Below are 72089 nucleotides of genomic sequence, written 5' to 3'. Positions count from 1 at the left end.
ACTATTTTCATTTCTTTTTCAGTAATTCTTTAAAACAAATTTTAGAAACACTTCTTTTTAATTAGCACATGGTTCTTTTAATTAGCACATAGTTCAAGAAAAAATTGCAGATATTGTCTCGATTCCTGAAGCCATATAATTAAAGTGAAAACTAAACTACCACTGAGAATGAAATAGTGGAAATATCATATAACTTCGAGTCAGAATTCTGCTGACCTGAATTCCAGTCCTGACTGCTTCATTATTAACTTTCCTGAGTTTCAACCACCGCATCTGTTAATTAATGCCTTTGGACTAAAAGGATGTTTTTTAAGCTTCTCTTAGTGACACAACTCTCTCTTCAAATGAAAATTCATGTGGAAAAACAATATATTTTACACTTTACATAAACAGCGTGGAGAGAATGTCCATCCAGTAATCAAGCACCATGGGAGGCAAATTGAAAAGCACTGAGCCAGCTGGTGCCACCGAATTTTACCACTGGGGCATCTTCAAACTGATCATGTTTTATTAATCATAAAAACAACATTTATTGACATCTGGGTTGCACACTTTATATACTTGACTTTGTATACTTTTCATTTATTCATCTAACACTAGATGGAAAATGAGGCCCAGTTCATTAATTTGCCCTATCATAATACAGCTAGTAAACGATTGAGCCAAAATTCAAACCCAGGACAATTTGACATCAAAGCCCATACTGATTCTCAGAAATGTTACCATTTGTTAAATATTTACTAGGTACTAGGCACGGTGTTTTATTAATATTCATAATTATCATATAAGTTGAGTATTATTATCCTCACTTGCAGGTGTAAAAACTAAGTCTTGGTTAACTTCAGGAATCTATTCATGGTCACGCTTTCAAAAGTTATTTATGTCTCTCTTTTCTTTGGCATTAGTAAGCTATTCTCCATCAATTTAGAATTTTTCAATCCCACCTACATTCTATCATTGTTAGTAATAAATGTTTTCTTCTCCCAGAGGTTGGATATGTACTGTGAAAATTTGGTCCTCTTTGTGTACGTGCGTGTGTGTGTGTGTGTGTGTGTGTGTGTGTGTGTGTGTTTCAAAGCTAGGCACTGTGGTGCCCTGTAGTGCTATAATGTAGAGGAAACACAGTTCTCTTTCAGAAGCACACAGTCTCATTCCTTTGTAATAGTATTTATAGACTGCTCAAGAGTTTAAAGATAATCATTATTATTACTCTGCATCTACAAATAAATAATTTCACTAAAAATACAAAATGATCATATAATGAATGGAAGTATCAGAGAAATTAGTTTTAAAATACATAAATGAAAGAATATTTTGTTTTAGATTTTTCCTAACTTAGAGACTCTTCAGTTTCTCACAAATAGAACATAAAGAGAAAGTGATTTTAAACAGATAGTGAACTTCATATATTAAAAAATAAAGTGCTGGATTCCATCCAGAAGCAAACTAGTAATTGTGTTAAAATGTGATGCTGAAATCTCTCCCTGAGCTGCCTCTTGAAGTTGACCAGGTCATGCTAGCAACTGCCAAAAATCCAAAATTGGCACTTCTTCTCAAGTCAGTATATAGGGGTTGGCCAGCTGGAAAATTGCCTGAGGAGTTCCAATAATTTGAAAATCATCAACATAAATTTTCTCCCTAAAAAGAATGCTTCTTCTGGGGGAAATTGAACCACACTATTCCAGAGGGTTGTTGACACATAGGTACTTTACCGACAGCACATCCAGGAATTGGCCTCAATTTATGCTTACAGGTCCAAAATTGACACCCACTTGGAAAGAATGGAAATGAGCACAGCCCCATTTCCTAGGAAATAAGGAGCCTTGGTTAAAAAATATCTATATTAATGTTTGATATAGGGCTTAATTTTGAGTAAGAGTTCTCCATCCGTGCTAGAATCTTTCACCAATGGTTCTTTAAAAAGCTTTTGGTGGAAAATCACAGCTATTTCTGGAATAATTGAGAGTGGAATTGAGAAATTACCTAGTTTTTCCTAACAAAGTTGCCATTAACTCTGCCAAAAACACTTTACCAAAAGTAACTTCATGTTACCTGACTAAGTTGCCCTGTACAGTATATTAAACTCTAAACCTATAACATTTAAAAGGCATATTGAAGATAGACAAGATCCTTATCACTCAGCTTCTAGAATGCTCTATCTCTAAAATCAAGCTATTTGTAAGCTATTTATGGAACAGTATTTCAGGGCGCTCTTTGATCAGCTTATCCACTCCTATCAGAGAATTCATAACACAAAGATAGGCTCTGTTGTTGTTTTTTTTTTCTATTTGTTTTTATTTGCTTTGTGATCTTTTCAACCCCAAGAATTCATATTCATGAAGTGGATGATAATTAACAAAATTTCCAAAAACACTTCCATGAAAACACAAAGATGACAAGCAGCTGAGGGGACAAAAATCCGAGAATCATCATTCGTATTCACTCACACACTATGTTTTAAAGCAGTGCTATGAAATTTTTTTTAACATCTTTATTGGAGTATAATTGCTTTAAAATGGTGTGCTAGTTTCTGCTTTATAACAAAGTGAATCAGCTATACATATACATATATACCCATATCTCTTCCCTCTTGTGTCTCCCTCCCACCCTCCCTAACCCACACCCCTAGGTGGTCAAAAAGAACCAAGCTGATCTCCCTGTGCCATTCAGCTGCTTCCCACTAGCTATCAATTTTACATTTGATAGTGTATATATGTCCATGCCACTCTCTCACTTCATCCCAGCTTACCCTTCCCCCTCCCCATGTCCTCAAGTCCATTCTCTACATCTGCATCTTTATTCCTGTCCTGCCCCTAAGTTCTTCATAGCCATTTTTTTTTATTCCATATATATGGGTTAGCATATGATAATTGTTTTTCTCTTTCTGACTTACTTCACTCTGTATCACAGACTGTAGGTCCATCCACCTCATTACAAATAACTCAGTTTCTTTTCTTTTTTATGGCTGAGTAATATTCCATTGTATATATGTGCCACATCTTCTTTATCCATTCATGTGTCGATGGACACTTAGGTTGCTTCCACGTCCTGGCTATTGTAAATAGAGCTGCAATGAACATTATGGTACATGACTCTTTTTCAATGATGGATTTCTCAGGGTAAATGCCCAGTAGTGGGATTGCAGGGTCGTATGGTTGTTCTATTTTTAGTTTTTTAAGGAACCTCCATACTGTTCTCCATAGGGGCTGTATCAATTTATATTCCCAACAACAGTGCAAGAGGGATCCCTTTACTCCACACTCTCTCCAGCATTTATTGTTTATAGATTTTTTTGATGATGGCCATTCTGACTGGTGTGAGGTGATACATCATTGTAGTTTTGATTTGCATTTCTCTAATGATTAGTGATGTTGAGCATTCTTTGATGTGTTTGTTGGCAAGCTGTATATCTTCTTTAGAAAAATGTCTATTTAAGTCTTCTGCCCATTGTTGGATTTGGTTGTTTGTTTTTTGATATTGAGTTGCATGAGTTGCCTGTACATTTTGGAAGTTAGTCCTTTGTCAGTTGCTTCATTTGCAAATATTTTCTCCCGTTCTGAGGGTTGCCTTTTCGTCTGTTTATGGTTTCCTTCACTGTGCAAAACTTTTTTAACTTTCATTAGGTCCCATTTGTTTATTTTGTTTTCATTTCCATTTCTCTAGGAGGTAGGTCAAAAATGATCTTGCCGTGATTTATGTCATAGAGTGTTCCACCTATGTTTTCCTCTAAGAGTTTTATAGTGTCTGGCCTTACATACAGGTCTTTTATCCACTTTGAGCTTATTTTTGTGTAGGGTGTTAGGGAGTGTTCTAATTTCGTTCTTTTACATGTAGCTGTCTAGTTTTCCCAGCACCACTTATTGAAGAGGCTGTCTTTTCTCCATTGTATATTCTTGCCTCCTTTATCAAATATAAGGTGACCATATGTGTGTGGGTTTATCTCTGGGCTTTCCATCCTGTTCCGTTGATCTATATTTCAGTTCTTGTGACAGTATCATACTGTCTTGATTACTGTAGCTTTGTAGTATAGTCTGAAGTCAAGGAGCCTGATTCCTTCAGCTCGGTTTTTCTTTCTCAAGATTGCTTTGGCTTTTCAGGGTCCTTTGTGTTTCCATACAAATTGTGAAATTTTGTGTTCTAGTCCTGTGAAAGATGCCATTGGTAGTTTGATAGGGATTGCACTGACTCTGTAGACTGTTTTGAGTAGTATAGTCATTTTCACAATGCTGATTCTTCCAATCCAAGAACATGGTATATCTGTCCATCTGTTTGTATCATCCTTAATTTCTTTTATCAGTGTCTTACAGTTTTCTGCATACAGGTCTATTGTCTCTTTAGGTAGATTTATTCCTAGGTATTTTATTCTTTTAGTTGCAGTGGTAAATGGGAGTGTTTCCTTAATTTCTCTTTCAGAGTTTTCATCATTAGTGTATAGGAATGCAAGAGATTTCTGTGCATTAATTTTGTATCCTGCTACTTTACCAAATTCTTTGATTAGCTCTAGTAGTATTCTGAGCATCTTTAGGATTCTCTACGTATAGTATCTTGTCATCTGCAAACAGTGACGGCTTTACTTCTTCTTTTCTGATGTGGATTCTTTTTATTTCTTTTTCTTCTCTGATTGCTATGGTTAAGACTTCCAAAACTATGTTGAATAATAGTGGTGAGAGTGGATAACCTTGTCTTGTTCCTGATCTTAGTGGAAACGGTTTCGGTTTTTCACCATTGAGAATGATGCTGGATGTCGGTTTGTCATATATGGCCTTTATTATGTTGAGGTAAATTCTCTCTATGCCTACTTTCTGGAGCGTTTTTATCATAAATGGGTATTTATTTTGTCAAAAGGTTTTTCTGCATCTTTTGAGATGATCATATGGTTTTAATCTGCCAGTTTGTTAACATGGTGTATCACATTGATTGATTTGCATATGTTGAAGAATCTTTGAATTCCTAGGATAAACCACACTTGATCATGGTGTATGATCCTTTTAATGTGCTGTTGGATTCTGTTTGCAAGTATTTTTTTGAGGATTTTTGCATCTATGTTCATCAGTGATATTGGCCTGTAGTTTTCTTTCTTTGTGACATCCTTTTCTGGTTGTGGTATCAGGGTGATGGTGGTCTCATAGAATGAGTTTCTGAGTGTTCCTCCCTCTGCTAAATTTTGGAAGAGTTTGAGAAGGATAGGTGTTAGTTCTTCTCTAAATATTTGATAGAATTCGCCTGTGAAGCCATCTCATTCTGGACTATTGTTGTTGGAAGATTTTTAATCACAGTCTCAATTTCAGTGCTTATGATTGGTCTGTTTACATATCCTATTTGTTCCTGGTTCAGTCTTGGAAGGCTGTGCTTTTCAAGGAATTTGTCCATTTCTTCCAGGATGTCCATTTTATTGGCATATAGTTGCTTGTAGTAATCTCTCATTATCCTTTGTATTTCTGCAGTGTCAGTTGTTACTTATCCTTTATCATTTCAATTCTATTGATTTGAGTCTACTCCCTTTTTTTCTTGATGAGTCTGGTTAATGGTTTATCAATTTTGTTTATCTTCTCAAAGAACCAGCTTTTAGTTTTATTGATTTTGCTCTTGTTTCCTTCATTTCTTTTCCATTTACTTCTGGTCGGATCTTTATGATTTCTTTCCTTCTGATAACTTTGGGGTATTTTTGTTCTCCTTTCTCTAATTGTTTTAGGTGTAAGGGTAGGTTGTTTATTTGAGATGTTTCTTGTTAACTGAGGTAGGATTGTATTGCTATAAACTTCCCTCTTAGAACTGCTTTTCTTGCATCCCATAGGTTTTGGGTTGTCATGTTTTCATTGTCATTTGTTTCTAGGGAATTTTTTATTTCCTCTTTGATTTCTTCAGTGATCTCTTGGTTATTAATTATTGCATTGTTTAGCCTCCATGTGCTTGTATTTTTTACAGAATTTTTCCTGGAATTAATTAATCTAGTCTCATAGCATTGTGGTTGGAAAAGATACTTGATACAATTTCAATTTTCTTAAATTTATAAGGCTTATTTGTGACCCAAGATATGATCTATCCTGGAGAATGTTCCATGAGCACTTGAGAGGATAGTATATTCTGTTGTTTTTGGATTGAATGTCCTATAAATATCAATTCAGTACATCTTGTTTAATGTGTCATTTAAAGCTCATGTCTCCTATTAATTTTCATTTTGGATGATCTGTCCCTTGGTGAAAGTGGGGTGTTAAAGTCCCCTACTATTATTGTGTTATTGTTGATTTCCCCTTTTATGGCTGTTAGCATTTGCCTTATGTACTGAAGTGCTCCTATGTTAGGTGCATAAATATTTATTATTGTTATATCTTTTTCTTGGATGGATCCCTTGATTATTATGTAGGGTCTTTCTTTGTCTCTTGTAATAGTCTTTATTTTAACGTCTATTTTGTCTGATATAAGAATTGCTAAGCCAGCTTTCTTTTGATTTCCATTTGCATGGAATATCTTTTTTCATCCCCTCACTTTCAGTCTGTATGTGTCCCTAGGTCTGAAGTGGGTTTCTTGTAGACAGCATACATATGGGTCTTATTTTTGTATCCATTCAGCCAGTCTATGTCTTTTGGTTGGAGCATTTAAATCCATTTACATATAAGGTAATTATCAATATGTAAGTTCCTATTACCATTTTCTTAATTGTTTTGGGTTTGTTATTGTAGGTCTTTCCCTTCTCTTGTGTTTCCTCCCTAGAGAAGTTCCTTTAGCATTTGTTGTAAAGCTGGTTTGGTGGTGCTGAATTCTCCTAGCTTTTGCTTGTCTGTAAAGGTTTTAATTTCTCCATCGAATCTGAATGAGATCCTTGCCAGGTAAGGTAATCTTGGTTGTAGGTTTTCCCTTTCATCACTTTAGATATGTCCTGCCACTCTCTTCTGGCTTGCAGAGTTTCTGCTGAAAGATCAGCTGTTAACCTTACGGGAATTTCCTTGTATGTTATTTGTTGTTTTTCCCGTGCTGCTTTTACTATTTTTTCTTTGTATTTAATTTTTGATATTTGATTAATATGTGTTTTGGCATATTTCTCTTTGGATTTATCCTGTTTGGGACTCTCTGCACTTCCTGGAGTTGATTGACTATTTCCTTTCCCATATTAGGGAAGTTTTCAACTATAATCTCTTCAGATATTTTCTCAGTCTCTTTCTTTTTCTCTTCTTCTTCTAGGAGCCCTATAATTTGAATGTTAGTGCATTTAATGTTGTCCCAGAGGTCTCTAAGACTGCCCTCGATTCTTTTCATTCTTTTTTCTTTATTTTGCTCTGCTGTAGTTATTTCCACTATTTTATCTTCCAGGTCACTTATCCGTTCTTCTGCCTCAGTTATTCTACTACTGATTCCTTCTGGAGAATTTTAAAATTCATTTATTGTGTTGTTCATCATTGTTTGTTTGCTTTTTAGTTCTTCTAGGTCCTTGTTAAAGGTTTCTTGTATTTTCTCCATTCTATTTCCAAGATTTTGGATCATCTTTACTATCATTATTCTGAATTCTTTTTCAGGTAGACTGCCTATTTCCTCTTCATTTGTTTGGTCTGGTGGGTTTTTACCTTGCTCCTTCATGTGCTGTGTGTTTCTCTGTCTTCTGATTTTGCTTCACTTACTGTGTTTGGGGTCTCCTTTTCGCAGGCTGCAGGTTTGTAGTTCCCATTGTTTTTGGTGTCTACCCCCAATGGCTAAGGTTGGTTCAGCACGTTGTGTAGGCTTCCTGGTGGAGGGGACTAGTGTCTGTGTTCTGGTGCATGAAGCTCGATCTTATTTTTCTGGTGGACAGGACCACATCTGGTGGTTGTTTTGTGGTGTCTGTGACCTTATGATTTTAGGCAGCCACTCTGCTAATGGGTGGGTTTGTGTTGCTATCTTGCTATTTGTTTGGCATAGGGTTTCCAGCACTGTAGCTTGCTGGTCATTGAGTGGAGCTGAGTCTTAGCATTGAGATGGAGATCTCTGGGAGAGCTTTCGCTGTTTGATATTATGTGGAGCTGGGAGGTCTCTGGTGGACCAATGTCCTGAACTCGGCTCTCCCACCTCCAAGGCAGTGGCCTGACACCTGGATGGAGCACCATGACCCTGTCAGCCACACGGCTCAGAAGAAAAGGGAGAAAGAAAGAAAGAAAGAGAGAGAGAAAGAAAGAAAGAAAGAAAGAAAGGAAGGAAGGAAGGAAGGAAGGAAAGAAGAAGGAAAGAGAGAGAGAAAGAAAGAGAGAAAGAAAATAAAATAGTTATTAAAATAAAAAATATTAAAAAATAAAAAAAATTAAAAAGAAAAAAAAGGAAATAAGAGAGCAACCAAATCAAAAAAGAAATCCACCAATGCTAACAAGCATTAAAAACTATACTAAAAAAAAAACAAACAAACAAAAAAAGGGACAGACAGAACCCTAGGACAAAGAGTAAAAGCAAAGCTATACAGACAAAACCACACAAAGAAGCATACACATACTCACTCACAAAAAGAGAAAAAGGAAAAAAAAAAAGTATATATTTTTTGGGAAGTCTGAGGTCTTCTGCCAGCATTCAGTAGGTGTTCTGTAGGAGTTGTTCCACATGTAGATGTATTTCTGACGTATTTGTGGGGAGGAAGGTGATCTCCACGTCTTACTACTCCGCCATCTTGAAGCCCAGTGTAGGAAATGGTTTTTATTTAAAGTTTAGATATGCATTTAATTAACCAGAAGTACGTTTTTCTTTTCCTATGAAGGAAATTGTGGAGAAAGTCAGCAACATACTCATTTAATAAATTACAGCATTGGTGCATTAGAATGGTCTACAAGCCTAGAAAAATATAAAATAATGCTATATAACTTAGTATTTTCGCATAAATCATGACAATTGATTCTTACATCAGTCCTCTGAGTGACTAGGAAGGAATTATGAGTCCAAATTTATAGATGAGAAAACAGGTATAGTTGTTTAATTGCTAGGATGGAGGAGCTACCTGGATAAAGTCACCAAGAATGATGACACTAACAGTGTTGTAAAGGAAGAGAGCAGGGTGAGCACAAAAGCAGAGACCCAGGGAGAGTAGCCAGAAGTAGAAGCCACAACATTTACATTTGTGGCTAATTTTAAGTGCTGCATTCATTACAAAATTATATTTCTTTTTAAAAGTTCTAGTTCATTTAAAAAGCTGACAGATTGAGCTGTCATTCTGCCTGATGTCCAAACATATAACTTCATTTAGATCAGGAAAATCATTTGTATGCTTATTTACAGTTATTTCAGCTGTTGAAAACCTTTTACCTTTTACTTCATAATGTAAAATGAATTTAAAGGTGAATCAAAAATAAATAAGTAAACTCATTCATTCAGCAAATATTTATTGAGAGTTTTTGTTAAACTTGCACCTCTCATGATACAGGTGTCATCACAAGCTCTGCCTTCTGGAACATACCACGCCTACCTAGCTCTATAGTCAGCCCCTGCTCCCCTCCAGTCTCTAGAGCATTAGGCTGTTTAATGTCACTCATAATATTTATCAAATTATCTTTTCTACTTGTTTATATATTCACTTATGTCCCCTGTATGCCATGCACCCCCAACCGGAAGCTCTTTGAAAGCAGGAAGTGTGTCCCTTTTCATGCACGGCACCATGCCCAGTGCCTTGAACAGTGTCTGGTGCTCTAAGTGCTCAATTTATACTTGAGGAAAGAATAAAGATCTAAAAGATCTGCCAAATTGTACATTTCTTATGCAAAACAGTAATTTTGCACACATGATTGCAATTGATTCTCACAAAAATACTATGAAGTGGCTACACTTAGAATATATGTTTAGGAAACATCCTCGTATAATTTCCCAAGCTCATAGCTCATACAACATAAAATCTGTGTTCACAGACTGTAATAATTGTTGAAAGACACTCATGTTCTCAAGATGTCATCAGTACAACACATTTGCCAGATTGAGTTCCATGTGCTTTGTTCATTCTATGTTCCAGATGTAGGAGAAAGCACCAAGGCCACACAAATTTCAGCGAAGTTTGAAAGCACTGAGAACTACTAGAAAATCTACCCACTTAGCTCCTCCAATTAGCCCAGCTGTGCACAAATGCTAAGGCATGTTTCTACACACCATAAGGCTACAAACAATTGGTTTCTCTTTGTAAGATAGTATTATTCAACCTAAGAGGGGAAGTCTGTATTTTAAAAAGAACTGATACCCTTAGTTAATTGGATTGTTGATATTTAAGACAGATACAGTTGATGCATATTATGTATTTTAGAATCTGCTTTTTGGTTTCTGATTATAAAAGTGTTGTCAGATTGCTCTGTTTTGTCAAAATACGTTTTATTATCTTCCAGTATACACAGCTAGATCTAATTTCCTAGCTCCACAAAAGGTTAAGACTGTGTGTGTAAGATCTGGCCTGGGAGTGATATGTGTTTATGGGCAAAGACATTAAGAAGCAACTCTAACGGGTAGAACTCGGAGGACTTAAACAAAGGTGGAGCCACAAGATAACAAAAGCCTGGATCCTTGAACAATCACAAAGAGGCACCTCTAGCAAGGCAAACCCTCACCAACTGTGACTTAAACGACATATACATTTCTATTATATTAAGCCAGTGAGATCTTAGGAATATTCTGTTACTTGGCTAATGTTATTTTACATCATATTATTCATGGTAGAAACTTGAAAAATACTGAAATATATTGCCTATTCTTACATATTTATTATTCTAGGTGAATTTCAGAGTTACTCTGCTGGGATTTTAATTAGAATTACAATGGCTATATATGTGAATTAGATTTTTTTCATAGTTTTAATATTGCATATTGTTATCCAGAAAAAAAGGTGTATGTATCCATTTATTCAAATCTCATTCTTCATTTAGCAACTATATATTTCTTGTTACACTTATTCTGAGGTATTTGGCTTGTTACTACTTTTTTATTGTTGGAATTATAATTGGAATATTTTCCCTATATCATTTTCCCATTTATTTTTTTATCAAAGCCATTGTATATATTTTGTGACCACATTATTGGATTCCTCTATTCTTTCTAATAGTACTTTTTCTTATTGATTCTCTGAGTTTTTCAAATATATAATCATATTATCTTTAAATAGTGATAATCTTGCCCCTTCTTTTCCGATGTTTATCATCATTATTTCACCCCTTTGTCTAATTTCACTGTCTATAATATTTCCAGAAAAATAGTAAATAATAATAGGAAAACAACACACACCTGACTTATTTCTGACTTCAGGGGGTGTGCTTGCACGTGTTTCATCACTAAGAACAATGCTAGAAACTGGTTTGAGATATGCTTATCATTTTATTTAAACAAGTATTCTTCTCTTCCTATTTTATGAAGGGTTTTTCTTCTTTGACCTGTAGTCAATTGTGCTAGGAGATTTCATATTGCTAAACAGTCTTGCATTCCTGAAATAAACCCCACTTGATCATGACATATTATTCTTTTAATGTAGTGCTGCATTTTGTTCTCTGGATTTTATTTACTGTCTTTCATTAATATTCATAAGTGAGATGATTTATCATTTTCTTTTCTGTGGTGTCTTTGTCAGATTTTGGAGTCAGTGTCATAGTAGTTTGGGTTTTCTTTTACGAATTGGAATGCTTTATTTTCTATGCCTGAAACAATTTAAATTGCGTAGGAATTACCTGTTCTTAGAAGGTTTGAAAACATTCATCCATGAAATTCTTTGGTATTTTTATAGCCAAGACCCTAATTTAACAATGTAATGAGTTCCTTCCATGATCATTGTTTTGTTTAGTATATCTATATCTCTTGAGTCAATTTTTGTTATTTTCAATTTTTAGAAAACTTAGAAACTTGTTTCTGAATTTTAAGTTAGCTGTGTGTCATATAATATTGACAAGAAAAGGATAAGTTCAATATTTTTTCTATAAGATTTTGTAAAGAAGATATTCCTAAAAGTATGCTTTATGGATGTTAATAGGATAACATAAAAAGATGGTCCTGGGTCAATATTACTGGGAGAAGCTTTAAAGCAAATATTAACAATTTCTTTTTCTGCAGGACTTCTCAGAGTCTTTAATATTCTTATGTGCATCTTGACTCTTTAATAGGGGCCAGTGTATATAACCAGTTTCATACTTGGCTGTATAATCTCCCCTTTTCTTTCAAGGACCATCAAGGTACTTGTGTGCTCTGGTACACAATTCGGGAAACAGGTCTAAAGAAACCTGAAGAGTAAGGTTATTATTGCAGAAATATTTTCAGGATTGATGAAACTAGGGTGTTCTGGAAGACAATCCCCTCTAGAAAACTCATAAAAGTACAATAAAGGGACTTCCCTGGTGGTGCAGTGGTTGGGAATCCGCCTGCCAATGCAGGGGGCACAGGTTCAAGCCCTGGTCTGGGAAGATACCACATGCTGCGGAGCAACTAAGCCCATGAGCCACAACTACTGAGCCTGCACTCTAGAGCCAGCAAGCCACAACTACTGAGCCTGCGTGCCTAGAGCCCGTGCTCTGCAACAAGAGAAGCCACCGCAATGAGTAGCCCCTGCTCACAGCAACTGGAGAAAGCCCACGCGCAGCAACGAAGACCCAATGCAGCCAAAAATAAATTAATTAATTAATTTTAAAAAATACAATAAAAATGTATAAACTTCAATGCTCAGAAAGACATTTGGTTTTATTTGATTCAAACATTTTTCATGCTCATACCTTTGCTTGTACATCACTCTAAAAAATCCCAAAGACACTAAATATATGTAAAAGATAAAGCTGCAACCATCTGAATATTAAAAACAAACATTCAAACAAGCTTTAGTTTCAGTAACTAGTGACCTTGCACGAGTTTTTCTTATATTACCTAAAATATTGCTTACTTAAGCAGGGGTATTTTCTATACAATAGACAGTGACCATAAAAATCTAAGTTGTTTTCCTCCATAATATAGTGCTGTCTCCAACTTACAGATGAAGAAATGTCATATCCTTTCTAAGCAAAGCCTTTGTGCATCTATTCAGAGACCTAATCTTTAGGAACTAACCCATAATGGCATCTGGAAAAGTTTCAAAAGCTGAAGAAAAAAAAGCAAACGCTAATATGTGAATACATCTCATCAATTATAGATGTACATTCAAACAGAACCTGCTGGGAAGCTGATATTTTCTCATTTTCTGAGACCTATGGGCCCCAATTTAAGAGCAATGTTCAAGCAGCCCAGATAACAGAATGGATGGGTAAAGCTTTCCTGGATTTGAAAATTTCAATACAATTCTTAGAAAATTATCATCCCAGGCTTAATTAGAAATAAACAAAAGCACAACTTGAACTCCATTGCCTTTAATTGTTTGAGGGAATTCAGAGAAATAAAAGGAATCCTTGAGTACAGCTCTTCGAAGTAATCTGCCTCACATGTATGGCTTCTTTTATCATTTAATTAAAGATGTAGCTGCATCAAAACAGTGAGCTTCTACTGAAAATCTACAGAAGCATAAGAGTTTGGCAGTGGTGTGCTAGATAGAGCTGGCTTGTAGAGTTCACAAGAGCCAAATGTGTGCTTTTCTTCCTAACTGTGTTAGGTAACCTCACGTTGGTAGCTTTAAATTGCCTGTGGTAGGAGAATTTACACCATGGCAATAGGCAAACATTGCAAATCAGGACTTTTTTTCCCCCCAAAGAATAGTTACTAAACATATACCAGCAGATCTCTGATAATTATACAAAACATAACAATAAGTATGAATTATGTTCTGTTTGATAAATCAATTGTATAATAAACCATGAATTCACTCATTCCAAGAGTTCCCCCAAGTTAACATGTGCACATGTTATTAAAGATACTGATTGCAAATTCTACCACAACGATACATATCTTTATTACAATAGATTATACCATTTATCTGTTTCATTATTGTTTATAAAACTTTGAAACACATTCCAATATTTGACATAATTAGCTAAGTCTTTGGTGTGAAAATCAATTTACCAAACTTGAGGACTTACGTAAGTGGTTTGGCTTGTATTTTTCTAGTTATTCTTCTTCTATATGATAATGAATTTGTATATCTCAATGTTTTTCCCTAAGTTTCTCAAAAATCTAGACCACAGACCTTAGACTTCAGTGTTTAGCACAATACCATTTATGTATTTGTTCTAAATGTTTGACTAAGTATTTTCAGGAGCCATAGAAAATGTTTGTGTCAAGAAAATTATTTAAAATTTACAGATTTAAATGTTAGATTTATTCAAGATATTCACCTTTCTATGCACTGACTATAATTATAAATTTCAAAAAGGGAGAGATTTACCCTCAGTGCTGGAATACAATTTCCTTCATGTGAAAATTTTCTTCATGTGAAATGTTCAACTTACTTATTTTACAACATGTTGAAAAACTGATAATCTGGTACACCTATAAGTATCAAAACGTGTCAAGAAAGATATTGTTATTTTCTGAAATAGTACTTGTTGAAATTATCAATACTTACTTATCTTTCTACACACACACACATACACACACACCTTACTTTTTTAGATCACATAATCTAAAGTTATGAATGTGAAACTCTACATAAAGTAAAAGAAAGAATTCAAATCCTCCAAAAATGAAGGTTAACAAAGCTGATAATTTCTCACGCTTGACCCTGTACTTCCAAGTAGCTGCAGAGAAAGGTGGGTAGAGTTGTATGTGCCTTGGTATTGGAAAAATAAAAACTTTAATTTTTCCAGGGAGACAGTATTTCCCCTTGCTTAAGTCATTTAATAAATTCATCCAATAAATGCTTATTAATAGCCTACTACATGTGAGGCACTACACTGATGCTGAGCATACAGAAATTAAGCAGTCATGGAAGGTGGATATAAAAATCAAATAAGTGGAAATGAATAGAACATGTGCCTTGCTGTAATGGATACAGAACACTGTGGGGCACCAAATGGGTGAGTAATAGATTTAACCTAGACGGGTGATCATGAAAGTCTTCATAGAGATTTTTCCCAGAAAGACTTTAAAATTAAATGTATCTTTGTATGACAGGTATTTCAAGTAGAGAGTGGCACAAGCAAAGGAACAAAAACCCATAACAGCAGGGCACATTCAAGGAACTTCCAGTACTTTCAGTTCTGCTGGAGCATAGAGTTTGGGGAGACGGAGAGAGATTGAAGGTCACGGCGCACAGAGAGTAACAGATAATAGGAGAAGAGAATTGGGGATATTGACAGTGTCTACTCTCAGAGAAAATAAGCCTAAAGCATAGGTGGTAGAGAAGGAAACTAATAGGGAGAGTGAAGAGATTTCTAGGCCCGGAGTTTTCAATGAGTGAGTTAGTAAACTGAGAGACGGTGGTGAGAATGAGATATTATTAGGTAGTCTTTCAGAGGTAGAGGAATTCAAAATTCTTCCAGGCTCAGAGAATTTCTGTGGCGTGGGATGACCACGAAGAAGCAGGAGTGAAAGGAACTGGAAATAAGGAGCTCAAGGAATTGAATGAAAGTCTAAGATCTAGTTTAGAACACCCAACTTAATGGGAGGAACCGAGGTAAAAGGGAACTGGGAAGCCATAGTTTATCTATGTTTCTTTTGATTTTTAACACAGAAATTATTTACTAAATTCTTTAACGTTTCCTCAGAAAAACTTGAATCAGACAAACCCAATTGTTTGTTATTTGCCAAGCACGTTTAGATCCTATTATTATCATCTTTCTGATGAGGAAACTAAGACTTAGCAAAGGTAAGTAAACTAGTAAGAAGCAGAGCTGGAACTAAACCCCATACGAGCTGACAAATCTGCTACTCTTAATATAATAGTGGGCTAATTACTTAATCATTTAGATACGAATAACATCTACCTCACAGAGACAGAATTACAGATTAACAGTAAAGTCTAGAAGTGATTGAGTGTTGTTAACTCCCTTTGCCCCAAAGTCAGGTATTTGTTTATGAATGTGTGTATGGGTTTATGTTTATATATACTCATTTATTGGATAACTCATTCTAGAAAGAACTTCCTAAGTGTTCAATGAATAAATGAATATGTGTGTTGTATGAGTCTGAACACACTGAACTACAAGGACTGAATTTGATAATGCACAGGCACAGAAATAATTATATTCAGAAGGATAAACTTTCAAAAAGCTTTAATTTGTCTAAAAAAAAAAAACTTATAGCACTTTCTCTGTGTGTAGCAATGTTCTAAGCAAATTACTCATTCTTCATTAACTCATTAGTATAATGTAATAAACATAAGCAATATCAAAGAATTGAAAGAATATGAACAATAAGAACCCCTAAATGTTTTTTTAATAAGAATTTTCTCTGATGCTTACCTGGAGTTTTACAGTTGAAAATAAGAGGGATAAAGAGAGAATGTAAAGGTGAGGTTTGCTAATTATTAGTGGATAGGTTTGGATCATGGTGGGCATGAGGGAGGCTTATGGAAAAAGGAGAGTGAACTATGCTGATAACAATTATTCATTATTTGCAATAAGACCTAATAGAGCAAACAATAGCTTAATCAATATCTCCAACTTTTTTTCAATATTCCAAAAGTATAAAATTAGGTTTCAACAATATCTGTTTTCTTTTATTTACTTGTCATTTTAAATCTTCTAAGATTTTTTTCTAATGCAGTGAGCTATGAAGCCATCATTTTTGTCTGTCCAGTACATTCTCCCAACATTGCCCTTAGTAGCAGATGGGTTTCTCTGGACAAAGAGAGTGGACATGTGAGCCATGTCTGGCCAATCATGATCCCTCACGTTTTGGGCATTGGTGACTTTCATGGTGGTGCCCATGTGATCCAAGCAGAGGCAATCAGCATCCTGACTGATGTTCAAATGATAGGAATGAGTTTCATTTCATGTTTTCCATTAAGTCAGTAAGCAAGGAACTCGTGATTCTGTGGCTACTTAAGAACATCTTTACCAGCAGCATGGATAAAGCCTGTCACCACTAGGAGGAACTGAGGCCACCAAAGATGGAAGCTGATTCTGGAGATGGAGAAAGTGGAAAGAGAATTGAATGAAACTAAGACAGTTGGGACCCTTAGATCAAGCCATAAGTGCAATCCATTCACTTCTCAAAGGCATGACCAACAACTTTCCAAGTCAGAATTGTTTTTTGGTTCTCACCATTCAGACAGTCATCACTAATACTCCAGACTTGGATCCAAAGAGCTGGTTTCTAATTCCAACTAGTTGGGCAATCTTGGGCAAATCATGTCTTCTCCCTTGGTCTGAGACTCCTTACCTGTAAAATGATGGAAATGAACTTGACCTTAGGTCTTATCTGTCAATCATTCCTGATTCTACAATATAATTAAATTATATAAGATATAATTAAGTTAAAATGACTATTTCCCAAAACACCCTAATTTTGCTCAAAGATCTCTCCTTTTCTAACCATTTCCCGATTCTATCTCTGTATTACTCCTACATAATGGTATCAACAGAGAAGAAAGGGTGTACAAAAGGAAAGTGTAAGCTGTGGTATTTTGCAGGGTTTAATTTTTGACTTGGCACTGTTTTCATGAAAGTATGAACTGTAGGTAAGTTATCTAAATAAAATGTATTGATTCTCTATAGAAACAATCCAAGTACATTTCTTTATGTTTATAACTAAAGTTTATGTTAAAACTTTTATCTAAACATAAAACCACAATAAAGTCCATACCAATTAGATTTGATTCAGAAAAGTTTATTAAACACTTATCCTGATGAAAAAAATAATTTACATATCATCCAAACTGGGTCTCTTTGGGTCTTGTGCTTAGCGCTTCGCTCTGCGCATTAAACTCTCAATAAATGTTTGTTAAATTAAATTAAAGGAGTTGCTTTAACTGCAGCTCACATGCCCTTCCATGATTAATGAATCATCACTAAGTGAGAAATTAATGAGTGTGCTCTCCGCATCAGGAAAAAAAAAAATGTGTTCTGTTTTGGAAAGGGACAAAATTTCACAGCAGGGGAAGGAGAGAGGCAACTCCAGGAATTAACAAGAAAAGAAGCTTGCAATTACAGCTACTGACATGTGGATAGACTCAAAATAGCTGTCGAAATCACTATCTGTGAGCTGTCACACACACTAGCTTCAAATTAATCAAGACTTCACAAATCCCTTCTCCTTACAGTTAGAAAGCAACAAAGGATGGAAGAATCTATCCAGGACAGCTCCAAAGCAGAGACAACTCTGAAGTTCAGATTTCTCACTGCTGCCATGTTTCCAGGCCCTCTGCCCACATTTTTCTTCCTCTTTCTCATAATCAAAGAACCAGAGCACACAGGGAACATCAGACAGTAAAACCAGGCTGAAAAAACCTGAATGAAAAGAGGAGGCAACTAAAGATAGATCCCAAAGTATGAAAAGGGAATAATTCTGATTCCACACTTGGCATGTTAGGGAATTATGGCAAATAGAGAAATCTAAGCAATCAGGCAATTCAAGGCAGGAAGATCCCAGCAGCTAAAGGTGGGACATAATTATTAGTGGGAAGCACATGCAGGCAATAAGAAGTCTGAATAAGTAAGCAAATGGGAAAGGATGCAAAGGCATCCAGAAGTCTGGTATTAGGTAGAATTGGGTAAGATTCAGGGAGAAGAACAAGTCATAGAGAAATTAAGCAGGAAGGAGACAGGGAAAGGTCACATTTTTGTTCAAAGGCTTGACAACACCCCTTATTGCAACTGGGGCACAAGCAAGGGGCAAGGTCTTCCATATGGGATGGCTTGACACTGAGTCAGCAAGTTACTGTCTCAAGGCTCGTTAATATTTCTCAGCTATGAACAGAATTGGTCTTGGGCCTGGACCAGTGGAAAAATGATGAAGACAGTGTGTGTGCCAAGTGTCTATCAGGGAGAGAACATTTCACTAGTGCCATTTCCTTTTTTATTTTCTTCAATTATTTTACTTGGGAGCCAGATGGGGAAAAAATCACACAACTGAAACAGCCACTGTACTTCTGCACCGTATAGCTATTTCCCTCACATTTGACCACTTGGCTTTGTAGCATAGCTTTTCCATTATTTGTTTGGCTGTTACTGATAGCACCAGGCTCTTATGAAATATTAAGTGCTGTGAACAGACACTACATACAGAATTAGTGGCCTTGGAAAATAATGAGTAGACTTAATGAAAGGAATAAATAAGCAAGAGAACCTGGATTTCAGAATCCTGGCAAAGTAGCTCCAGGGCCCTCTCCGAGCACTTAAGTATCTCCACATGTATGAAGGAGTCCACTATTCCTTCTCATGAACTCCCTGGATGCTGCCGAGTGTGGTCACTGGAAATGAGAGACTTTGGTTTTCATTCAGAATAACTTGCTGATTACTGGTTAGAAAATTAAACCAGTGACTTCTTTTTCAGTTTTCTATTCCCCAATTTTTCACTAATATCATCTGGCCCTCCTTTCCTTTTAAGTATGATAAAATACAGTGCTTGATAATTTCCTGTGGAAGACTGGCTTTCCTTGGTATCGGTAACCAACAAACATGCATGGTTGCATTTTTTGGTCAAGGGATGGATGGGGATAGAATATAGCTTTCAGATTTGACATTGACTAACATTGACATTACAATACAATGGCAATTAAATATAATTGTGAAAAATAGAATAATGATCGACTGAGACAAATTCCTCCTACACTTGTCAATTAATTATAGTCTAACAAGTTTCTCCTTTGCTACAAAGTTATATACACCCACAGCAACCTTCACACAGTCAGAGACTTTTTAGTATTGAAAGTTTAAAAATCCATGTGAACTAGTTTTCTTCAATTATAATGGGATTGACTTACTTTTTTGTAGTAAGATACAGTCATCTTAACATTTTTAAAGGTTATAATCTTTATTCTTTCCTGATTAGGACATGATACTCTCATGAGGATTTGATTTGGTTAAAATGATTATGACATATGTTAATTTTATGACTCTCAATTCTAAAAGTGATGCAGAAATTTAAATCCACAATTTTTAAAAAAATACAGACTTAATATGGGATGAAAGAAAACTTGTTAAATTTTATATCAAAGTAACTGCTAAAAAGAAACTATGAACACATAATATAGGATGTTGTAACAATTAGGGTTCACTCTTGCCAACAGGTTATTTTCTCCATTTATGATTTTAGGTTTTATAACGTAATCATCAGGCCAGTAATAGCTAATCAGATAAGAACCTGCTGTATAAATAAATAAAATAAAATACAAAAATAAAAAAAAGCTAATCAGGGCATAAAATAAAGTTAAAATGTTTTACCAGCCTTACAAACATTTGTGCTGCTAGATTTTTCACTAGTTGAAAGCAACAGCCTATTAGGTAGCTGAATATAGAGTATGTTAGAATTGCACCATATGCTGTTTCAAAGAAACATCTGACTTAGCTAAGAACATGCTTTTGATTTATTAGTTGACTTCTGTGCAGACATATATGTGATTTCTTGATTCCTTTCTTCATGTCACACTTTTGATGCAATCAACCCTCATGTTCTCTTCTATTCTTCAAGTCCTGGGAGAAAATGCAATCAATCACTGAGTAAATGTAGTAGGGTAACAGCCCTTTCTCGAACATGATTTTCCTTTTTTATCCTGCTGTTTTAAAAAATATATTTTTGAAAGAGAAAATAAATGAAGTGATCTAGTGGTAATCTTCCTTTCTGCACATTTTCAAATTTGGGCTGCATCGATTTGTCAATTTTGATATTGGAAATGGATAGAAAGTGATAAAATTCCTCATACTTGTATACTAATTTGTTCCTTAAAAATAAAAACAAACAGTTATAGTTTGTCATATCTTCCAGTGAACTAGAATTCCAAAATAAAAACGAGGTCTGAAAGACCAGACAGGCAAATGATATATGTCTGAGATGTAAGTGACAAGTCCACCACTAACAGCAAAAGAAATGTATTTTATTATGAGTTAATACTTACTAAATACATGCTACATGCAGAGGAGTATTAATGCATTTTACCTGGATTATCACAGGTAAGGTTCCAAATAATCCATAATTCAAATGTTAGCCTTAACCACATTTTGCAGTTAAAGTAACTGAGTCTCAAGACTTAGGTCACTGCCCAAGGTCATAGAGTTAGTAAATTACAGAGCCATGATTCAAACATAGGCCACTTGGCTTCATAGTTTGCAATACTAAGTTATTCTCTCTCTTGTCAACTTTAAAACATGGTAAGTCATCTAGACTCTCTTAGCTTCTGTTTCCTAATCTCTAAAAAGTGAATAATATTATCTACCTCTTCAGACATTTGGGGAAAATAAGTCAATTTGAAAAAAAAAATGTGTGAAGAGCTGAGGGCAGTAAGGCATAGACTTTGATGGACTGAGGAAGCCATAAAGACTTCTCTTCTCAGAAATGACATTTTTGAAGTGATTTGCCTAGATATTCTTTCATATATTTCCTGAATCACCCAATTATTTTAGAATGAGGGCTAGAACCCAGGTGCCCAACCAACCATATTCATTCTCCTACTACCTTGAAATGGAGGCTGATTACGGTCATCGTCGCCAGTCTACATTGCTCTCCAGCACATTCCTGGTGGCTTTCATGTCGTCTCTTGGCTCTCTCATGGGACATAATCTCATGGTGGGTTTTGTGGTTTTTCATAATATATCCACTCCAACGTGCCCACTTCTCTCAAGCATACTTTTTCCCTTCATCCACCATCTTCCAGGCCAACTCAGGCATTTCTAACTTACTGAGAGTTGCCCATTGTTTTTCTAGGTCTCTAAAAGTCACCACAGTAGCACACATGCCCCATGTCTAGAGTCTTTGCTAGGGTGTTAATCCTTATTTCCCAAGAAAGTGCCCCCAAGTTAAATTCTTGCTTATTCAGGTTTTCATTCTGGTCCATTGACCAAGCACTCTTAAAAATACAATCTGTAGTTATTGGTCTGGCAGCCAAGAGAGGCAGTGAGGGCTGAATCTGACCAAGGCACCAATTGCCCCGTGGGGAGAGGCTTCTGCAGCATCTTCAGCACAGCTGAAGTGCCAGCTCTTTCTACAGAAGGGAAGGGAGGCCACCTCTGCACATCTAGAGGGTTCAGAAGGGTTGTAGAGTCAATATCCTCAGGAACACCCAGAGAGCCCTCTCCCACTTCTCTGAACTCCTAGTTTTTCCTACTAGGACTCTGACCTTCACATAACAGATCTGCCTTGGATGAGGGTTCAAACATCTCAGCAACTCTCCCAATTAATTCTACTCTCTGCCATTTGACTATACCTGCCCTTTAAATATGCTAAAACCACCCAGGCTCTCTAGTTTTTACACTCAGCAGTTATCCATTTGTTAATGGCAGGCCATCTTTCATCATTCTTCAGCAGGGCCTCATTTCAATATATTGGGTTGGCCAAAAAGTTCGTTTGGGCTTTTCCATAAGATGCTATGGAAAAACCCAAACGAACTTTTTGGCCAACCCAATAGCAGTAGCCAGCCAACTCCACTGTCTTTGTAGGCACAGTAGCCTGTTTTTTGTTTTGATTTTTTTCTTCCTTGAACAGCTCACTGAACTCAGAAACACTTACTTATGTTTACCAGTGTGTTAAAGGATATGATAAAGGATACAGATGAACAACCAGATGAAAAGATATCCAGAGCGAGGTCTGGGAAGGTCCTGAGCACAGGAGCTTCTGTCTCCATGGAGTTGGCATGACGCACTCTCCCAATATGTAGATGTGTTTACGCACCTGGAAGCTCCCTAAACCCCATACTATTGGGGTTTTATGGAGGTTTCCTCACATAGGCATGAACAATTATTAACTCCATTTCCAGCCCCTCTCTCCTCTCTAGAGAATGGGAGTGGGGCTGAAAATTCCAAATTTAATCATGGCTTGGCTTCTCTGGTGACCAGCCCCCATCCAGGAGGCTCATTAGAACAAAAGATACTCCTACCACCCAGGAAATTCCAAGAGTTTCAGGAGCCCTGTGTCAGGAACTGAGGTCAAAGACCAAATATTAGAACAAAAGATGTTCCTAGCACTCTTATCCTCTATGTGTAGGCATGGTGGCCTGTTTTGATCACCTGTGACCACACCTAACTGTCCCAGGCCAAACCCCTTATATCTTTAATATGATATTTGGCATGTTTGGGGTTGACTTGGAAAAGTGGTTTCAGTCCAATCCAGCTTCCATCTCATCTAATGGCCCAAAGCTGGCTTACTTCACAGCCATGTGACCTGTGCAGGGCCCTGCCTTCAAAAGGACTCTGCTATTGCCATCATGAAATTCTCCATAATCTCATATTTGAACTTGTGTTGTTTTTTTTTTTAAGTGAAGTTCGATGGGATTGGACAATGGAATACACACATGAGCAGAGGAGATATAAGCAAATACACGTCAGCCTGCACTGTTCCTTACCTCCCAATTCACATGTACTGCTTTGTGTGTCCATGTGCACTGGATTCCAGGAGACCCAGAATAAGTGAAAGTTAAGAGTGATGCAAATCAAATACACAGTAAGTGTGTTGCTTCTACAACTGAACCCCACGAGGCTATGCTTCCTGTTTGAACCAGAACTGCTTCCAAAAGACAGAAAAACAATGGTGTTACAAGAAACATGAACAACAAAGGAACTTTATCATATCCTTTCTTATACTAGTTCCGGTTATTAATGAACTACTTTACATTGAAAATTATGAGATAGAAAGAATGGAAAAAAACAGGACAACTCACATTCCCTTTTCTTTTCAGTCCTTGCTTAGTCATCAGTAAGCCAGAAGGAGAAAGTGTTGGTAAAAAGTGCATGTCAAGAAGTAAAATAAAAACAACTGAGTTAGTTTTATGCACAGTTTCCACTGTTCTGGTAAGAAAAAAAAAGATATTCAGGTACAAGTTACAAAAAAAGCATCGTGCAACTTTGGTGATTCCACATAAAAGTTAAAAGCTTTTCTATTTGCACTGAAAGTAGACATCGCACATCGCATGAGTGGCAAAATTCATGCTAATAATTTCAATTTTTAATTTTTCTTTACTTAGAACGACATTCAATGGCTAATGAAAAATTTCGTGACAAGAGGGTGACCATAAAGGAAGGGAAAAGGCTTTATATTTTACTATCATTAATCCTACTTTTTGAACAAAAGGCCCCACGTTTTCATTTTGGACTGAGTTCCGCAAATTATGTAGCCAGCGCTGGGCACAGCCTATTTCTTCCCATCTCACTCATTTATTGTTGAGTGATTAAGTGAAAAGCAGAATTTGGCTACAGTTGCTCAAGTCCCAGACTGTGGCTCCAAGCCTCAAAATTCAGGGGAGCTGAGGTGCAGGCTGATTTGTGGAGAGAAAGCATATCACAGTAATTAAGAGCACAGATGTCAGAGTCGGGAGTCAGGGTGCCTAAGTGCAAATTCTGAACTGTCACCTTTATGATCTGGGACTATTTACTTAATCACTCTATGCCTCATCTTCTTCATCTGTAAAATGCGATTGTGATCATCATAATGCCTACTACATGGTGTTGTTGTGGACATGAAGTGAACCAATACCTGTAAAACACTTAGAATAGTGTCTGGCAAATAGTTGGTACTATATAAATATTAGCCATTAATATTATTTCATCAAATAGAGGGAAATAGTCTACCCTTAATCTGAAATAAAAGCCACCTACACTTTATTAAAGATTAGCATTATTTTAAAAAATTATGTATGACAACACAGAAATATTTGCCTTCACCAAACACTACTTAAACATACTTGGATATAGTATAAGATTTTGATAAGTGAGCAAGGATCCATCATGATTACCCCCCAAATGAGCACTTTCTGGTCATCTTAAGCTTATGATTAACATGCTCAGACACTGCTTCAGGTAATCAGCTGATAGATAGCCAGACAGCAATAATAGGTACATTATTGCTATATTGTGTTTGAGCTACAATTACTTGGGAATGAGGAGGATGTTATAAAATTGTATTTCCTAAATTACATGTTTATTTGGTAATTCACAAGCCACACAGAAAAAAATTACTCAGGACAAAGCTAGCTGAAACAAATTTGCCTTAATGTATCCTAGAGACTCAGCAATGTTTGGAAGATCCAGGCACACAGATCATACATTATACTGGTGTAACACAACTTGGAAGTTTCAATACTACAGAGGATAGAGTCTGAACTTAGATAGAACTGGGAAGTAATGCTTGTAATTAAAAAGACCTAAGTTCTCATTTCTCTAAACAGCTATGAAATGCTTCTGTGTTCCAAATCCCTTTGGAAGCACATGACTGTAAGAAGGAAATAAGTACCCAACCTCAATAATTAAAAATACCACTGCAACGTTTATCTTTAAAGAAAGCTTTACATGTTGGGAAAAGAAAGATTTCAACCTGCTTCTAAGTATAATAATCTTTAACAAAGTATTCACAAAATTATTTTATTAGAAAACCAAAGCATACATTTTTCCTTTTTAGTTAATTCTATTCTGCAAAATTTCCTGGGGTTTTTGACTCTTTCACTCCTGTTCATATTTTTGCTTCTTTATGGTTTTTCTCCTCTCCTAGTACTCAAGATGCCTAAGGGCAAGTGCTTTCTCATAAGTGTTTGTATCCTTCCGAAGTGTAATATATGTAATATACCATCACATACGCAGTAAAAATCTCGTGTCATTGTCATTGGATTAGTGAAACTTAGTAGGATTTTACTAACGATAAGCATACTTTTAAAATGATGGAATTTGAAAGGAGTAAATATAGAAATCACAGATTTTATATTGTCTTTCTGTTATGATGGCTGAAAAGAACACCTTGAAATTATTAAATCTAAGTTGACTATTATAAAACAAAGCACTTAGAGATGGTATAGCAAGAGCAAGCCTTACATTCATTCTGGGCTACTTTTCTCTTCAGAAGTTCTTGGAATCAAAGTGGGTAAACTGAAGCCTCTACAATTCTGGATAATGTTGAAGCCCAGCTAAGCAGCACTAACCTTTGATATTCATTTGCCCTGGTGTTTGGGTCTAATCCAAAGTATCTACAGGCATGTGGCAATTTACTCATAGAACTGTAGAAATTTAGAACTAAAAGAGTTCTCAAAATTTATCTAAGCCATACTCTTCAAAGTCACATGACCTACTGAGGCCCTCAAGAATTCTGCCATTTGTCTAGGAGCACTCAACTCTATATATGGTGGACATAAGTGATCAAGTCTCCTTAATGCTAAGCTCAGGTCTTGTAAGTTTACAGCATCACCTTTATCCAACTTTCAGGGAATTTCCATGACCCAGAGATAATCAGCAGCAATGTTTCTTACTAGATCCTTCTAAAATGAGTCGCAGCAGGAGCAACGCACTAATCAGGAAACTCAGGAAGAATGGGGACTTCTGGATGCTTTCCAGGCTGTTGAGAAATTATGTGAAATTCCAGTGCACCTATATACACCTTTACTCTACTCCCTACACTTCTGAGGGATATGAGAATACTGGCTGCAGACCAGTCCCGAACTTCTGATGTAATGAGTAAATAGCTCTTGTTCGGAACAGCTTGTCATGGTTTCAGAGGCTTCTTTCTGAAGAAATTTCCTGCCTCTAAGACTGACAGCAGTGCTCTAAGTTGAGAGTTGTGGGCTCGGGATGGACGCTGAGGATGATAAGGTTAAAGGTGCCAGGGTAAATTACTGCCATATATTTTTTCTCTTTTCCTCACTGACTACCTCTGTTATGGCAGTAAGATATACAGCACAAATACTTAAATACATGCAGAAAGGAGAGAGATTTTACAAGGAAATGACTTCAAGCTTATTCCTCTAGCACTGGTATAGAATCTATCTGCCCTAGAGGTGGAGGGAGTATCAGCTCCTAAATTATGAGACCAGAATCAACCAGAAGAAGAGCCAAATTTAGCCTCCCTTATGGATGTAATTATGTTACTGCAGAAAACCTGCAGACATAGAAAAGGTGGCTTGAAAAATATATATGGAGACCCAAGTGTTTAAGTATAGCATTGAGTTGAAACTGCAGTCATGAAAACTTGGCCTTCAGAATCCAAATCCATTAAAACCAAAAGGAATCAAGGAATCTTTGAGGACATGTCAAACAGATGAGAGAATAAGAAACCGAGGCTCATGACAGTTAAGAGACCTTCCAAAGGTCACACAACTGTCAGGCAAACCAGAGTCAGGCCTCGGTAGGTATTTCATATTTGTAATTGCTTGCTTAATACTGTTGTGAAACAGAAGTTCAACCCCTACATTTGAGAATCAAAATGTACACTGCTTGAATCTATGGACTGGAGAGTTTTGAGACATGTCAAGGACACGAGAAAGACTACAGGAAAGGGGATTACATATTTTCCTTTTGTCATTATTCAATGAGCTCTCCATTCCTCCATGGCCATTGTTTTTGGCTAGGTATGAGCTGTGGAAACATTTTTCCTGGATTCATCTATTCCCTGGAAAGGAAATTCAGTCTGGCTTAAGAGAAAAAGTTCCTCTCCAAGTAATGATAAATTGTCTAAATCGAAAGCTCACACCATAAACAAATTTGAACAGTACAGACATCTTACAAAATTAAATTTCCATCTAGTGCACTTGAATGATGTTTTGAGAAAAATAGAGGATAATATTTTAAGCCCTGCTTCATATGACTCCCTTCCATAGTACTGTTTTTAAGGTCCACTCCCAGGTAACTGAAAACACAATCATAATTTTTTTTGTTCTTTATTTCTATAGGCTCTATTTTTAGTGAAATACTTAATGTGCTTTGAGTATAACCACTAATAGTATTGTTTTTACAAGGAAATAAAAAGGCCTACAAATTTTGATACTCTTGCAGTTTTACCGAACCTAAATATAAACTGAACACGTCTTTGAATGTGTTAAGAAATTTAACCACACAAAATGTTCTCCGTGTAGTTCTATTTTTCTTTTGCACTTCACTGGAACTAAATTTTGTATTTCCACACAATCCATACAATCAGATTCTGTTTCAGATTCACTGGAATATTACCTCTCTAACAGTTCCATTCTATAGTTTAAACTAAGAGGCAGGTGATTGAAACTACTATCAAAACACTCAAGAATCGATTTTTTTCTTAAAAAATATTCATAATCTTTTTACATAACTATAACCAGGCTCCAAATTACCTTTCTAATTTTATCTCCCACTATTCCTCATCCTGCTCAGCTCTAGACGGTGTGACGTAGTGTTTTCTCATCTGTGTCTCATGCTTTTCCACCTCTTTTGCTCAGTTTCCTTCCTCTAAGAGCCATGCACCTAAATCCTACCCAGCCTCCGAGAGTCAGATCGGATGCCTTCCTGGCACCCTGGCATTTCCTAGTACCCCAGATCAGGATTAATTTCATCTAGCTGTGAACTCTTGGAGCCCTACCCTTTCTTCCAGCTGCACCCATCACCTTTGCCTTATAACATGGATCCTTAGGGAACAATTTACTATAGTTGTTAAGAGGAAAAACTCTAGAGTCACACAAACTGGGTTCAAATCTTGCCAGTATGTTGTTAGTCAACTGGAGATCTTGGGCATGTCCTTTATTTAACCTCTCTTAGCTCCAATTCTATTACTTATAAAATGGAGATAATTATAATACCTATCTTATAGAGTTGTTGTAATAATCTAAGATAATGTATATGTAAAATAATTTGAAAGGTGCCTCATAGCCTAGTAAGTGCTCAGTAAATTAATCTACTACCAGTATTCTTATTATATTATCATTGTTTGCAGTGGAAAGAGCTTTCACTAATAAGTGAGAGAACTACAAACTTGCCTTAACATTCCAAGTGTTTTTTTTGTTCGTCATCTGTACTGAAAACAGTATTAGCTATCTATTGCTGCATAATAAATTACCCCCAAACTTAATGGCTTTAAAAAATATTTATTACCTCATAATTCTATGGATCAGGAATCTGGGTGAGGTTTAACAGTGTCCTCTGGCTCAGGATCTCTCAGAAGGCTGCAGTCAAGGTGTTCACTGGGGCTGAAGGCATCTCAAGGCTCAACTAGAGAAGGGTCCACTTCTAAGTTCATGTTCTGGTCCTTGGTAGGACTCAGTTCCTAACAAGCTACTGGACTGAGGGTCTTGGTTCCTTTCTGGCTGTTGGCTGGAAGCTGCCCTCAGTTCCTTGGCCTCTGTACAGGGCAATATAACATATCACAATTTTATTCATCAAAACAAGCTAGAAAAAGTGAAACAGAGATAGCGTGAGCAAGAGGGAAGTCACAGGTCTTCTATAACCTAATTCTGAGATGATATCCTATCACTAGTGTCCTACTGCATTCCTTGGGAGTGTCACCAGATCCAGCCCACACTCAAAGGGACAAGATTATACAAGGGCATGAATACTATGTGGTGGGGGTCACTGAGGGCCTCTCTAGGCTGCCTACCACTCCTTATAAAGTTATTGTGGGAATTAAATGGGGCTAATGTATCTGAAATCCATTGTAGAGTGCTTAGCCCATAGCAGCTATTCAACTTCATTCTCCCTTCCTCACTAGAGTAAAAGTTCTTGAAAACAAGGACATTGCTCAGTGACCCCTGCAGTACCTTAGCACCCTGTGAAGAAGACATGGCTCTTACCAACCACTAGAAGAATAGATGATAAATGATACTGACAAAACTGTTCACAATTTAGTTAATATTGTCTCCATTTTCAGAAAGTATAGCCCACGTACCTCTCATTCATCAGGGATTTTTTTTTTTTTTTTTTTGGCTGCATTGGGTCTTCGTTGCTGTATGCGGTTTTTCTCTAGTTGCGGTGAGCGAGGGCTACTCTTTGTTGCAGTGTGCAGGCTTCTCATTGCAGTGGCTTCTTTTGTTGAGGAGCACGGGCTCTAGGCGCGCGGGCTTCAGTAGCTGCAGCACATGGGCTCAGTAGTTGCGGCATGTGGGCCCTAGAGCATGTGGGCTTCAGTAGTTGCAGCATGTGGGCTCAGTAGTTGCAGCTCTAGGGCACACAGGCTTCAGTAGTTGTGGCTCGTGGACTCTAGAGTGCAGGCTCAGTAGTTGTGGCACATAGGCTTAGTTGCTCTTCCTGGACCAGGGATCGAACCCATGTCCCCTGCATTGGCAGGTGGATTCCCAATCACTGCACCACCAGGGTAGTCCCAGGGATTCATTCACAGTACAAGAGTGTGGTAGGCAGAATAATGGTCCCACAAAGATGCCCTTACCCGAACCCCCAGAACCTGTGAATAAGTTACATGGCAAAAGGGACTTCAAAGATGTAATTAAGGATCTTGAGATGGGAGATTGTCCTAGATTATGGAGGTGGATCTAATTTTATCACAAGAATACTTAAAATCAGAGAACCTTCCCTGTCTGTAGTCAGAGAAAGAGATATCACTGCAGATTAGTTAGAGAGCTACAACATTGCTGGCTTTGAAGATGGAGAAAGGTGTCCATGAGCCAGAGAGTGTGGACACCTCTTAGAATCTAGAAAAGACAAGAAAATGGATTCTGCCCTAGTGTCTCCTGAAAGGAATACAGCTCTGCTGACAACTTAACCTTACCTTGGTCAAATCAATGATGGACTACTGATCAATAGAACCGTGAGATGATACATTCATGTTGTTTCAAGCCATATGTTTGTAGTCATATGTTACATTTAGCAGGTAACAGAAAAATAATACATAGAGAAAATATGTCAGTTACTCAGGAGAGGGATCATACACAAATACTCTCTAAATGTTTAATGAATATATCATTCTATAACAAGATATTAAACATCATTGAAAGCTAAAAAATCGCTAGTTAGATATAACAATTACAAAACACTGGGCTATTTATTGTTTTTATCACTGTATTATAAGGATATTAGCTATTATCAAAAGTAATAAGAACATAAACTATTGTGTTTTAACTTAACCAACACTTATAGAATATTTGCTATGTGGTAGACACTACTATAGACACTTCATAAACACAAGCTCACTTGGCTCTATTAACCCTAAGTGATAGTTACTATTATCATCCCTGTTTTAAAGACAAAGAACAGACTCAAGGTTCAGAGTGCACAGGTAGTAAGTGGCAGAGCCAAAATTCAAAGCCAAACACTCTGTCTCCAGAGTCCATGCTCTTAACTACCAGTTATGCTTCTTCTAAAATCAGAACCTTATATATTCCCAATAAATTGCTTTGGATACATTTGGGGATTTAAGCAGCGTTTTTTCCATTGTATGTATTTGGGGTTATTTTTCCCTATTCATTCATTCAACAATTACTAAGCACCTCCTATTTCTTGGGCACAGAAGAAAAGAGAAATAAAACAACAAGCTTCCCCTTAAAGCGTCCACAGCTCAGTGACAAGAGACAGAGATGTAAATAGGCAATGATGAGATAGTATAATAAATTCATGCAAGCAAAAGCATCTCTTATTCCCTATCAATGAGTCATGATTTAGAAGGAAAGACGAGTGCTTAAATAAGCATACCTTGAATGCAACAGTGGAAGCACCTAACTGGTGTTAAGAGACATAAGGAAAGGAATAATATTTGCAGGAACTGGTGTCAGGGGGAGACAATGAAGGGTTTGAAGAAGAGTAACAATGTGTGAAGTTTTGTACTTTAGAAAGATTATTCTGGTGAACAGGGAGGAGAGTAAGCTTGAAGGGTGATAAGGAGGCCACAAATTTGTTAGGAAATAAAATGCAGAGAACATGAGGGTTTGAATTAAGGCAATGGCAGCAAAGATTATTAGAAGAGGGTAAGGTTTGGAGTAGTATTAGAAGGCGTTATGGCCAGAGACCCAGCATCTGCCGTGTTTCCCTCCAAGAATAATAATAGCAAAAGAGAACAGTGAGAAGTTAGAAATGGTGGATGTGTAAATACTAGGCAGAGGAATGGCAGCAGAGGGTATTTGGAGCTTGTGTCCTGGTGCCTTTCTAAGGAATTTGGATGTTACCCTGGGGCAACTAGAGTCTGGACAAAGTATTTAAAGTGTTCGATCAGGTAGCACTAGAAAGTAACACCACCAGAAAGACAGAGGAGAGGCTGCAGTGGAGAGAAATTAGAAGCTGGGAAAGGAGACAGCATTGTGGTGTTTTAAAAGGGAAAATTTAGGGCTTCCCTGGTGGCACAGTGGTTAAGAATCTCCCTGCCAGTGCAGGGGACACGGGTTTGAGCCTTTGTCCCGGAAGATTCCACATGCCACAGAGCAACTAAGCCCATGTGCCACAACTACTGAGCCTGCGCTCTAGAGCCCACGAGCCACAACTACTGAGCCCACGTGCCACAACTACTGAAGCCCACGCACCTAGAGCCCATGCTCCACAACAACAGAAGCCACTGCAATGAGAAGTCCACGCACCGCAACAAAGAGTAGCCCCCACTCGCCGCAACTAGAGAAAAGCTCACGTGCAGCAGCGAAGACCCAACACAGACAAAAATAAAATAAATAAAATAAATAAATAAAATTTTATAAAAAGGAAAAATTTAACTTTCAGTTTTTATTTCATAAAGAGACTGAATTTACAAAAGGAAACATTCCTTTTTCACGATAAACTGTTTTTAAAAGTTGAATTGTCACCAATAATTATAGCTAGCAACAGCTCACGTGGAGGCCCTTTTCTAGTACTTCACATATAGTGCCTCATTGAATCCTCAAGTGTTGTCATGAATTCAGTTAATAATTCAGTTACCTAACCAGGGAGGTTAGGTAACTTGTCCAGGTCGTCCAGTAACTGGTAAAAGGTAGAATATAAATCCACACATTGTGATGCCAGAGCCTAAACTCATAGTCACTATATCACTAAAGCATGTTTAGTAAATCCAGACGTTCACAAATTTCTACAATGTTGTGGTTCAGAGTGTGCTGAGGCCCTGGAATCAGACCATGTAGATTCAAATCCTCATTCTACCACTTAATAGCTGTGAGAAGTTACTTCCCCACTCTGTACCTGTTTCCCTCTCTGTAAGTGGGGATAAAAACAGTACTTGTCTCCTAGGGCATTTCTAAGGACTAAGAGTAAATGCAGAAAAAGGGGTTAGAATAGTGCCTGGAACATATTATACATATGATAAAATTTACCTGTTATTATAAACATTATTATTCCATCCTAAAGTACTGAGAGTACTGATAAGAAATGATGGATATACTGCATGGACCCAAGTATGATCTGTGGTAGGTAGAATAACCTCCCCTAAAAATGTCCATGCACTAATCCCTGGAACCCATGAATATGTTACTTCACTACGGCAAAAGGGACTTGAAGGATGTGATTAAGTTTACGGACCTTGACGTGGAGAGATTATCCTAGATTATCTAGGTAGGCTCAATTTAACCAGAGTCTTAAAAAACTGAAATTAGAGAGATGAAACAACAGATGAAAAGGTAAGAGAAATCAGAAGGATGAGAGGATCTCAACCTACCATTGTTGGCTTTGAAGAGGGCCACAACCTAAGGAATGTGAGTGGCTTCTAGAAGCTGAGAACATCTCTCAGCCGACAGCTGGCAAGGAACCAGGGACTTCAATACTACCATAGCAAGGAACTGAATCTGGTCAACAATCTGAATAAACAAAAAACCTAATCCTTCCCTAGACCCTCTAGAAAGGAACACAGACCCGGGGACACCTTGATTTTAGCCCAGGGAGACCCGAGCTGGACTTCCAACTACAGAAATGTAAGATAACGTACTGGTGTTGTTTTGAGCCACTAACTTTGTGGTAATTTGTTACAGCAGCAGTAGTAAACTAACATAAGATTTATGTTTACCTTTTTCCTAAAAGACTCAAATATATTGATTTAAGAACTCTGTAATATGCTAAAATAAATTTAAGTTTTTAAAGTCAGCAATTTTAAACTATGTTGGGGCATAAATCAATGTTGCCTTTCCATTTCTATTATTAAATTCCTTAGAACCTAAAAGTTGCTGAAAGGCTAAAAGAAGGTATCATAAACAAGATGCTATTGTAATTTTTTCATCTTTTCTTTCTTTTTAAAGGTGAATAGTTTAATTTAATTTTTTCTTGAGTTCTCATAATTAACAGATGAATTAAGTATACTTTGATTTTTTTACTAATATACTTTAAGCCCATAGTCAAGTCCTAATAAGACTCTTCATTAAAATGTCAGCAGGAATATATAAATTCTGGGTTTAAAACAATGTGTTGAATTTACAGAGGTAAAGCACTTACTCAATGGCAAAATACACTATGCCTTGGTTATTATGTACTTTTTCACTGTCTCTGAATTGATAACCACTATAGCTCCAAGAGAGTAAGGGCCGTGTCTGAGTGCTAACCTTTACATCAACACTGCTTAGCAATACCCCTGGCCCCCGGCAGGCTTTTATTAAATAAATGAATGAAAAAAAAATATTTTTAAAGCAAATATACAAAACTGGAAACAAAGTTTCCCTGAAACCTCAGCTTACTAGCTCATTGGAAAACTAAAAACGTTCACTATATCTAGAGATTAAATGGCAAAACCCAGAACCTATGTGAAACATTTTCAATAGAAATTTTAAATGTTCTACACGTTTTGCCCTCTTAATCAGATTCCTTAAACATAATTCAAATTTCTCAACAGTTTGGTATCGTTTTTATTATCAATGGATATCGTGACGTTCACGTGACATACATAAGGCTCCATGAATTAGAAACTGCTTTCTAAAAATGTCCCCTATGTTAGTCTTTTTTTTGGTCCCTTTTTCTCCCTTTCATAAAAATTAAGTGAAGCACAGTACAGATGTAGGTCCACCTGAGAAGTACAATATGGTTGCCTTCCTTCACAACTGCTACATGAAAGACTTGGTCTTCTTCAAAGAGCTAGAACAGCCCTATCCAATATAAGTGTAACAGGAGTCACATATGTAATTTTAAAATTTCCAAAACATTCTCATGTTGATATGTAACCAATATAACAAATGAACAGTTCCCATTCTTTGCTTTTCATACCTTATTTTAGTAATCCAGTGTGCATTTTACACTTAGAGCAGATCTCAATCTGGCCTACCCACACTTCAGGTGGCTAGTGGCTACTAGCTGGCCGACTCGAGCTCTGCAGAAACCTCTCCTTCTGTACCTAAGGGAACAACACACCCTTTCAGCTTGGAGCTCCTACTCTATATCACTTGTACTCTTGGTTCCCATAGTGGGAATTTCATTATTTGGAGAAACCATCACCATCATCCTCCTAGGCCTGACCTGAGAACTCCTTAATGTATGGAAGACAAGAAAATTCCAGCTATCTGTGGTGTTAACTGTGTATCTTTCAGGTAAAAATGAATTTGAACAGTATTAGACTTCACTGAGAAATGTTCTTTTATCTTATCTATAATGTTTTAAATTCTGAATAACAAGTGTTCCACGGGATAATTAAAAAAAAAAAACCCGACGCTTTCTTGCATCACTGCTTCTACAGGATGAGCTCTCCAATGTCTATCAATACAGCTATTGTAGGACTGATTGCTCCTGGCGAGAAGGCGGGGCCAGGGGAGACGAGCTCAAACGTTTTTAAGACCTACTGTGTGCAGGAAACTTTACGCACCTGACTTCACTCAAACCAGCCCGACAGTGCCATCCATGAGTAGGCAGTGGCGATTCTCAACGCCGACTACACATAATTGCCTGGTGAACGCTCAAAAAATACCTTCCGTCGGGCCCCAGTCCTAGAAATCCCCCCTCACTTCCCCAGAACTGGGCAACCTGGCTGTCGGTGTTTCTAAGAGCTCTGGGGTGATTCACACCGACCCTGCGGCCGGGAGCTCACGGCCCCCAGTGCTGCGAGCGCGTCCAGCTCGCCCGGTTGGGCCTCCCGAGCCGCGGTTTTGCAGGGTGGATGGCCGACTAGACGGGGCCACCTGCCTCCCTGAGCCTGCAGAGGCCAACAAGCCCCGCCCCCCACCCCCACCCCTACCCCTAAGGCAGCGCCGCGCCGCAAAACTGCCCCAGCTCGGACGCTGCCGCGCTAGCCAGAGTCTCCCTTCCCAATGGAGCTATCCCGCGGTAGGCCCTCCACCCGGGGCAAGCGAAGAGCCCCCGAGACGCGGAGGCGCCCCGCCGCCACTCGGCGGCGCTTGTGCGGAGGCCAGCTGCCGGCGCCCGAGGGCAGGGAAAGCCTTGCTTTCGAGAGCCCCTGCTTCCCAGCGACCCCTGACACCGAGGTCTCTCCACGCGCGGCCCCCCCGCGTTCGCCACTCTCCTGCCAATAAGATACGGATTTCCTCCACTGCCAGCCGACCAATCACCGCGCGCGGATGTCCTCTTCGGCCCTTCGGCTCTTCGGCTCTTCGGCTCTTCGGCCCTTCGGCCTTCGGCACATGGACATTCGCTGTTCCGCGGCGCGCTAAAGCGTGGTTCTCGTTGGTTTAGTTTCCCCTTTTTTTCAGGCACTTCCGGGTGCTGCGTCACTACGTAAACCCGCGAGTTCCGGAAGCTTGGAGAGCCCAGGTTCTGCTAGGAAAAGCCAAGCTTCCCAAAGAATGTTTCAGGAACAGTTACTTGGAGCGGGGCGTTTCGCAGACTCCTAAGGTCAGTGTCGCCCGAGAGAGCCGGAGTGCGGACCTGAGGTCTTGCTTACAGCTGGGAGGGCGTGGAGTTTCACGACCTTGTAATTGTCGCCTTTTACTTGTTTCCCTGTTGTATTGTCTTCCTGGAAGAGGCAGTCACAATCTGATTTGGGGAAAGGCAGTGAGACAAACGTAAACTCCTAAAAATAGTCTTAGGATCGCACCATTAAAAAGAAAAAAAGAAACACAGCTAGACTTGAGCTCCTTTGCATTCTGCGAAGTGACTTTCTAGACACGCACTTGGAAATCTTTTCCCCGCACTTGGCGGTGGTGAGATTTAACTGTTACGAACGGCTTAAGAATTATTCAGGGTCAAAACTTTAATATCTGATGGTTCATGTAAAATGTTATGTTTGGTACCAAAAAAGTTGAGTATGCTTAAGTTTCCAACATTTCTGAAAGACTATGAACTCAAAAGCAGTTTTAATTTTCTTGGGGAGAAAAAGTTATTGAGAATTTTCTTAGAAAATTGCTTGCGATGAGCGTGTTATGTTTAACATTGATTTCTGGTAAGAGATAGAATGTAAAAATCATTGTTCTTCTGAGGCCTTTAATTAAAACTCATTGTTTGTTTACTTATTTCTTTAGGTCCCATTTTCCAAAAATACTACATTTAGTGAAAGGGCTGTTCACAGAATCAGACCAAGTTGTTGACCGTTCACAACACGTCTGTATTCTATGATGTCCCTGGAACACTATATACCTGGACAGTTTCAAGCAATTACAGGGAGGCTGAGGTTCCATCCACACCACAGTTTGTCGTCTAAATACCTTCCCATGATGAGTTACCTTTAGTTAAGCCTGAACAGAATAATCTTGGGATGGCTGACGCTTCCTTTTTCTTTTTCACTTTATCTTCTTCCTGATCTTGCCCATATTATCCATTACTTGTATCCAGAAAGATTAGAGTTGAATGGTTTTGGGCCATAAAGAGATTTGGAAGAAAAGAGAGAGTGGAATTAGGAATTATTTACAAGTTAAAAGGAGAACCCCTTATTTTTTTCCTTAGGAAAAAAAAAAAAAGGAAAGAAAATAGAAGTAACAGGACATAGTAGAGAGCATGCTAGACTAAATCAAGAGAATTGAGTTCAACTCCTGACCAGGTCTACCTCTTAGCCTTATTCTCCTCATTTTTAGAAATTAGGAGTAGCACCTCAATCTGTGATTTTAAAACTGTTCCATAGGAGGACTTCTGTAGAAATTTACTGGAGCCATGCAGAGGAGAGATGAAACAAGCAGACCCTCAGCAGTATTTTACAAGAACAGCTATTTTTTCTGTTCTGCTTGAAAAACTGGGATCCCGTTAGGAAGATTAAATTCATATTTTAGACTAGATGATCTGTTTCCTTCTAGCATTAAAATTTTGTTTCTTTGGTTAATTTTTCATTTGTATTCAAGGTGCATTCCTTTGATTATTACAGTTTTTTAAACAATAAAGTGTATATGTTCACAGTTAATTCATTACCAAAAGCCACAAACGTGTCTATATTCAACCTTATTTAATAGATACAAATTTTAAGTTTCTTTCTTTTTGATCAGAGTCGTACTTCCTTTTCTCTTTTCCCCGTACTTTTTAAAATTTTAGCCATAAAATTTTTGCTTATATTTGAAGCTCATAGTAGTCTTTGCAATAGGGAAGGCAGATGTTTTCCATTTTCCATTTTTGGTAGCTGAACCATAAAGATGTTAGCAGTGTTACCTAACCTCACGTTACTAGTAAATTTCCAAGGCCTGGCCCCATGTTTTCCTCACAGCATCAAGTATATTTTAAGTTTCTTTGCCTCTTGCACTCCACCATGCTCCGGTTCCTCTAGCACAGGAAAAGGTATGCAGTATGCACAATCTTTATTTCTGGACGAAAGTTCTGCTCTGAATCACTGCCTCTTTTTTTTTTTTTTTTTCCCTCCCTTGATTATCTGGGTTGGACAACCTAGAAGCAAATTGGACTTTCCCTTTTTTCTCTTCACTGTGAAATGACAGCAGTTTCTAAACATTCCATGTTCCTCCTCAGTTCCTTTGGAAGGTGGAAGAAACCTCAGGAGGAAAGCCCCAAACTGCCCGCACTTGCCCCGCATCTGTAATCCTGGCACTGCAAGTGCCATCGCTGTGATTTCTGGATGTGGACGTGGAAGCAGGGAAGAGGATGTCTAGCACCCTCTGTACTTCCCATTGTGGGCTGTTAACTTCCCAACCTTTTCCCACCTTGGAATCAAAATGCCCTTTTCTACATTGCTTTTTATCTTGTTTCATTTTATTTTCCAGAACTCTTCCTTCTTACCTGCCTGTCAATAAGGTGAGATAAAATTTCATCCCAGTTTTCTTTTCTTTCTTCTTATTATAAAAACATGAAAACCAAGAGCTCTGGAGTAATTCTGTTTGATTATGTATACCCATTCCTTTACAGTGTCAGGCAGGTGAGTTGGCATTGCCTCTACCTTGTGTATGGTGTATGTTCATAATAGTTAAATGAATGTTTGCACCTCCTTTTTTCACCCCCGTATTCCTTTGGTTCAGATTTGATATTGAGTCTCTTTGAATGGTTCTCTGACCACACGGAAAGACAGGGAAAGTAGATGAGGTGCATCCCAGGCAACTCGGGCAGCTTTACCAGATTCCTTGAATTTCTTCCTGTCTACGGTCCTGAGAGCTTGACTGGCAGGCTGGTGTTCAGAAAGGTCATGAGGGAAAAATTCTGTTTTGAGCTCTGTGGGATTGAATTTGATCCAGGCTTACCAAATACTCATACTACTAACTTCCTTTTGTGTGTTCCACCATTTCTCTAGTGTTTACCAGAGATTTACTAAGCACCAGCTTGACCTTAAACAGGTTGTCAGTCTTCTCTTAATTTTTTACTTCTTAAAATGGGCTTAATATTTACTGTGTTATGAGGATTAAATGAGGTAAAGAACTGTAAAGAAAATGTCTAGTGCCTCATACATAGTATGTATCCCATGGTACTTCCTCCTTTTCCATTGCTAATACCTCTGTTCCTTCATGGCTCTTCTCACATTCTCTCAAGTGCCATAAAATGTGCAATTAAACCTGTGTTCCAATAATCTTAAAGTCAGTTAGAATTCTCTTCTTAGGCAATTATATCCTCAGGTTTTTTTCCAGATTTATAGAGTACTTAAAGATCTATTTGCTCTGTAAGTTTCATGTAGTTGCTGTTTGTTCATCCTTGGATTGCAATTTTTGCTGTAGTTCATGCCTGCAATCTTCATCTCTTAGTACTTAGCCACTTAAAATAGCCCCATCTGCATGTCCTGCAGTGCCATACTGAAGTGTTTATGTTCATCTTTTAGGTCCATCATCACCTTGTCCATAGAGGATGATGGTACAGAGCATGGCCCCACCACTTCTGCCTGTGTGATTTTCATACAAGCCAGCTCATCTCGCTGTGCCTCAGTTTCCTTGATTTAAAACACAAATACTGAAAGAACCTCTTTCATAATATTGTAAGGATTAAATGATTTAATATTTAATTTTGCAAAGGACACTTAGCTGTGGTCGTTGCTTATTAGCACTTCATAACCAGAAAGTAAGTGGTACAGGTTTACTGCAGTTGTAAACTCACAGATTGGTTGGGTTTCTCTTCCATCAGGCTTCGCTACTTTTTTCCACGAGTATTGAGTCTGTCTCATGGGTACCACCGTTCTGATTTCTCCGCTTTCTCTAGCCTTTTCCAAACTCATGTTCGACATGAACCATTTCTGCAGTTGGAAATGACTGTTCTTTTATTTTTTTCTCTTCCTCTTCCAAGGTTTCCTAAAATCCTATAAGGATTCTAGAGAGGTAGACTTTTTACAGTGCTTTTTTTTTTTTTTTTTTTTTTTTTTAACTGCTAAAGAGCACAATGTGGTAAAATGACTTGCCCAGAGTCACACAGCCTGTTGGTAAACCTGGGCTAGAATACAGAACTAATCAGAAGCAGTTTAACTCCCCTCACCCACGTTCACTCAGACATCTGCTCTTTATTTCCACAATGTGCTTTCTTTCTCAAAGACTCAGAAGTATCAACTTTCTGAAAGAAAAGATGATGAGTGCCGTGCTGTCTTCTTAAAAATGTATTTGTGAAGTGAGGCCGAAGTAATGGGCAATTCTGTTCTCAGGTTTAAAAAAAAGTATTTTGTGTTACTTGTAGATACTTGAGTAAATAACCATAAGTGAAATAGGTAAGGTGCTCAATTGTGTACGACTAATTATAGTCTTGAAGACTGTAGTCTTTGAGTTGAATTCCCAACTGTCTCCAAATAAAAAGAGTATTTCCCCTCTAATAGGGCAAGTTACTTATCATTGTTCGTCTTTTTGAGAAATGTATACTATTTGGAACTTTATCCTTCCAGATATATTTTAAAGACATTTTGTTGCGTACCCACTAGCACCCCCAAAAAGAAAAATTCTATTTGGAAATTGATGAGGATTGCATTTAAGTTAAGAGTAATTCAGAGATCTAGTGTCCATAAGGGAATTTTCAAATTCTGCATGTCTTGTCTGTATCCAAATGAGAACAATTGGGATTTGTATCATCAGATATCTGTAAACTATTGAGACTTAGTTCATATTTGATGAAAGAGAGGAACAAAAGAGCAGTGACAAGTCACTTAGCAAGCCTGTGGCAGAAGTGGGATTTGAACTTACAGTTGTTGATTTCTAGGCCTGTTCACAGTGCCAGAGGTCACTGTGTTCTAATGGGTCCCAGCCATAGCTTTTTCTCTTTTGCTCATGTTTGAAATGTGTTCTGGGAATCAGTGTCCTGTTAAATCTCTCTTTGATGCATGTCCCATTTATTAGTATTGATTTCAATACAATGGACAGTAAATCTATCTGACTACACAAAGGAAATAAAATAGTAGGGTATAGGTTCAAAGCTTAAGATCTTGGGTTATAGAACTTTTTTCATATAACCTCCTAATATGAAACGCTGATTAAATTTTTTTTTTTAAAACCTAAAAGGCAAAAATGGTCTCTTCCATTTTGATTACTAGAACCTTTAGGATAGTGTGGTAGCAACATTGTTATACTAAAAATTAGTTGATTATTGTGGATCTAGAAAAGGATAGTCTGGCAGGGAGCGGGGGTGCATATGGATGGGTTTGAAACCTTAGCGATTACGTGGGAATCACATGTTTCTGCTGACAAAGTTTACAGGACTGTAAATTTAAGTGTAAAATTTTTGTCGGCAGTATGCATTGACAAACATGCCTAATGGTAATACATCTAGTACTGAGCATCTTGGAACAGGTCAATAATAATGTGTATATTGATAGCAGTAATGTAGGAGATGTTACTTGGTATTACAGGTAAAAATCCATGTTATCCCCTTAATCATAATTACATTAATATTGACAGGCCCTTGACAATACCCACATTATTATTGATAGATTTCTGTCAATAGCATATTTTTAAATAAAATATATTCATTCATAATTTGTACTATACTCAATAAAAGCTCTGGAATACATCCTGAAAAATGCTGCTTCCCTCTTTAGTGAGATACAGTCATTTGTTTTGGTTTTGGAATGCAATATAGATGACAGAGTTTTATTTGGGGAATGAAAAGCTTAAAAAGAAAGCCTGAGTTATTTAAGGGATAAGGTTATATATCGCTGCTCTTAGTAAACGAATTTTCAGTTGTTTTTTTCTCTGTGAAAGAAAAGCAGTGTGACCTGTCTAGTGATAAAATACCAGCAGGAGACCTTTTTAATAGTTTTTAGTGCTAGATCATTTTGTCTTAAACATATTTATGTGACAAGTTAATGACACTAACCCTCATAGGTGCTATACTTTTTATCTGGTCTTGATTTTTGCCTTAAGCCTCTTTTTCACATATCCTTAACATAGCATCCTTCACTAAACACTAATTTATTTAGTGCCAATTATGCTTCTAATTAATTATTGTATAAGTCTCTTTGCATGGCCGTACATGTTTCCCCCTGGGTTAACTTTTTAGAATCTTAACTTAGTATAGTTTGGGAAATGGGGAGTGGGGAGGAAGAGGTTGATAGGATTGTGTATTAAAAGAATGAGATTTCACGGCAGAGTAGGAAAAAGCATCACCTGATTTTGGCCTTCTGGAAAAATCAATTTGAATTAAATCTGATGGTGTTTGTTTCAATTCAAAACAATCCCAACTTTTTTGAAAAAAGATTAGCTTGTATTTTTTTTAACTATTCAAGTTTGAGCCTACTTTTGTGAAATTAGATGCTAACCTACAAGAACCAATAATATGGGATTTTTAATACTTAAACTCTTGAAGGTAGAAGTAGACTGACCAATAGTTGGGTGTGGTTAGCGATCAATGTAACAGTCAGGAAAGCATTGGTTTACCAGAAGAGTTGGGGATTTTTGATTAAAAAATGTGAGGACACTGTAATCTTTTTTATTTTCATAGTTGTCAGTGAAGCGAGTTAAATTACTATGACTTGTTCAGAAAGTTATTAATAAGCACCTTAGTTAAGGCCCTTGAAAGGTTGCAGAAGTCCTGTAACTGGGGCTTCCTTGGTGGCGCAGTGGTTGAGAGTCCGCCTGCCGATGCAGGGAATACGGGTTCGTGCCCCGGTCCGGGAAGATCCCACATGCCGTGGAGTGGCTGGGCCCATGAGCCATGGCCGCTGGGCTGCTGAGCCTGCGCTCCGCAACGGGAGGGGCCACAACAGTGAGAGGCCTGTGTACCGCACAAAAAAAAAAAAAAAAAGAAGTCCTGTAACTGGTCTTCCAGAATTGCAGTTTTCCTTTTCTTCAACTTCTTGAACTCCACCATCAGATTAATCTTTTAAAATTTATATCCTGTTATGTCTCTTCTCTTCAGTGATTACTCATGGCTACAAAATCAATGCAATTTCCTTAAAACAGGGTCTTTTTGCAGGGTGTTGACTCTTCAGCCAGTCTCTCCTGCCAAGCCCTTAAGCTCTGGTCACAGCAGGCGACTTTTTTCTTTATTTCCTAACAAGTGCAAAGACATTGATGGGAATTAAATAACGAAGGACGCAGCTCCTGTTGGAACCCATCCCTGTGTTTCCCAGATAGACCATGGCCAGTGTCAGTGCTTGCATATTTCTGGATGTTGCACAACATTATATGCAATTTTTCTCTTTTCTGCCCCGGGGAGTTTTGTGACCCTTTATAGTGTTTTCCTATTTTGAGATCCATTCTTTGCTTCAGAGATCAATGGCTAGTCTTGATTACCATAGCATCCTATTTCTTTAGAAATGCTTGACTAAAAAGAAGTTAACTGAGACTTAACTATTTGGACCGAATCTCTGGTACCTAGGAAAATGCCCAGCATTTTGTCGGCACTCCATAAATATTGGTTAAATTGAGTAGCCATTTGTCAGAGAATTCGAATTCACTGAAACACCAACTTCTTACATTAGACTGAGAATAACTTTATGTGATTTTAAGGCACTTGTGGCATTTTTCTGTGCTCTATACCCATTATGGGCAAATATTATTGTATGACAGTGGAAGGAAGAAGTTCTATAATCAGATGAATGGAACTTCTAGTTATTTCGATTTCATCAGTTTCTTCTGCTCTTGAGCACTGCCCTTCTCTAAAGCCAGTATTCTAGAATAACTGACCTGCCAGAAGGCAGCGGGGGGCAGCGGGGGAGGAACTGAATGGGGTGTGTTGGTGAGGAACCAAGGTTGGACGCCCGTCTTGGACTGCCTGTATCAGGCCCTGTTCAGCGAAGCACCGTAGAGTCAGGTGCTATCGGTGTGCATTCTGGAGGTTTCTCTGCTTCCGGATCAACAGGCACAGCCACGTGGATGCAGGTGAAACAGCCCAGAGAGCAGGTCATGCTGGCACCCACCCCTGTTCTCTCGGGATTCCCACCCCAACATCTCCTCTCAGATAAGATGCAAGTGAAGGGTGTGATGAGTTCCACTGGACCATGTCTCTCCCCTTCCCGTCCGGCCCCCACACATGCCCACATCAAGGTGCCATCACGTTCACTGTGTAGCTGCCCCAATTATGTTTTAATGGTGTAGTCAGTATTTCCTGGGGAAAAAAACATTCTTTTACCACAGGTCGACTGAGGTATTAGATGAGTAATAATGAAGATTTCAGTCTTTTCAGATGAGATTTGGTAAAATCCACCGAGTCTTTTTCTTCTTATGCTCATCCCTAACCAAAGTAACAATAGTACAATAACAATACTGCTTTCCCGTTTCCAAACCACTTTCATAACATTATCTGCTTTAATCTCACCAGCATTGTCAGGTAGTGGTTCATTTCCAACTTCTAGAAGAATCTGATGCTAATGACTTTTTTAAGATTACATAGCAACTAAATGACCAAGCTGGAACTTGAGTCCAAGTCCATCAGATTTTAAATCTGCTCTTTCTACTCTGTCACAGTTGCCAGACAAGAATATAGAGCAATAGGAAGGCTATTCTACTTTAACAAACTATGGTGCATAATGGACAGTGTCTGTTCTATGTTTACAATTAAAAGAAGTCACAAAAATGACTAAAATGTTGGAAACTAAAATCTAAAACAAAAAAAACAGAGAAACAAATTATTTATCTGGAAGAGCAAAGGCCAAAGAGTAGTTAATAATAGTCTTCTGCTCTAGTAAAGAGTCTTCTGTAGGGAGGAGATCGAGCCCAGCTGTTCTTAATCTACCCCGAGGCCAGGCCTGGGGCGAAGAAAAGGAAGGAAAAAAAAAATGTTAAACTGTAACAGAAGGGATAAGAAAGAATTTTTTTGATAATAAGGATTGTTAAATACTGGATTGGTTAGAGAGTGTGTTAAGTCTTCTTTTCTGGCAGCCATTAAAAATTCCTGTCTTTACTAAATGTCCGTCAGTATGATTCCTCCAGAAATGAGGGAGTTGAAATAGATGATTCCTCTGAGAAGCCACTCTCTCTGAGCAGTTTCTCCCTACATACAAGTAAGGGACCTGAGAAGAGATAGGTCCCCTCAACCTCCAGTTCATCTGCTCTCAGCAATGTTCAGTCAGTACAGATTCACTACCAAACTACTCATTCCACTGCATATGGGATCAGCAAATCTTTACTAAGCAACTACTGTGTGCCTGTCTTTGTGGTAAATTCTATAAGATTACTAAGAACTGATTGTGACTCTAATATCTGAAGATACATAAATTGGCACAACTGGTGCTCTAACACAAGCCATCCTTCTCATCTGACCCTCAACTGAGAAGAATAGCAATCCATCCAGTTTAAGTTGGGGGCAGGGAAGGGGTGAGGGGAGGGGACTTGTAGTGTTGGACTTGATATCGATGTCCAGTATGATCCGAGCTTTTTCAGGAGTACTTTTACAGATAAGAGAATTTCCCCTATCTTGCTGACCACAGAATACGAAACCTGGGGAAGACGCCGAGTTGTTGATACTGTTACAGTAGAAGAGTTGCATATACCGTATTCCCACCTATCCTGAAGGATTTATAGAATTTTGCATGAGGAAAACTGAGTTAGGTATCAAAGTCACTTTGTGGGTGGCAAGCACTTTGAGAAGCAAGTATGAGGCACTTTCCCTTAACTAGTTTATGGTCAAGTTAGGGAGAGAAGATGTATTCACACTACTGAAATCACAGTACAAAGAGTTGAGGGCTCAAGCATGTGACACGGACAATTGTTGTCAGAGTTAAAAATGCTGACAGTGGGAGTTGGAGGTAATTATGAAGGTTTCGTGGAAAATGTTGTAACTGGGTTGGAATGTGAAGGGCAGATGGTTGAGGGCGGTAGGAGGAGTTGCTGGGGAAGGTAAGTGTTTTAGGTACATGAGAAAAGGTACAAAGGCAGGACCGAAGGATAGTCTGCAATTAAAGGTTCTTTGGTGAATAACGGGTTATATGGTTACAGAGATGAAGACAGAATTGAGGTAGGTTAGGTCTAAGAAGTTTGTACTTTATCCCAGGGGCTATAATGAGGTAAAAAAGACATGATTTGGTAAATAAGAATAAGTAACTTTATAGAGTTTGGTTTGCTTATGAGGTTTTTCAAATAGTGTTTTAGTTTTTTCTTTTCTTAATTACATAAATGTTATGTTAATTAGAGAAGATTTGTAAACTGCAGAAGAAAGTGAGAAAAATAATCACTGATGATTTTTTACATAAATTTTGGGATTCTTTTCTATTGAGATAGTTTTAAGATTTATGGAGTGTCTTTGAGAACCTTGCAATACCATCTACCTTCGCTAATGCCTGACTTGTCCATCACCTTGCCTGCTTCCCTTGTGCAGACCTTGGTGGGAGTCTTTAAAGTGAGAGCCAGGACAAGACTTTATCTTTGCATCCCAGGCATCTGGCAGGGCTAGGATGTATTGATGTTCATAGAAATTGTGGAATCTGTGAATGGTCTCAGTCTCACAAGGACTACTTAATAGCAGAAAGAGAAAGCCTGAATCAGTGAAGATTTGTAAGAACCTCTGTAGATCTAGGAATGAAAACCAAGCAGAAATGAGTGGGAAGACCAGCATGCAGCATTGAGCTGTATGGGTGATAGATATGACCACAAAATTATGAATTCAGCTTGGAAATGGACTAGCCCAGTAATTTGCAACATCACCTGGGAACTTGCTAGAAATGCAAATTCTTGGCTCCCACTCCAGGCCTACTGAATCAGAAAATCTGGAACCGAGGGACGCAATCTAACAAGGCCTCCGCATGTTGAGTGCCGAGGTTTGAAGAGCGCTAGACTAGAAGCACAGAGAGAGACTACAGGAGTGTGATGCGAAGACCCCAGCAGAGAAAGATTGAAAGGCCAAAGGTTTGCGTTAGCAGTGAACGTAACCCATGAAATGCCACAGTAGCTGGAGTAGGAAACCATGAGAATAAGATGATGTTGTTACAAAGAAAGTCGAATGTGCTGTAAATGGACAAGATCTACCTATCTTTAGACCACTGCCTTCCTGATCGTAGCATTTAAATAGATCAAGTAAATTTAAAATAGATCGGTCCCATGAGAGGGGGCTCACACTCAAAATCTCCACCCAGATTTTCTCTGTCATATCCCCATAACTGCCTACTGAGCTTTTCCACTTAGCTGTCTCACAGGAGCCTCAGATCTCTAAAACTACACAGATTTATTATCTTTCCCTTCAAATCTATATCTCTGCATGTGTTTCCTATTTCAGAGAATTGGACTACCATCCACTTCATTACTCAAGTCAGTTATTCTTGGCTTACTTCTCACTAAGTCATGTCCATTCTTCCACCTCCAAGCTTTCAAAGCTACCTGCTTTTCTCCATCCCCATTGATACCTTTCTAATTTAGACCATCATTAGTTTCTCAGTAAATCATGTTAACAGTCATCTTAATTGGTCTCTCTGCCTCCAGTCTTTCAGCCTCTGATCCATTCTCCATGTGGCCAGAACAAGCTGTCTAAAATGCAATGATTAGTTCTTTGCTTACAGCCATTCAGTGGCTCCCTCATTACCTTCTTGATAAAATGCAGCCTTCTCAACCCGGCTTTTAGAGCCTTTAGCTTCCGTCTTTTGCTTTCCTTTCCAGCCTGATCTTTTGTCCTGACCCCTCCTGTCCTTGGCATCTAGCGTTCCCTCTGTTGGAGTGGTTTTCTTACCTTCTTGTATCTGCCTGACACTGCTGATCCTTCAGGTAGCTGCAGAGATCTTGCCTCCCCCCAAAGCCTTCTTGGGCCTTCTGAGGTCTAGGTGCAAGCAAAATGTTCTGAAGTTCCCCTTGCACATCACCTATCACACCTTATTGTAATTGCCTGAGTGTTATTTTGTGCAGCACACTCTTCCTTTCCCCCTCCTCCCACTCACTAGATTATAATCTCTGCAAGGGTTGAGACTGTCTGTTCTCCCATTTTATCACTGGCTCTGACACATTCATTGGGAAACAGCAGATGCACAAGAAACATGTTGAAAGAAGTAGTAATCAACAGTCTGGATATGGTAACTTGAAATAGTTTTAAAGGTTTTTGGATGGGAATTTGTATTTTCTACCCTTCACCCACCCTAGACTTTTGTGTTCACTACTCCACTCATCTAGTATTTGCAGGAGGCGGTCTGTGTATCAGGCACTGCGCTAGTTGCTAAGATTCAGCTGTGACAAGACTGAATCTTCGCAACAGGGCTTATCCTCTAGTGGAGGAAATAGTTCAAAAGTAGTTTACGGGGCTTCCCTGGTGGTGCAGTGGTTGAGAGTCCGCCTGCCGATGCAGGGGACACAGGTTCATGCCCCGGTCCGGGAAGATCCCACATGCCACGGAGCGGCTGGGCCCGTGAGCCAATGGCCACTGAGCCTGTGCATCCGGAACCTGTGCTCCACAACGGGAGAGGCCACAACAGTGAGAGACCCACGTACAGGAAAAAAAAAAAAAAAAAAAAAAGTAGTTTTTTTTTACGAACAGTAAATACATAAAGGCCAAGAAAGAGGAAGGACAGGGTGCTAAAGGAACAGCTAGAGAGGCAGGTAACTCATATTTGGAGGGTCAGAATGAAGTGGTCCCTAAGCTAGTACTTAAAAACTTAGTCTCATGTGAGTTTTTCAGTTAAAGAATGGGAACAGACTGTTCCAGGTGATGGGAACAGACAGCAAATGTCCACTAGCGAACAAGAGAGGGGGCCACTTTGTGACTAGAGGTTGAAGCATTAGGAAGGAAAGCAGCCTGGGGGTAGGTTTAGGGAGGCTTGTGTTTTAGAAGGATTGCCCTGTGGGAAATGCACTGAAGGACGCAAAAGGTAAGATAGACCAATTAGATGTCATCCAGCGGGGAGCTGAGAGCAGCCAGAATGAGGAAAAGGCTGGGAGGGGATAGAGTCGTGAATGGATTAGAAAAACAGAGAAGAAAGGGCACTCTGTCCTAATCCCCTTCTTTCTTTCCTGTAGCTCCTGGCTAGTGTGAGGCAAGGATTGCACAGAACTTGCAGCCAAAATCCGCACTGTTGTAGCTTATAGGCTGCCAAGTCAAGTCTTGAGGGAGCTGCAGGAAGCGGGAAAAAGTTGAGATCACCCACCCTATTTATCAGTGAGAAGCATTCCTGTCATGGATCTGGTTTGAGAAGAAAACAGCACTAAACCACCTATTATTTAGTAGTTATTTTTGTTTGTTTTTGTATAATTTTGTAAAAAATTATAATAGAATTTGAAAGAACTTTAGAGGTCATTTTGTCTCCGGTCCTTAGTTTTGTAAGTGAAGAAACCAAAGCAGAGGCATGGTGAAATGACTTGACCAAGGTCACAATTGCTGCACAGTTGGTGAGAGTGAACTTCACGGGGATCCCTGCCTCCATCTGTAGCTCAGTGTTCCCTTAGTGCCTCGGGCCTTGCAAAGGCCTTTTGACGGCCCAGAGATCATGATCCAGCTCTGTGTGTTGAGGGCCTGTTTTAGAAACTAAATTTAAAGAGATTTCTTGTCATATATTGGATTTTCCAGTTCATTAATAAAATGTAAAATACCTAAAGTAAAATGTAGAATCTCTAAACTCCTTAACAACAGTAGCTGCTGGGTGGTTTAATCTCATTGATTTGCACAAAATAGGCATTTAATAAATGCATTTTGAATGAGTCAGTCATACCCAGCTAACCATTAATCAGCTTGTTTCTATTTCATTTTAAAAGATTTTTATCCCTATAGCACCTATTTGTTTCCTTAGTGTTTTTATGAAATGATCTCAGTGTCTATTTTTACATCATAGTTTCTTTTTCTTAGAAAACTGTATGTGCACCTTAATAATGACATTGCTGCATTCATGTTGCTTTGTGCTACTATTTATTTTCTATGAGTGTGTGCTAGAATAATAAATACTTACTGGTTAATTTTGTTTTCTCCTAACTTCCTTTACAAATGTAAAGTGTTCTTGAGACACATTAAATGACTTGTTGAAAATATTCCTTCAGAGTCAGTAGAAGTGCTGGAAATTAAACTGAGGTCTTGACTTACCATCCATTGCAACGTTCCACATAGTTCATCATATTTATTAAGTTCGTGTATTTAATAGGTCATGCTATTATTCAGCCTCATCGCTGTTAGCCTCAGGATTTTATCATCTCCCTTTAAAATATCTGACCCAGGAGGACTACCTAGGGGAAAGTTTGTGGAAAAAAGATGCAACGTGCTAAAACTTGTTATTCCTTTGATTAGGAGGGCCAGAAAAAAAGAATGGAAAGAAAAGATAGGAGAAGAAAGGAAAGAAGAGAGGGAGGAGAGAGAGAGAAGAAAGAGGAAGAAGTTCCAAGTAAGAAGTGACTGTTTACTGTGCTGCTTTGATGCTACTGAAAGCCCATCTCCTCTGTGTCCTGTGTCATTTGTATGTCACAGTTTTCCAAGTGTAAGTCGAGAAGATAGTACAAGATTGCAACTGTTTGATGATGGTTTCTAATTGTACTTTTTCCTAGAGACCTTTAGAGAAGGCATGGCTTCCAGAGATGAGAATATGAAGCGGACAGACAGAGTGCTAAGAATAAGCCAGTTGGATGCACTTGAACTAAACAAGGCCCTGGAGCAACTCGTTTGGTCCCAGTTTACTCAGTGCTTTCATGGATTTAAGCCAGGGCTGTTAGCCCGCTTTGAACCAGAGGTGAAAGCATTCTTGTGGCTTTTCTTATGGAGATTCACCATCTACTCTAAAAATGCCACCGTGGGACAGTCAGTTTTGAATATTCAGTACAAGAACGATTTTTCCCCAAACCTGAGATACCAGCCACTGAGCAAAAATCAAAAGCTGTGGTATGCCGTCTGTACAATCGGTGGGAAGTGGTTAGAAGAACGATGCTACGATTTGTTTCGAAACCGTCACGTAGCATCCTTCAGGAAAGCCAAGCAGTGCATGAATCTCGTGGTTGGACTTTTGAAGCTGGGCAGGTTGATTAATTTCTTGATTTTCCTCCAAAGGGGCAAGTTCGCAACTTTGACCGAGCGTCTGCTGGGCATCCGTTCTGTGTTTTGCAGGCCCCAAAATGTCCGAGAAGTAGGCTTTGAGTATATGAATAGAGAACTCCTCTGGCACAGCTTTGCCGAGTTTCTGATTTTCCTCTTACCACTTGTCAGTATCCAGAAGTTGAAAGCCAAGCTCTCTTCATGGTGTATCCCTCTGACCAGAGCTCCAAGCAGTGACAGCACGCTGACCACCAGCGGCAGACAGTGTTCTCTGTGTGGGGAGTGGCCCACCATGCCTCACACCATAGGCTGCGAGCATGTTTTCTGTTACTACTGTGTGAAGAGTAGCTTCTTATTTGATGCGTCCTTTGCTTGTCCTAAGTGCGGCACAGAGGTCCACAGCCTGCAACCACTGAAATCAGGAATCGAGATGACAGAAGTGAATGCCCTTTAGAAGCTAAAATTGTTTCCTCTGAGGAGAACTGTATTTTGTCTAAATCCTTAGCATGAATCATCCTAAGCATACTATTTAGGTATGTCTTATGAGGACATGTGCTTCTCAGCCACTGCCCTCTGTTCCTTTCCAGGCACGACTAAATTCTGCTCACACTGGAAACCACATGATTCTAAACATATGATATAAATGGTAACATTTTTTTTTTAATCATTGCATTTAATTTTTAATGTCAAGAATAATGGATAGGGCTTCCCTGGTGGCACAGTGGTTGGGAGTCTGCCTGCCGATGCGGGGAACGCGGGTTCGTGCCCCGGTCTGGGAGGATCCCACGTGCCGTGGAGCGGCTGGGCCCGTGAGCTGTGGCCGCTGAGCCTGCGTGTCCGGAGCCTGTGCTCCACAACGGAAGAGGCCACAACAGTGAGAGGCCCGCGTACCGCAAAAAAAAAAAAAAAAAAAAAAGAATAATGGATAGTTTTTATCAAATGACCACTAAGAATGCTCCTTCATTCTACTACTTCCTGGAAAGAGGTTAGACTCTAAAAATAAAAGATTGTGGTGACTCTGAGATGAGTGGGCATTTATTTTCAGAAATGACACCATAACATCATAAAATGACAATAGTAAGACCTGTTGTTTTAAACTTTCAGATCTGATGTGTCAATTGTAATTTTAAGTTTTTCTCTGAAGCCAGCTTTTAAAGGATTCAGTCAGCTTCGTTCTCAGGCCAAACGACGGCCACCAGAAGCTCAAGACTTCCGTTTTACCAGCTTTCTGATCCCACTGGCCTGAGAGCTTCTTGCCTAATAGTTCTGGCGAAGTCCAGGAGCTCACAGCTATTGGTCAGCCCGAGATTATGTGCACATTCCTAAACCAGGATGGAGAAATACTGCTCCCGATCATTCAAATGTGGGTGACATACCCTCACGAACACCCCATGCACCTAAAGGAGGACAGGAAGCAGTTCACCACAGGTGTTCTTAGGAGAATGGTGGCCGCCAGAAAGGGGAAAGCAGTAGATCCCAACTAGAATCTCCCTTTGCCTTCTATATCCCGGAGTCTTTATTTTACCAGTGATCTACTTTGATAAGGACATTATAAGTAAATGGTCGTCTGAGACTGCAGATTTGAAAGGATGAAATAAAGTTAACAAGATTTTGTTCTACCAGCAATTTTGTTATGGTGTTATTTTGATAGCGAATTCTGAGTAGGTGCCCACATTGTCATAATTTTAACATGAAAACACAATACACCTACGCTAACTAACGGTTGTCAATATTATAGGGTTTTCTTCTTCTCTACGGACCCTAATGGCACTTAGTACAATTTTTTTTTCTTTTTTCATTTAACATCTGCCACTGCCACCATCACTAAGTGATAACCCCCCATGAGGTCAGAGACTGTGGCTGTTCTGCTCATCATTGGCTAGCCAGAGGCTGCCTCTGGGTTCCAGTGTACCAAGAGACATCTTGTTAGCCAGTGATGAAACCTAACATCACAGGTTGGGTTCTGCAGAAACAGATGTCGAAAAGGGTTAGAATATCAATACAAGATAGTGATTAGGGATCCACGCCTGTGAAAGGAAATGGTGAAGAAGCAGGAATAGCAGAGGAAACAACTGTAAGCCAGGCCTGCCAGCCTCGGCCAACCCTGAGGAGATCTCTGGAGCATTTTGTCTTTCAGGATGTCCTAGGCGGGGCCAGAGTAGTCAGGCCTTTGACCTCCACCTCTCAGACAGTGAATGTGGCCTCAGGGGAGGGCACAACCTCAGGCCTGGCAGCTCTGCACCCAGGGCGGACCCTGAAGGAACTGAGAGCTGAGGCAGCCTGCGGACCTGACTCACCACAGTGAGGCCACAGGGCCATCCTCAAAGGAGGAGCCGGTGGCTACCCCAGTGGGTATCACAACCGCTCCCATCTCTCTGTCTTTTTTCTTTATAGTTTCCCTTCTTTTGTTTTCCCTGCTTTTAAGGATATTTGGCACAGAGCACATTAAGGGCAGCTGGCATTCACCTTCTCATCAGTGGGTGTACACTTAGTGCTGCCTCAGGGAGCTTCACCTCCCCTCAGAGACGCAGGCCTGCTGGCCAAGCTGCTGTGACAGCCTCAGACTCTATCTAGTCCCTGCTGCCCTGTGGCTGCCAGGAGACTTACCTGAACCCTGGTGCTTCTGTTCCCACCCCCCAGCGGCCTCAGGGCCCAAAGTTCACGACAACTGGGTCGCATTTAGCTACATTAACGTTCATCCCTGAGTGTCCCCCTTTGAGAAAATAAGAACTTCCACACTAACATTTTTCTTTTCTCTCCCGTGCAACTTGTTCTCAAGTCAGGTTTGCTACTTGTGTATTTAGTGTATCCAAGTGGCTTCAGTGATCGTATCTAAAATACATCCCTCCAAGCGAACACAAGGCATGACCCACTCCCCTGTTCCCAGCTCCCCCACCTTCAGTACTTAGCGGCTGTGGGGTACGGACAGGTTTATTTAACTTCTCTGAGTTTCAGTTTGCTCAACCTATGAAATGGGCATTCAGTAATGTCAACCTCTTAGGACTGTAATGGGAATTAAATAACATATCATTCTTTCAAAAATTATCTCTTGAGCCCCTACAGGCATTCTTCTTCTGTACTCAGAGATGTGTTCATGAATAAAACAAAACCCCTGGCTTTCATGGAGTTTACATTCTTGGAGGGGTGATAGACAATAAACACATGTTGTAAGATCATTTCAGATGTGAGAAGTACTCTGAAGGAAATAAAACAGGCTAAGGGAATGGAGAGTGACAAGGGACGCTGTATTGAATTACATGCTCCTGGAAATCCTCTCTGAGGAGCTGAAATTTGAAGAGATCTGAATGAAAAGAGGGAGAGAGCCAAGCAGAGAAGGGGTGCCAGGATAAGAAAATGGCAAGTGCCCAAGGTCTCAGGTGAGCGACCATCACCTGTTCAAAGAACAGCAAGAAATCAGAGCGAGCAAGAGAGGTGGGAAATGAGGCAGTGAGATAAGGGGATCCGGGGCCGGCCCTTGCAGGCCAGGGTGAAAAGATACCCGAATTTATTCTAAGGATGAGGAAACCACCGGAAGGTTTTAAACAGAGAAATGACATCAAACTTACATTCTTTTAAAGGATCACAGTGATAATGTGTGAAGAGTTATGAGAGCAAGAAAACCAGTTCAAAGGCTACAGCAAATAATCAGTAGATACAAGCCACGATTCTTATGATTTCTTTTAGGTTTGTGGTACATTACTGGCATCACTATCTGAAATGGCCAAGGCCAGCAAAGCCTTGAGAAATTCAAACCGATTTTCATAGATTTCATGCACCAGAGCTCTACCCATGGCGTAGTTCTTTGAGTTCCCATTAGGGGCTGCTTTATTTTGAATAGATTTCTAATGAACTTTCACCAACAGATGAAAAATAACAGACAAGACATAGAGAACACTGGTAAAAAGCAAGCATGCTTATAGTAACAAGAAATAATAGAAAACCTGGTATCAATGGAAAAAAAGAATTTAAAAACCCTAATCTGGTAACATTTAAAGTAGGGACACACGGACTCTGAAGAATAACTGAATAGTAATTGTGGCTTAAAAAAATGACCTCGGATCATCAATAAAAGTACTTTACAATCTGTATCATTTGGCTAAGGAGGCAGTGACATTAACATTGCTGTATTTGAGGAAGCCTTCAAAATGTGCTGGCACTCAAAGGCAAAACCTTGATTCCTTTGGAAGCTGTTTTTCCTAACAGCGCTCAGTAAGTGAAGTGTTACTCTATTAAGAAAAGATGTTTTCAGCAATTCCAAACAGACTTTTTAGCCAAACCAATAGGCCATATTGTCTATAGGACTGATGTTCCAGGGTTCCCTGCAGCCAAAATTAGTGTGTAGTGTACATTTGTACTCATCACCACAAGTAATTTGGCAAGTATTTCTCGTATATGTTTGTTTTTTTTTTTTTCCTTCAAAGAGTATGTACGTTATGTAACAAGACAGAATAGGCCTTTATGTTTCCAGGTCGTAATTTTCTCTCGATATTTAACTGGTCTTATTTTCTCTCGATGTTTTCAAGAAAAAGTGTATGGTTTTTAAAATGTCATTAAAAAAAAGGTAAATACAATTTTATACAAGGGTCTTCATGGAATCCTGTCTTGAGTTGTTATTCTGGCAATTAAAACAAGTCAAATGAGGTTAAACCAAGTCACTTCTGAGGCCAGGGAGTACAGTATTGAATGGGTAGTTCTCTTTCCTTCTCATTAGCAGTAAAGTAACTTCTTCTCATTAACAGGTTTGATTCATGCTGAAATCCCAGAACCAATAAAACATAAATCTATGGAAGTAAAGCTGATTTTAAAATCAGATGGATGTGGACATGTGGACATGTTTATATCCATTGACCTTAAGAATCTATTTCAAGGAAACGATAAGATTTTAGATATAGATTTATTGAAATGATCAGTATAGCACTATTCATAATAAAGATGTGAAACAACACAAATGTTCAACAAAAGGGAAATAAATAAAATGGTAGAGCTATTTAATTAACACAATGTTTTAAATACCATGGAAAAAAATTTTATGCAAAAATATACATACGTTTAATTACATGAGAACGTGCTTACAATATAATATTAAAATGAAGAAAGAAGTAGGTTATTAAGTACAATATGATCTCAACTATGAGATAAACAGGCACATATACTTACAATAAATAATTCAATTTTGATTTTTTTCTTTATACTTTTTCTGTATTCCCCAGTTTTCTACAGTGAGCATGCAATACTTAATTACACCAAAACAAGTTACTTATTTCTTTAAAATCTCCTGGCCAGTTTTGTTTCAGTTCAATTCAAAGGTAAACATGTGTACAGCTAGTAAACTAGTCCTTTAACTATGTGAATTTAGGAGATACAAGATCCTAAAAACCTTAGAGTAGCTATTTTTGCATTACAATAAATAGTCTGCCCTTTTTATGGCCAACCACTCACAACTCTTAAAAGAGTCTGAATTATTTAATGCATTTATAAATTACATATTAAATCTCTAACTCCATATAGCATATACGTTTTTTTCAAGCACTTAGAAATATGTAGGCAACAAAAAGGTAGAGTTCCCACTCCCTTTTCCAAAAGTATTTGTATGGTACTTACAAATGCATGTACAGTATTTGTAAATGAATGTAGTTTAGTTACTTTAAAATATCTAGAACCAGCACACCAGATCAAAACAATTGACATAAATACTTTATATTATCAATTCACCTAAGCCTGTAAGATGACCATATGTCCTCAACTAAGAGTCAAGACGCAGGTTCTGACCCAGGAGTTTGTATTCTTTCCAGATGTGGACACAGAAATGCTGACATTTCTGAGGTATTTTTATGGTTTGGTTGCCAATAAGACATAATGCAAGCTTGAACTTCAGCTGAGACTTCATCTAGTCACAGTTCTGAATTAGTGGAGCCAGAGACTTTACCGTCCTATGAGGTGTCAGGGACGGCTCCCTGGTAAATATATTCCCTAAGCACTCAGGAAATGCCATCCTCTCCTGGCAGCCTCTGTTCTCTCAAATTGCCAACAATTTTTAAGAGTGCCTTTTTAATCAGCAAAAATTATAAAATACCACGATTGTTTTCCACTCATGAAAAGTATGGTCATTTGCTTTAAAAATGCTTAGCTCCAGGCCAAGTACAAAGGGCAAATAAATTCTTTGAGAGTAAGGACCCCCATCCAGTATTGTGTGCAGTGTTTCTTAGTGCCCCTTCTCAAAGCTACCAGAATATTCCTCAGTTTCAATTGGATGACTCTCTTTCTTAAATGGCAAAATAGACTGTGAGCTCAGTGAGGATAGAGACTGTATCTTGCTCATTGTTTTGTAACACTGCAGCCGAAAACAGTGACCGGCACAATACAAGTGCTCAGTAAGTGTTTGAAGAAGGCAGGAGAGTTTGGGGTTTGATCATGAACCCCTTAACAAACATCGAGCAGAGCAACTAATGGTATTATTGTGAGAAGATTTCTACATGCATTTCTGTAACACCATAGAGAGGCCAGCACCCCCAGTTTGTCTTTGTGGTGAGTCTTAGGAGTGCCATTTTTAATTTAAAATGTTCTGTGGTATTCTTGCTTTGAGGGGAAAACAGTTGGAATTCAGGAGCACAATAAGAGAATTAATAACATTTCTTTGAAAATACATGCAATTTTGGAGCTGTCAATTTCAGCTATGTCTCTTTAAATACTTTTTCTTCTAGAATACAACTGGGTAGATGAGATTTTTTTAAATTCCATTATAGAAGTAATAGCCCTGTTTTGGTGTTTTGTAAGCAGATAATATTCTGCTAGTGACTGTCTTTGCAGTAATGCATTGCTCTGAATTCTGAATTCTATTATTTTACATCTACAGCAGCTTAAAGTGTATTTTTTATAAGCAGCAAACTTCACCTCATAAAAATTCATTACATAAGGGCATAAACAAGTGCTTTTTCTTCTAGTCATTGGCAGTAAGTGATTCATCAGTTTTCCACAGAAAACCAATTTCATTGCAGATGTTCTGTAATTTCCAATCTCCCTGAATTGTGGAACCATATCACACAATCCCAATGCAAGGAATGTAAGGATTTTTTTTCTTTTTTTAAGGTCTGTGCTTAGTCTCTTTAATAGGATTGAATATCATTTGCTGTCTGTCTCATCAGTTTTATTTTTTAAAAAAATTAAGTAATCAGTCTCCTATTCTTTCCTTTCCCACGTATGTTGCTTCCACACGTGGATAGATAACTGGTAGAAAATTCAAAACCCACAGATTACTTGATGTCTGCAAACAATAACGTATACTCCTTTTTCCCAAGGTCAAACTAGAAATACTGAGAGAAACAAAACTTTTCCAAGACTAAATCCTTTTTTCTCCATAATGTTTACTTTCTCTTTTCAGCCCCACAGTGAAGGAGGAGTGTAAGAGGCTTTCCGTGAAAAATGGAGCTCCCGACAGAGATCCTTGGGAAAACTGTCTCCACCAATACTTGAGTTAAGTTTTGTCCAGTGTTTCAAAAAGTTGATAAATGGAAAATGGGCATTCAGGTATAAAATAAGGAGTTAAGAGGGAAAAAAATGCCTGCAGATTCCATGATGGTCTAAGGCCATATATGATAAATGAAAATTTCTCAGAAATGCTGACAGGGAAAGGGTTAAATATCTCCTAAAAAACTTAGGAAATTAAAGTCCAGTCTTTTTAAAAACACCTCAATCTTTGGATTGAGAAGTTGAATCAAAAGCATGATAATTAAATTTACTAATAACACAAAGTTATGAGGTATTGCAAGGGTGAAGTGACAGATTTTCAAGATAACCAATTCGATTCTGAAGCTGGTCCTTATTTACCCCTCTGCCTTCCAACTGCAGCTCTGGTTACCCACATATTTCCTTTAATGAGTTACATAAGGAAGGCCCATGGACTTGTCTCAGCAGGACAGTTCCATGCAGGGGCTTCCAAGTGTGTTTTGAAAAGTATAAATATCTTCCATGAGTCTGCCATGGTGCCTGGAATTCTAGCATCAATGGATGTCTCTAAAGTTAGAGCATGATTTCTAATTTGCTAAATTATATGGAATGTGCTGCCACTTCTAGTGGCTTTTCTGCTGGCACCAGGCAGAGACCAGAGGGAGCCAGAGAAAGGGGAAGGTTGGTCTCTATACATCCACCCATAAACTACAGAACCACCAATCAAACCTAGTTTATCTCCTCACCCCCTGTGCTACCCGATTATTGCACATTGCCTCTTTTTACTTACTGTCCTTCAAGTATGTTTTAAATCGGCTTCTCCTTTATACAACCTGAAATTGGAAGTCATAGGAACAATTAAACATAGCCTTCCTCTCCATCCAACTCAGACAAACAATTATTGAACTCTTTCTTCTGTCGACTGAGCACTAGAAATCCAAAGATAAATAGGAGATCAGAGTCTACCAAACGAGAAGATGAAGAGAGTAAATAGACAAAGTGCTTCAGAGCATGGAGAAGTGAGTAATTTATTTCATCGGGGACCTGTGGAGGGCCTCCCAGGGAAGGTGATATTCGGGTTCAGTCTTGATAAGTATGTAGGATATCTTCAGGTGAAACAAACGAAAGGCATTCAAAAGAGAAAAATAAAATTACTCCTGGGATTTAACACATGAGCCTTTAGCATCCAAGTTCAGATGCATAGTCGTTGAATAGATAATCATCAAGCACCTTCAGGGTGCCAGACATTGTGCAAGGTAAGCACTGAGGATGAAAATACAGAGAAAACACAGGACATGATTTCTGTCCACAAGGAGCTCATAGGTTTCCTTGAAAACTATCACTGGGGAAAGCAGGGTCCAGTCAGAGCAGGGGTTTGCGCTTGAGCAGGGCGAAGGTAGGTTCATAACATAAGGCATTGTCTAGAGAAGAAAGCACACATTAATAACCTCAAGTGGAGATCCACACCTTCCAGTGCCAGCAGGGAAGGCTAAGGATTCCTCAGAAGACACAGGGCAGCAAAGCTAGAGATAAGACTACTGAAATGAGGCAGCCCAAGCAACAAAGTTTGGTTGAAACATACCAAAAATTCTTAGCTCTGCTCTGTGGCTACTTTTCGAGAATTTTGTATTCAATGAGAAAAGTATTATACAAGCCACACTTCACAAAAGAGGCAACTAAGTAATTTGTCCACAGTTACAGTGCAGGTGTGAAAACTAAGATCTTTCTTACTCAAAATCTATCCTCTTTCTGTAATACAAAATTGCTTTTCAATTTTATTTCACAATTTCTCCCAGAGGCTCACTGTTCAACTGGTTTGTCCATACCTCCTGTATTACATGGATTTCAACAAAAATCAGGAATGTATCAGAAAAAAAAAAAAAAAAAAGTTACTCAGATGGAACTATCCTATAGAGTACTGGCCAAAATAGAACAGACACTGGTCAGAATGTCCTATTTGAGTAACTGCACCATAATTGAGAAATAGGGGAGATACAATGTATCCTTGAGATACTTAGATACTTGAGAGGAAAAGTACATGCCAAGAATTTCTTTTGACCCAGGAAATGAAGATGATGATTCAGGAAGAGGAGTGGGTATTACTGTTTTCTTAGAAGTCAGCGTTGTGCCTGGTCTGTGGTAGGACTCACTAATTATTAGTGGAATGAATAGAAGAATGGATGTCAAGGGAAAGGTGAAATATCAGAGATGCTCATTTTACCCTACATATTGTCAAAGTCATTTTCTAGTGGTGCTATTTTTAATAGTCATGCCAAGTATTGTTAGGATGTAGAGAAATGAGCATTTTCTTATATTACTATAGGAATATAAATTGTTTCAGAGAAAAGATTGGTTATATGTATCAGAAGCTTTTAAAATATGTCTCCTTTTTCACAAGAAATTATAATTCTATTATTTAATACTACTGATAGTTGGAGAGATTTATTTACCAGGACGTTCATTCCTATTTCCTATGGTAAAAATTGCTGACAACCAAAAATTTCCAACAGGAAATAGGTCAAATAAATCATGCTATAAAAGAATATTTAATAACATGGCAAGGTGTTCACTATATATTCTAGAGTAAAAACTGAAAATCTTACATGCAAAATGTGAAATATTATATTTTCCTAAAAATGAAATATTTATGTATATATATTTATCTATATTCACAACAAAAGACTAGAAGAATTTGTAGAAAAATATTGGTAATAGCTATCTCCAGGGGAATTGGAGTAATTTTTACTTCCTTCTATGTGATTTTCTGTATTTTCCAAATTTTCTACAATAAATATATATTTCTTTTACAAAAAGAAAAGAAATTCACAAAAATGTAAAAGCAAGCAACAAAATGAGAAAAATATTTTCAAATTATATGAAATAAAGGGTTAATGTCCTTGATCCTCATCCTTAAAAGAATGAATAAAAAGACATGAAAAGACAATTCTCATAAAAGGAAATAATAATGGCTAAAAAACATAAAAATATGTTCATCTTGGCCAGCAATCAAAGAAATGCTAATTAGAATAACAATATGCTATACAGATGTGACTATTCATTATTGATGAAGTCCCAAATAATGATATATTTGAGGAAAGCAATTTGCCAGTATGAATGAAGAGCCTTAAATAACTCATAGCTTTTGACCCAAGAATTCCACTTCTCAGAATCTATCCTAGGAAAGCAGTCCAAAATGGAATAAACTTTAGAGATGTGCATATCAAGTCACTTGAGGAGTATTGACTAAGACCAAGAAGAGGAGGGAGAGGATTTATACTTTGGTACCAAGACAGGAAGGAGAGAATGGCACAGTGTGCTGCCCACCCGCGTTAAATAAATATGACCCGTGTATTAGTCAAGGTTATGCAGAGAAACAGACCAAATAGGATGTGTATACATAAATATGGATATAGACATAAATATGTATTTATATATATATATATGAAGAGATTTATTATAAAGAATTGGCTTTCACAGTCATAGAGGGTAGAAAATTCAAAACCCAGGCATGCTGTTGACCCAGGATAGCCAATGCTGCTGTTCTGATTTGAAGGCCAGCAGGCTGAAGAATTCTGTCTTGCTCTGGGTAGGCTGATCTTTTAGTTCTATTCAGGCCTTCAACGGACCGGATGAGGCCCACCCACATTAGGAAGGGCAGTCTGCTTTACTCAAGAGTCTGCCAATTCAAATGTTAATCTCATCCAAAACAGCTTCATAGAAACACCAGGGTAATGTTTGACCAAATATCTGGGAACCATGGTGCCAGCCAAGTTGACAAATAAAATTAACCAACACATCCTGTGATGGAGGGGCTGCCAATGGAAGATAAAGGAAGTGTCCTTTGGAAGATCCTTGTCAGGCACAGACATAAACAATGTTGCTCTGGGGCCTGAAGGACAAAACCTGGTCAGAGTGGAGAGAGAGGCCTTCTTCTGGTCTTTACAGAGAACACAGCAATGGTCTGATGCAATGAGTACTTAAAGAGTCAGCACCCTTTTGATACCTCAAACATTTGCAGCAATGGAAACTAGGAAACAAGGCCCCCATCTTCAAATGGTAATTTGTTATGCAGCAATAGATAACCTATACAATAGTACCTTACAATACTGAACCTGGCTTTAGACTATGCTCCTGCCAAATGGCAATAGACTATGAAAGATTGCCACATAAGAGTAAATATTATTTAAATTTTCTTCTCCACTTTGACATAAATTGCTTTCAATTAAGTAGCAATGATAGTACGCTAAATCCAATAATAGTTGGTTTATCATAAAGATGCACATTTCTGGTCACTTAGTAAAGCTACTTAAATGGAAATAATATTTTAGTTAGCTAGCTGGTTAGATCAAGCTGACAACAACTGATTTTTTTTTTTTAAAGGCACTGGGTGGTGGTTGCTGCTGCTGCTTATTATTTTCATCTTGATGAACGGATTTCCCATAAATTAAATGAGAATCCATTTTTTTAAGTGATAAGTTATTTGTTTCGCTGAGTACCTCTGATCTTTTAAAAGTTTATTTTCCTCCATTTCTGACAATTCTGATTACACTGCTGTCATTATAGGTAGGTATTGGTTTACATAATTGGTAGACCCAATGTTCTACTTTACTAAAGCTATTAACTCTTAGGTACACTGGTCTGTTAGAACCTGTTTCTAATCTCCAATGAGAGCTGTGAATTGGAAGGTAGACTATGTTCCGAGATGTGCAGGAACCCCCTGAACCAGAAAACTGGATTTTTATCTTCCTGACCTTCTATTTATCCTTTGAAAAGACAGAAGCAATATGAACTGTGAAACTAACCTGCTGGTTCAGGTTCCTCTTCTTCCTTCTTAGTGAGCTGTTTTCCTTTCTCCATTTTCTTTCAACTTTCTTCACTGCTGAAGTCTGAAAAAAAACTTGATTTTTATAAGCTTACAATTTTTTTCAAAAATAAGTTTCTTTTCCTTAAATTAATTGGTCAATTAATATTCAATGAAAACAAGATTTTTGATATTTATTGTTCTTACTTTCTTACTTCAGTTAAATACAGATACTTGATACCTGTACACTTATTTACAGCTGGGTCTGACTGAAGACCCCCCTTTTGAAATAAAGTGGGTGTCCTAGATGTGAAATATACCAATTCAAAGCAATTGAATGCAGAAACAGAAACCAACAAACACTAGCTATCCAATTACCTACATTAGAAAATCTGGGGGATGCAGACACATAATTTGGCCGAAGTCAAATCAAGATTTCATCCATATCAACTTCTACTAGAATGATCTATCAATCCAAGTAGGACTTTTAGGACAAAGCTGCTCTGTTAAATCATAGTCAACTGAGCAAACATTATACAGCTATGTAAATATTAAAAGGTAAGTGGGAACAGGGAGGGGCCTCTTCTATTTTTTTCCCCAAATCTTTGTATTTGAGAAAATATTCTTCTTACAGGAGCCAACCCAAGTTCTGTCTCCTCCATTCCAGCCAGTCAGCTCGCCTCTGTGGTCACAGATTTATTGGTCATAACACTCAAGTAATCATCAAATCACAGGCTGGAAAGAATTTTCTTGAAGAATTCCTCTGTAAAATATTTATCAATTAAGAATCCAGAGTCCATTTTATTACTTCCAATGACTGAGTTCACTGTCTCCCAAGAAAGTCAGTGATGCTTTTGAGCAGTTTTATTTACTTTAAACATTTACCTGCCATTTTGAAATAGTTATGTGCTGGTCATAATTCTGCCCAGTAAAGCCCTTTGAAAAAGTCTAATCTTCCTTCCCCAAGAGAGTCTTTTATCTACTTAAAGTAAAAACAAAACATGGCTCCCTTCCTTTTCTCTTATCTAGGCTTACCCTCCCTCTGGCACAACACCCACACTGCAAAGGGAAGTTAGGTCAAAAGGGTGAGTGGGAGCTGAAATTCAGGCCACATTCTCCATGCTAGGTGTTGAGCTCCAACATGGGGCTGTAGACAACCATAGGAGAGGATGTCTTTTATAATTTTCACGAAGGCACCCCCCCACCCCGATTAAGTACCCTTGCCAGACTTTCCACCTGCAGGACTTACTTTATCTGGAGAAGTGACCTTATTCAGGCACCGATGTTGTATATGTCAGGGAATCTGTGTTCCTTACATGACATGATGTCAAATCTCCCCTCTGTGGTTCTTTCCTAAATTCTTCTATTGCTATCACCATGCCTACATCAGCAGCTTCTCAAAGATAGATTTTTCTTAATCTATTTTTTTCTTAAAACTTGTATCTGTATATACAATAAAGTATACTTTAATACCATTTTTATTATTCCACAATTTAGGTCTTCAATAGAGCTTGTCTAATTACTATATCAAAGTTGAATTCTTTGACCTGGTTTTCAAAGACCATCGTCTTTGGTTTAACCTGAATTTGGTTTAACCTGAAATTTTAACTCAACCGGTTCAAAACTGAACTGATCATCATTATCCCCAAACCCACTTCTTTACTATGTTCTTTCTTTTACTAATTGAAGTATAGTTGATTTACAGTGTTTCATGTGTACAGCAAAGTGATTCAAAGTTTTATGTATATCTATATATAAGTATATATATACATACTTTTTCAGATTCTTTTCCATTATAGGTTATTACAGAGTATTGAGTAGAGTTCCCTGTACTATACAGTAGGTCCTAGTTGTTTCCCTATTTTATATATAGTAGTGTATATCTGTTTACTATGTTCTTTTAATTGTATCACCATCTACCCAGTCACCATGAAAGGAATCTTGGGCTCGTTTCTTAATTTCCACTTCTCCTTCACTTTCACACTCAGTTGGTCACCTAGTCCTGGTACTTCTACATTTGCATTCCCTTATATATCCTTTCTACTCACGACTCTCCATTTCTACTTTTCCTGCCTAAGTTTAGGTTGCTACCTCTGACTTACAGCCTCTAGTCCAGCCATCCAATATTTTACCATGAGGCTTGCTATCTAAATTTCAAATTAATAGGGCCTTCTACTGCTTTAACACCTTTTTTGATGGTTTTCTATTTATGTAAATGGAAGAATATCTAATTCATTTGGCAGAGGTTTCAAAATCTTTGAAATCTTTCTGTCCCCAATTGGCTCTCCATAATGGAAATATCATGGACATCTATGGCCGTGTGCTTCAGATGATTCCCACTGCTTTATAACTGGTGCTTTCTACTTCTTCCCAAATGTCAACAGCCATCATGGCTATCATAACCTAATTATCTTTACTGCTAGTTCATCCCAGTTATCAGTGACCTTAAACAATAATCACTGTTCATAATCCATAAAGGAACTAGTAGTAGGGATTAATTTATGGTAACTAAAATAAGTCCTCTCAGAATGGCACTTTAAATTTTACCATAATTTCTGTCTTTCTGTTTTTAAATGTCCAACATACATGTATCACTTTTGCTCTCAGTAGACTCTGTCTTGTTGTAAATGGCAACATCATAGTTGAGTATTAATTATTTGTACCTTTGCTTGTTATCTAGCACTTCGTGATTTTTATGTACTTTCTTACATTTCTATTTGTAGTCTACAAATCCACAGAATGTGGAATCTTCACATAAGGCTGTGACCACATGCTTTTAACTATGTTGGCAAAGACATTTACTAACCATTTTCCCACCAAACTAAGTAACATCAGAGGATTTTAACCTGTGAAGAAGTTAGGTCAGAATCTGTTTTAAATTTGCTCTGCATATGTTTGTTATGTTGGAATATTAAGATGGTCTAATGAAAAAAAAAATTAAATAAAGGTTCTTAAGAGCAGAAATCTTACTTGGCTCCTTGTCATCAAACTTTCCTAACAGTTCAAGTAGAGATAGGATAGACCAAAAATTCTCCTTAGGGTTTAAAATCATTTGAAACCCACAGATAGGAGGGTGAGCTGAGTCATATCTAAGCCTAGGATACACCAGAGTATCCAGACTTCCTACATTTTTCAGAAGTGATAGAGATCTGCTGTCTCCAAGCCCACTACTGTCTTGCTTGACCAACATATTACTTTAAACAAAGAAACAAAAACAAACAAAAGGGGGTGAGGGTGCTACCCTGACAACATTCTTCTGTTGGAGAACAGTTTCAAAGTTTCATGGAACAGTTTCATGGTTGGGGATGCCATGAGCACAGGGAGAAAAGATTTGGCTCCCCAGTGAATGGGCAACTTTTCGTAGAGCTTAATTATTGGAGTAAATTAAAAAGTCAACACCTAACTGGCTTCACGTTTATCCCGGAGGATTTAAGCCTCCAGGAGGAAGAGCAGTTGGACTTGTAGCAACTCCTGGGGATGTCCCACAGGCAGACTACTCCAGGAAGCCATAGATATGAGCAAAAGTTTGGGAATCCTAGATTGAAGATGGTGATTGAAAATGAAACCCAAGAAGGCAGTCTGAGCCATCACAGATGAAGAAGAAAAAAACCCCACAAAATCATTTCAAAATTCATATCTTATTTCCTTTGTCCTTTCTATGGAGTGTGTAATTAACATTTATGATGTTTTAATATTATTTGCCTTATTTTGGAAAATGCACGTCTCTAGAGTTGGTTCCCATCATTAGCAATCGATGAGAAGACTGGGGTAGGATTTTACCTACCTAAGAAGACAATGAAACCATCTAATTGTGATCAGTCTGAACCATAGGGCCAAAGTCTTTAAGAATGTGGTTCAACCCACTTGTTTTAATGGTGAGCGTCGCATTGCCTTATCTGAATGCTAGTATTCTTTAAAAGAGTGTTTTTCAAACTACATATCAGGACCCAGTAGGGGTCATTAAGTCAGTTTAATTCATTGGGACCAGCGTTTTTGAAAACTAACATAAAATAGAACTAAGCAGAACAGAAAACACATGGGAAGGGTAATGTATTAGTCAGGATAAGCTAACCTATATTTGATATCTAAGTGGCTTTAACACAATAAAACATTTCCTTCTCACTGGTATAAAGCCAGTTCCGGTTAGTTGAGCCCCCTCTATCTGACAGCTTCACAATGTACATCATGTGGTCTCCAAGTCAGGGTGTAACCAACACTGAAGAGAGAGGTTGAGGGCCACACAAGGAATATTTAAGTTCCAGGCCTGGAAGCAGCTTGCATCACAGCTGCCCACATCCCATGGGCCAGCCCTGGGTCACGTGATCCCAATCAAACTTGAAGGTGTGGGGCACAATGCAGTCCTCCTGTGCACACAGAAGAGACAGTGGAAAGGACATTTACACCCACTCTATTTACACCCACTCTTCACTGAGTTCAGCAAGGATGAGCTTCTGTAGAATAAGCATTGTACTTCAGATATTTTAACAAATACCTCACCTTTCCTGAAATATTAGGCAGCAATTTTCTTTTCTTTTTCTGAAAAGAAGGCACTTTCTGTTATCACTGGGTCAAAAACACAAATTGGTTTTTATGTATTTGGATTTTCCTACCAAGTTAATTAAACTGACATGTATTGAACATCTGTTAGTGTATCCGGCCCCATGTAAGAATCAAAGATGGAGGGGACAGTGGTTCTTCCCCTTTCTCCATCATCTCTTTCTATATCAGCATCATTTCTTCAATCATGTGCTCCCACTGAGCTGCACCAGAAGCCTGACATTAGAGACTGCTTTTTGCCCTAAAAAGTTGCAAATATGCAAAATGTCCTAATCTGAGAAAAACTGTTACCTTATCATGAAGAACTTCAACTCTGGTGAAGAATTGCTAGTGGACTAGGCGACCTGCCTGTGAATTCCTTTTGCACAGCCTCTCTGTGTAGATTCTGTATCCATCGTCCCTTAGTCTTTACAGCCTTGGCGCCTGCCTCTAACTACATACTGCTGTGGATTGAATTGTGTTCTCCTGCACCCACCCCCAGCCCAATTCATATGCTGATGCCCTAACCTCCAATGTGACTGTATTTGGAGACAGAGATTTTAGGAGGAAATTAAGGTTAAATGAGGTCATAAGGGTGGGACCCCAATCCTATAGGTCTGGTGACCTTATAAGAAGAGGAAGAGACGGCGGACTGTTTCTCCTTCAGCATGACCAAGACCACATGAACATGCAGGGAGAAGGCAGTGGGTCTGCCAGAAAGAGAAGTTTTCACCAGAACCTGACCATGCTGGCACCCTGATCTCGAACTTCTAGCCTCCAGAACTGTAGGAAAATAAAGTTCTGTTGTTTAAGCCACCCAGTGATGGTGTTTTATTGTGGCAGCCCAAGCAGACTAAGACAAGTGCCGACCTTGGATAATCAGTAATGATATATAGCATTAAATGTCTCCTTCTCTGTGCAGGTTGCTCTCACCTGTCCAAGCAATCTTTCTGTCATTTGAGGACTTTGCAGACACACTGTATCCATCACACTCTACTGTCGTTACTTGAGTACACATTCTCTTGTCTACTCAAATGTAAGTTCCTGGAGAAGAGAGATCAGTCCAAAGATAACACCTAATGGTGGGAACACATGAAACCACCTTCAGAGGCAAGCGTTATCTCCTTTTGCAAATGAGAAAACTAGCTCTGATATGACCCTGAGGTCAGGCTGTAAGCAATCTGTGGAACTAAGATTCCAACCAATGGATGTTGATCTCCAAGGAAAATTTTATTTTAATAATAAAAGTTATAAGCCTCCGCTCTTCCCTTTCCTCCTATCTTGCCAAATTTTTGGACCTGGTACCAGAACACTAGCTCAGCCCTGAGCACTGAACCGTCTCTTTATTATTTACTTCTCTGCTTTTCCAACATCTCTGCCGCTTAAATCCTTTCAGCTTTATTTGTCCTAGGTCCACAACCCAGGGCCATCTACATTATTGGAGCTGACACTTTGATTAAAACAATGCAATATTGTAACATTGACTGCCTCTGTATTTAATTATTTAACAATGCTTTCCTTAGTGTGTTAGTTATTATAACATAGCTAATGAATCAATTTAATTAGATATAAACAAGTTTATTTTGTTTTCTGTTAAAAATCCAATTCTCTTCTTCATCTTATTTACCACTACAAAATAACAAGCTAAGTCCTTTAAATCACTTAAATCCATGGGGTTTATGCCATCAGGTTAAGAAATTTTTTGCCATCACAAGTCTTTAATTACTTTTCCCACTCATAGTAGGCACTCACAAGTAAGATACAATATGAATTACTTGAACTATTGCAAAACAAAGAAGAAGAAAAATCACGCTCCTTAGAAGCAAAAGCCTGATCATCATCATATTTTGATGATTCAGATAATGGGCAGTAATATAAATAGACTAATGAAATTAAGAGTGATTCATATTCACTCCCTGGTGCAACTGGCTTCACTAAAGAAAGCATGATGCTATTCTAAGGCTAAAGGAAGTTCATTCTTTTAGCTGAACATTTAAATATGCCATTTTAAAGCAAGTGCTTTGTTTAAATTTGATTGACTCTCCTCAAACCATATGGCCTTAAAATATTTATGAGTCATTTTGGGTTGAATGCAAGACATATTGGCTGTAAAAAGTACATTAAAAATAATGCTAGTAATAATCTATAATATTATTTTCAAGATAAGTATTTTCCTGATCACTGGTAATGTCATTTTTCTTACTCTTAGTTACCATCTTTATTTCTTAAAAATGATCCCAAGTTTTAGCTCAAAGATGTTCTCACTACAGAGTTCCAAATAAGTTAATAACCTGTTGTAAGAACAGTGGGAACGAGACAGAATAAATTGAAGCCACCATTCCAATTAATCTTTGCTCAGTTCTAGCTTTTAGGTTTCTCCAGACTCTGGGATCAGGGATTTCATAGAGAAAAAAAAATCAAAATCCCCAAACTACCAAACTGCCCTACCAAATATACTCCCTGTCTTTGGATATTCCAAAAGAAGAGTTCCATGGTGCAAGATAAGCTCCCAATGCAGCATGATAGTAAATGGATGACAGCCTAGATCCATTGATTCTAGTGCTTAAAAAAAGAAAAGAATGCATATAAAGGGACTGGCATTGTTATTGACTTCTATTTATTTTTGTAAGGGTTTTTAGTCCCAGGCCAGTTGTCCCTTAATTGCTCAGCAAGGTCTTGGGTAGCTTTCTGTTCAACCTATATGTTCCCATGGAATGCAATCTAATTGCAGATATTGGCTATCCATGAATCATGTAAATCTCATTCCTTGGAAAGCCACAGGTAAGTTTCCCCACTAGGAATACATTCATTCCAATGATCTGTTATTCTGGATTATTCACATTGCTGCCCTTGTTCAGCCATTCAATGTACATCTTTTTTGTGTCTACCAGATGGCTACTGTCTTTAGCATGGGAAAAACAAAATGAGAAGACACTATTCCCACCCTCAACAAGCATACAAGATGGCAATGTGTCAGGAATTAATGTGTTTGAATCCTTACAACAACTGCCTTGAATGGGGTAGGTGTCACCATCCCCATTTACAGATGGGAACAACAGAAGACATAAACCTGAACCTCAGAAAGGTTAAATATTGTTAAGTCCAAGGTCACAGAGTTAATATGTTACAAAATTTGAGTTCACATCAAAGGTAGCTCTACCTAGTTCCCAAACCTATGATCCTTTTATTATTAATTTCTGCTTTCCTTTATCAGTTTAAAAAACAAAAAAATTACTGAATTTATTTTGTTTCTAAGTCTTCCTCAAAACTTCCCTATTCATTATTCCTAAAAATTGACATTTTACTATCTTGTATACCAAAACTTTAATACATTTGCTTTTTTATATAAAAATAATACTATTTTAAAATATTTTAGGCACTAAAATACCATACAGGGTCTTGTGTCATAAATATGTTTTTACTTCCCCCACTTGCAGAGAGAAGAGGTGCACAGGGACCTCCCCAGATTGAGCCCCATTCTTCAGGCCAGTCATGGGGGTGAAACGGCTGGAATTAGAGAGTGTGATCATGAAGAAGCATTGCCTGTAGAAGAGCCAGAAAGTACTCTTAGTCATTCTAGAATTTGAGGAGTGATTTTTAACATGCCAGGAAGAAGTGAGTCAATAAGGAAGAATGTAAATCAAAAGGGTAGAAGTAAAAGGAAAAACACAGTCACTTTTATGTAAATTGAAAGATCTGCTTCTGCCAAAAGGAAATTCTGGGAAAGATCTTGCCTGCACATCAGCAAAATGCAGGCAAATTCCCTTTTGTTTTCATCCTTCTGTCAGGAAAACTTTTCCCAGACCAGTGGGGCATGTAGGACTAGAATGGAAACAGGATGGATTGAAAATTATCTTTACTATGAAATCATAAAAGGTACAAAGAGGTAGTTTTTTTTCTTTCTTTCTTTCTTTTTCTTGAGCAATTTTCAAGACTGCCATATGAGCTGGACTAAGCTCCAGGGCTAAGACCAAGCCTTTTCTACACCCTTTCTAGATTTAAATTGTAGCCAAGAGGTCAATCATTTTAATTTTGTCAATCCTACAGAACCTAAGATTATAGGGAACAAACTGTATATTCTGCAATGG

At 38.2% G+C, this 72089-nt stretch overlaps 1 protein-coding gene across 2 annotated transcripts; it reads left to right on the top strand.

The window, feature by feature from the left end:
* The first annotated feature begins 36231 nt into the window (after nucleotides 1-36231).
* PEX2 (peroxisomal biogenesis factor 2) lies at nucleotides 36232-55467 on the top strand. 2 transcript variants are annotated; one of them, XM_060287474.2, is made up of 4 exons: nucleotides 36232-36371; nucleotides 38672-38702; nucleotides 50487-50580; nucleotides 50741-55467. In XM_060287474.2, exons 3-4 carry the CDS (start codon nucleotides 50505-50507, stop codon nucleotides 51673-51675), a joined length of 1011 nt encoding a protein of 336 aa, XP_060143457.1. In that variant the 5' UTR covers nucleotides 36232-36371; nucleotides 38672-38702; nucleotides 50487-50504; the 3' UTR covers nucleotides 51676-55467. The 2 variants fall into 2 exon arrangements, with proteins under 2 accessions (XP_060143457.1, XP_030715391.1); XM_030859531.3 differs by lacking the exon at nucleotides 38672-38702.
* Nucleotides 55468-72089: the final 16622 nt, after the last annotated feature.

Source organism: Globicephala melas, chromosome 17, assembly GCF_963455315.2.
Source record: "Globicephala melas chromosome 17, mGloMel1.2, whole genome shotgun sequence".
Classification (NCBI taxonomy): Eukaryota; Metazoa; Chordata; class Mammalia; order Artiodactyla; family Delphinidae; genus Globicephala; species Globicephala melas.
This window is presented reverse-complemented; position numbering and strand designations above follow the sequence as displayed.

Bases quoted from the DNA above. Each gene is read 5' to 3' on its own strand.
- PEX2 (XM_030859531.3), top strand. From the start codon at position 50,505: ATGGAAAGAAAAGATAGGAGAAGAAAGGAAAGAAGAGAGGGAGGAGAG. The intron at 50,581-50,740 runs GTAAGAAGTGAC...ACTTTTTCCTAG, and splicing joins GAAAGAGGAAGAAGTTCCAA to AGACCTTTAGAGAAGGCATG.